The 55,636-nt window shown below is 53.5% G+C and overlaps 1 protein-coding gene across 2 annotated transcripts; it reads left to right on the top strand.

Moving 5' to 3' along the window:
• The first annotated feature begins 11,101 nt into the window (after positions 1-11,101).
• On the top strand, positions 11,102-35,901 carry WFDC1 (WAP four-disulfide core domain 1). 2 transcript variants are annotated; one of them, XR_004281312.1, is made up of 8 exons: positions 11,102-11,624; positions 23,549-23,732; positions 27,759-27,842; positions 28,796-28,936; positions 32,547-32,588; positions 33,796-33,867; positions 35,481-35,583; positions 35,634-35,901. XR_004281312.1 is itself a non-coding variant. In XM_032325005.1 (7 exons), exons 1-6 carry the CDS (start codon positions 11,469-11,471, stop codon positions 33,852-33,854), a joined length of 666 nt encoding a protein of 221 aa, XP_032180896.1. In that variant the 5' UTR covers positions 11,102-11,468; the 3' UTR covers positions 33,855-33,867; positions 35,481-35,901. The 2 variants fall into 2 exon arrangements, 1 of the variants encoding a protein (XP_032180896.1); XM_032325005.1 differs by having other exon boundaries at positions 35,481-35,901.
• The last annotated feature ends 19,735 nt before the right edge of the window (positions 35,902-55,636 follow it).

A 55,636-nucleotide genomic window follows, 5' to 3' on the forward strand; every position in this document is an offset into this window, starting at 1 on the left:
AGGACCCTGAGATCATGACCTGAGCCGAAGGCCGATGCTTAACCAACTGAGCCCCCCAGGCACCCCTAATGTGATGACTTTTAGGACTAGAATTAGTTGTTATTAAAATCCTCCTCTGCCTCTGCCAGCCCCCAGCCCCCAGTGAATGCAGAATTCACAGCTTTCCCTTCAGAGGAACAAGTGGTGGGTGGGGACAGCTTGGAGGCCCCCGGGACCCCACCTGCTGTTGTCTGACCTCCTTGTGGGACTGGGGGTCAGACACCGTCTGCTCAGCTGCTGTTCGTGGTTGGTCCTGAAGCTTTCCGCTTTGCTAACTGCTGCCTTTGATAGCGACACACATGTCTCTTGGTCCCAGACATGTTTGTCACTCAGCCCTGCCTGATGCCCTTTCCTCCTGGCTGATCTGCAGGCAGGAGATCACTCCTCAGCCTTTTATTTTCCTAGTGTCCTCCGTGAGTCCGTGTGCGCCCCCAGATCACAAGGCCCAAGAAAGCCCCTTATTTAGACTCTCTTTAGAGCTTCCTACGAGGACACTACTGCGATTGACGCTAACAGAAGGACCCTGTGCCGTGTTCTATGCAGAGGACTTCTGTGGGGTTTCTGTTTGATTCCGCGCAGCAGTCCTATGGGGCAGGTGCCGTCATTGTGCGATTTGCTGGAAGATGAGAGGAGTTCAGAGCTCAGGGGACGTTTCTGGAAATTGGCAGAGCCGGATTGGAACCCACGGCCATCCATTTTCTGAGTCATACGTGATCCACTATAGACAAGTCAGAAACTATAGATGACACTCAATTTCCCCTAGTTCTACCGTCCAGAAAAAGTCACCAGGCGCATTTTCGATAGGCGAGCCAAGGGTATAAATGGTGCCCGCTGTGCATCTTGGCTTGGGGCCTGCTTCCTGCCCCCTTGGTGTGTCACAGGTGGTTCTGATCGGTCGGCTGGGTGCCCGCTGACACCCCAACTCTCATCCCTTAGCCGTCGGTTACGTAGTTGAGGAGGCTGTGCTCTTTTTCTTGAAAGAAGAGCGAAGACAGTCTCTGGCAGGAGCAGCCGGCCCCAAAGGGCAAAGGGCCTGAGTGCCTGGAGGGACAGCCTGGTGTGTGGTCGCCTTGGGCCTCAAACCTAGCTTGTCTTCAGGAGAACACTGAGCTAGCTGTGAGCCTGGAGTGTGCACAGGCTGGACAGGATTTTATAGCCAAGTGTCCTGATAGGGTACAGTGTGGAGCAGACAGATTCCACATGGCGCCATTGATATGTTTCTTGTTTATGCACCAGTAAGTTGAGACCTTGTGACAGTGTCAGTTACATTATGATTCTTGCAATAGCCTAGTACTTGCCTCAGGACCTTTGCACCTGCTGTACTCCCTCCCTGGAATATGCCTTGACCTTCTTTCTATAGAGGTGATTTATTTTCATCACTCTAGTCTTGCCTAGGACGTCACCTGCTCACGGACATCTTCCTGCCGACCACCCCAGTCAGCTCATTCTTACGAGGTTCATCACCATTTTACTTTCTTTATAGTGCCTACTGCTCTGGGATTTTCTTGTTCATCCATTTGCTTCTTGTTTGTAGTCTGTCTCTCCCCACTCCCCCAGTTAGAATGCACGTTCCCCAGATCCCAGGGCCAAGAAGAATAGCCAGCACCTAGTAGATGCTCAGTGAATCAGTGTTGAACCAATGAATGGAAATTTTTGCCATCACTCTGGGTTCTATCAGCTTTTGATCTCATTAGAGGAAGGAGAAGGGAGAGAATGCGGTCACCTCTGTGTGTGGCTCGGTGGCTCGGTGGCAGGGGCGGGACCACCTGCGCTGGGCCTGGGCCTCTTTGCCCCGGATCTGCCCTCCTCACCACTCTGGGGGACATTCCCAGGGGACCGGCTCCCCTGACAGCATGTCCCCTGCTCTCATGTCACTGGGCTCAGCCAGTGGGAGGCCCCGAGGGGAGGCTGGAGGGCAGAAGGAAGGGAGAAGCCCGGGTGTTTCTCCCCGTCTCTAGACCTTGGATGCACCTTGGTCAGGGGCTGTGTCTTGTCTGTGGCTCCAGCATCCCCAGATGGGGGAGAAACACCTGTGCTTCCCGTTCTTTGGGGTGACCCAGGTCCCAGGCCCGAGAAACACCACCCCCTCTCTTTGCCACTGATACAAATCCTGTGCCTTGGTAATATGAAAGATAAGGGAATCGGAGTTAGATAATCTGCTGATTGTCGAGGAATGGACGAAGAAGACGGTCGGACAGTGGGCCCCAGGGGTGGGCTGTCACCTCTCCCTCCTGCCCACCAGGACTGGGGCCCTGCGTGCTCAGCCAGGCAGAAATTACTTTCTGAATTTATGTGCCTGTCCACGGTGATTGATGGCGGGACAGCTTGTGTTTGCCAAGTGATAGATTTACCTGCACCAGGCACTGAATAATAAGGGCCAAGGAGACTTGCTGTGCCTCTTTTTCCTGAACTCCTGCCAAGCTGAAGCCTCCATGGTCCCTGCCAGGAAGGGCTGCTCAGGGTGTCCTGGGGCATCTGGGAGGGGGCTCAGTCGGTTAAGTGTCCAACTCTTGATTTTGGTTCAGGTCATGATCTTATGATCGTGAGATCGAGCCCTGTGTTGAGCCCCTGCCTCAGGCTCTGTGCTCAGTGGCAGGGAGTCTGCCTGAGATTCTTGACCTCTGCCCCTTTCCTGACTTGTGTACTCATGTTTTCTCTCTCTGTCTCTCTAATTAATTAATTAAAAGAAAAAAAAGCTCAGGCTGTCCTACTGCCTCATTGACCACTCCTGGCCAAGTGGCCTGGCTCGTTGAGCCCAGGGAGGAAGAGGGAAGCAGGAAGGGTTCACAGGGAATTATCTCATGGGTTGTGACCGTTGTGTCTCTGCAGTCAGATGGGACCGGGTTAAGTTCCCCGCCTCCCTCGGTGGGCTCCTGGCTCTGGGGGCTGCTGGCCGTTGGCCAAGTCAACATCTTTTGAGGGGATGATGGATGTTGGCAGACACCAGTGTTCAGCTCAGGCTGAGGCCCCCCCTGCTGGGGCAGCGCTGTTGCACCTCTGGAAAGAGGCTGGCCAGCTGCCAAGGCAGACCTGGGCCACGACCCGGTCCCGCCCCTTGGAATCACGCAATCACCTTTCAGCCTATTTAGTTTTCAGGTAAGTAGGGATAATTGGGTGGTGGATGTCTGGAAGGGCTGATCTGAAGATCAAGGAGGGACCTGCGTAGGTGCCTCGTACAAAGCGTGGCATGCAGTAGGTGCTCAAGAAATGCTACTTTCCTCTACTCTTTCCCCTGTAGCCTCTGCTTTCATGGATGCTTATCCACCAGGCTAGGCATGAACTTGGTGTCTATCAGTCAGGATGTATTTGGCAGTCTGTGACAAAGAGCTGTAAGTCAATCAGCTTAACACTAGTAAGATGACTTTGTCCCATATAGCGGGAAGCCCACGTGGGATGACTCTAGGATTGGCCAAACTCAGTGGTTCAGCAAAGTCAGCAAGGACTCAGGGTCCCCCCCTACCCCCCAATACTAGTATTGGCCTCCCTCTCCTAACTGTCTTCTCATGGTGGCAATGTGGCTGCTGAAGATCCTGGCATTGCATCCTAACTAGGTCAAGTCCAGATGCACAGAGGGAACATCACTCTCCTGCATGTCTGTCAGGTGTGAGCATCACCTTCCCAGAAGTATCACACTTCACTTCCCCTGACACTCACTGGTCCAGACCAGATGGCCCACCTGTTCCTGAACTGATCACCAGGAAGAGGGTGGGTGGGATATGTGATTGGCTCAGGCTTCTTGGGGGAGTCAGACACCCTCATCCCTAGATGACTTTCCTTTGCAGTCCTGCTCCCACCACCCTTTTCTGCACTTCCTCCCCTAATCTCTGCTTGCAGTGGGAGCTTCCTCCAGCCTCTCAGACCCCACGTGAGTTTAGAGTGGAGCAGTTTTAGGCCCAGAGGCAGGTGGCCCCTGCCTGGAAGATTCCCCTGCCCCCCCACTTGTCGGGCTCCTCATCTCTGGGTTTAGATGTCGCCCCTTGGATGCTGCTCCTTTCCACCCTCTCTGAAGGGGATTCCCCATCTGACACGGCACCCACCATGTCTTTCTTAGACTTCTGAGTCCTTGGAGCATTTAGCACAATTTACCTGTTTGCTTGGTCTGTGTCTTCCCACTGGATCTTCTTCTTGATAGAGGGGATTGCTCTCAGGCCTTATCCGTGTCCCACTGGGCAGCAGGACCTGTCCCCGGGGCCTTCCGTGTTCCATATATCCCAGGACAACCCACGATGAGGCTCTGTGCAGGAACTGAGCATTTATTTCTCTGGAAGGTTAAGAGTTTCCTCTGGAGAAGAGCTGTGAAGTCTCCAGCTCACCTCTAGGCCATGCATCCTATCAGCAGAGAGGGAGTGGTCTGATGCCCAACTGATCCCCCGAAGTCAAGAGTTTTTTTGCTTTTGTATGTGTGTATAGTTTTTTTTTTTAAAGGACATCTTTAGCCAATAACATGCTGCCCCCCTCCAACGCCGTGACCCCACCCTCCACGGCTCATGCTCCCTCTCAGAAAATTTTTTTTAACCATTTTAAAGTGTTTGATACGGTGGCCTTTAACACATTCACATGGCTGTGCAACAAGCACTTCCTTGGAGTTCCGAAATGTCCTCAGCACCTCAAAGGGGGCCCCGTCCCCATGAGCTGTCACGCCCCATTCCCCTAGGCCCGCAGCCCCGGCAGCCACCAGTCTGCTTTCTGTCTCTGGACGCTAGTCCATCCCGCGTATTCCGTACGGGTCCGGCTTCCTTCACTCAGCGTCATGTTCTCCAGGCTCCTCCGGGTTGTGGCCAGAATCAGTACTTCCTTCTTTTTTATAGAATCTTTTTTATAGAATTTTTTTAAATCTCCACATTTTGGCTGCTGCAGACGGTGCTGCTCTGTATACTTGTTTACAAGTTTTTATTTGAACACCTGTTTTCAGTTATTTTGGATCTTTACCTCAGAGTGGAATTGGTGGGTCATATGGTAATTTTGTGTTTACCTTTTTTTTTTTTTTAAAGATTTTATTTATATGACAGAGTGAGAGACAGTGGGAGAGAGAACACAAGCAGAGCAAGTCGGAGAGGGAGAAGCAGGTTTCCTGCTGGGCAGGGAGCTCAATGCAGGCTTGATCCCAGGACCCCGGGATCATGACCTAAGCCGAAGGCAGATGCTTAACCGACTGAGTCCCCCAGGCGCCCGTGTTTACCTTTTTGAGGACCCACCAGATGTTTGCACAAAGGACGCTACAGTCTCACCAGTGATGTCCACGGGTTCTGTTTTTCCATATCCTCACCAAGACTTGCTGTGTTCTGCATATGTGGGTGTGTGTGTGTGTGCACATGTGGTGCTCGCCATCCCAGCGTGGGGAGGGGAAGTCTCACTGTGGCTTTGATTTGCCCTCCTCTGGTGACTGGTGATGCTGAGCACGTTTCCGTGGACCAGTTAGCATCTGTACAGATTCTTTGGAGACATACCTGTTCAGGTCCTTGGACCATTTTTTAAATTGGCTTTAAATTGTCTTCTTGTTGAGTTACAAGAACTCTTTATATATTGTACCCTTTTAAATTTTTAGACCTCTTTGTCTCGATGTCACCCAAACTGAGACATGGGAGAATTCTACAGGGAATGTCAACATGCCCTTCTCCCCAGATCCGCCCACTCGCATCTGGCCTCCTTTGTGTGGTCGTTGTCCGCTTGAATGGTATGCGTCCCTAACTAGAACGTGCTTTGAACTGGATGTTGGAGGGACACTGATGGCCGCGATGCTAAGTTGCACTTGTACTGCCACGAGCTCAGTAGCCCAGGGATGAGGGGCGCCTGCATTCTTGCTGTGGACGAGGAGCAGAGGCCTGGGGAGGACAGTGCCTCGCTGGGCTCACCGATTACAGCAGGAGCAGAACCTCATGTGGACTTCCACGCCCCTGACCTCCACTCTTGCTTCCTGTGAGTTGATTACTGGGTGCTGCTTTTTGCCTAAATAATGAGTGTGTGTGTGTGTGTGTGTGTGCACGTGCGCATGCGTGTGCACGCATGTGTGATTTAGACAGACAGGCGTGCACGGTTTGGTAGCAACTCTAAGCCAAAGTCCCTACTCTACTCTGTTCTACTGTGGTCGGCTCCAGCAATGAAGAGGCTCACCCTGGAGCAATTTGGTCTCCAGACTAGGGGGCATTTGGTAATGTCTGGACATGTTTTTGGTAGTCACAGCTGGTAGTGGGGAGACTACCACTGGCATCTCGTGGGTAGAGGCTAAGTGTCCCTTAGTGCAGGGCGCAGTCGCCATGACAGAGGATGAGCCCCGAGTGTCAAAGATGCCGAGCAACCTTCCGGCCCAGCCGGCAGAGGGACAGGTGTCTCCAGCTCCTAAGACGCTGTCCAGCATAGGTAGTGGCTGGGGAAGGGAGACAGCATGGGGACAGGTGTGGCTACGCGGGTCACATCTGTCCAGTCAGCTCAGGGGACTTTGGTGCCATGCAGTGGGGGGCTCTAGGGTCACTGACTACCATTAGGAAGTCCTGGCAAAGTCATCTGGGCAGGAGCCCTGGGTGGGGTGTGGGAGCATCCCTTTAGCCACAACAGCAAATGTTCATTGAGCACCTACTGTGTCCAGTGGGCATTGTGGGTGAGAAAGAAAAAAAAAAATGAAGAGACGATCCCTACCCTTACGGTACTTACCACCTATTCGGAGAGTTAGGCATTGTCACAAGAAACATCACTTCGACTGTCCTCCAGCCTAGGCATGTGGTCTATGAAAGCCTGTTCTGGGGGAACTGGTCTGGTCTGGAGATCAGGGGATGTTTTTGGGAGGAAGCCTCGGAGTGTTTTGCTGAGAGTAGAGACATGCGGAAGCCTGAACCAGTTTCCCTGGTAAGACATCAGGGAAGCGTGTCTGGGAGAGGGAGCAGCGCAGGCAAAGGCCCTAGAGCAAAGGGGCAGGGGAGCAGCCTGTGGGGGAGGCCGGGCTATGGCAGCAGGGAGGTGGGAGGGAGCATGGGGGGGTCTGGGGGCTCATCTGGGAGACACACCGGCAGCGTTGGTGCTCCTGGCGTTGGCCGCTCACAGGAATCACGCTGGGACCTTTGGATGCCACCTGTTCTGATCTCACTGACCTTGGTTCTGAGTTCTTGGGTCTGGGCTTGACCCGGCTGTGGGGCTGGTTGAAAACCCCTCCTGTGGGAGATGCTAACGTGCGGCCGGGTAGAACGAGTCCAGAATAGACGTGCGAGGCCTGCGGGGTTGCCTGTGTCTGTCCGTGCCTTAGTAGGGCTGGGCTGCGGCTTGGAGCCTAGGAGGTGGGGCGTGGAGGGGTTTCACAATCAGATTTGCTCTGGAGGGAGAAACAAAAACACGTGACTGAGTCACATGGGTGAGAAGCCAGAGAAGCCCGGTGGACCCTGGCCCGGCAGCCAGAGAGGCGCTGATGGGACCAGAGCATCATCGGGGTCAAGGGTGCAGAGAGCCAGGCCAGCCTTCACACCTGACTTTTGACCCGTGTGCATTGGCTTCAGGGCTTCCTACTGCTTGAAAGGGGACGCTTTCTCCTGCAGCAACGCTGAATGCGAAGGAACCGGGGAAGGTCCCATCAGCCTGCGCCAGGGGGTCTCTCCTGGGAGGTCTGGCCCTGGGGCCACCATTCACTCTGGGGCAAGGGCAGGGGGAGGAGGCGAGCCGGCCTGCTGAAGGGGGTACAGAAGCTGGGCGTTCCCTAACAGGGAGGGCATCAGCAGTGAGTGGAATGGGAGACAGTGAGTGGAGGTCAGTAACAGGGCGGGGAGATGGGGTGAACGGAGGCCAGGGTCTGGCTGTCCAAGGACAAGCAGCTCAGGGGACATCTGTTTTCATTCACAGCCTGGAGCAGAGCTGGGCTGGGCTGTGCTTAAGGCCAAGTGCCAACTTGAGGCTCTCTTCCACTTGGGGCTGCCCTGGCTTCCAGAGGACATGGTCAAAAGGGGCTGGCAGGGACCAGGCACCGGTGGGCTCGTCCACACCACCCAGCTCCCTGGCTCAGAGAGTGCAGAGGCTTGCCCCATGTCACACAGTGCTTTTAGGACCCAGGGCCATCCTCAGGCATGCTGCCTACGGCCTGCCGGAGACCTTTAGGGGGCTCAGGAAAGTATCTGAATTTCTCTTAACATCAGAACAAACAAACAAAAAAGAACATGCCCCGGGGCGCCTGGGTGGCTCAGTGGGTTAAGCCGCTGCCTTCGGCTCAGGTCATGATCTCAGGGTCCTGGGATCAAGTCCCGCATCGGGCTCTGTGCTCAACAGGGAGCCTGCTTCCTCCTCTCTCTCTGCCTGCCTCTCTGCCTACTTGTGATCTCTCTCTGTCAAATAAATAAATAAATAAAAATCTTTGGGAAAAAAAAAAAAAAAGAATATGCCCCAACTTGGGTTCTATTTGTCTTTTTTTCTTTTCTTTTTTCTTTCTTTTTTTTTTTTTAAAAGATTTTATTTATTTATTTGACAGAGAGAAATCACAAGTAGGCGGAAAGAGAGGGGGGAGCAGGCTCCCCGCGGAGCAGATAACCCAATGCAGGGCTCAATCCCAGGACCCTGAGATCATGACCTGAGCTGAAGGCAGAGGCTTAGCCGGCTGAGCCACCCAGGCGCGCCTCTGTTTGTCTTTTCATCAGCGCATTTGTAGTAGATCCTTGATATTTACTAATTTTACCTGGAGGACGGGCCCCCAGCCACGCGCTCTAACCGAGGCCGTCTGTCCAGCCTCATCCTCCAGCGCTCAGGTGTGTGTCCGCTTCTCCAGGGAGCCCTGGGAGGCCTCCTCCGAACAGCATCCACCCCACCCCCCGCCCCTCACCTGCAGCTTGGCTCCCCGTGAGCACATGGAGCAGTGGTTTCGAGCACAGGCTCTGAAAGCGAGTGTCCGGGAGTGACTCCCGGCTTTGCGAACTGTCCAGGATGTCATCTCAGCCAAGTTGCTCGTGTCTCTGACCCTCAGTTTCCCTATCTGTAACCTCGGGGTAGTAACCGTACCTGACTTGCAGAGTTCAGATAGATGAAATGAGTATGTTTACAGCCCTCGAGCCATGCCTGCCCTGAAAAGTGCTGTCTAACCGTGGGTGAAAATCACGGTTTGGTGAATTCCTGATTTGCCCACTCGGCAGGAAAGCCCAGCAGGGCGGGGTTTGGGTCTGGTTTTACTGACCCTGGGATCCCCAGGCCAGGCACCGGGTAGGTACTCAAATGTTTGAATGGATGAACAAATGTATCCTGGTCCTCTTTCTTGTGCCACTATATTTCTTTCTGCTGCAAGTCATTCACACTTTAGTACAATTTATGGATGAAAGTCACCCTGGCCCTTTTCCTAAAGTATGCACTTGGCTTGATCTGATCACCATGGGAAACATGTTCTGCCTTCCTTGGAAAGGCCCAGTGATAGGGCAGGGGAGTTTTATCAGGGGTGGAGGTTCAAGATTTCTTCCTAGACCCTGTGACTGTGGGCCCCGTCCTCTGCTCTGGAGTGGGAGACCTTTTTTTTTGGAGTGGGAGACCTTTAACGTGCTTGTGCCCTTAATATTTCTAAAGGAGACTGTTTCCTCTTTTTTCAGAGGGAGAGAAGCCCTTGGCAGGCAGCCGCTGTCAGACCCCAGTGGGCCCCTCACTCAGAGGAGACTTGATAAAAGTCCTCCTGGCTCCAAGGCTTTCCCAGAGGAAACCTCCCGCCCCCGGAGCGGCAGGAAGTCACACTCATGGGTTAGTTGGTCCTGGGAGGACAGCCCATGAAGCTTGGGATCAAATCCAGGTTCCAGAACTCAGATAAACCAGAAAGACCTCCACTGCTTGGAACATCAAGTTCCGAGGCCTGGCAGAAAGCCGGGCGGAGCTGGCGGCCCCCCAGTCACGGCAGGTCCCTGGCCCTGGCTGGCCCTGATGGCGCCCGTGGGGCGGTCCAGGCGGGCTGTCAGGCCAGGAGCCCGTAGTGTAGCTGATCAAAGGAAAGCGGCTGGTTTCCCAGGCAGATTTGTTCCATGGTAACTTCTCTCCTTAGAGCCTTTCTCCTTCCTTATTGAGCCTGGAGCACACGTGTGCCCGGCTGTCCCCCTCCTGTCCTAAAGACTTTGGATGGTCATTTCTATAAGTTAATCTTTGCAGGAAATGAAAAGATGGGTCCCAGCTCGGTGCCCTGGGTCCCTGGGATCCCAGTACTGCCGTGGAGCTGATTTCTCCACCAAAGAGCATGTATCGAGCACCTACTGTGTGCCATCCCGTGCCATGTACTGGGACTGACTTTTGCCCTCCATCTCTAGTCTGCAGATGAAGCGTACTTCCTCGGACGGTTGTCGTGATGGCTAAACCTATTCTGTACCCCATCCAGGACTTGCTGGGGGCTCCCACGGGCCAGGCCCCATGTAGACAGTGAGAGATGCCTGACCTTGCAGCGCTCCTATGGGGGTGTCTGAGCTTCTCCTGCAGCCGGAGCTAAGACCACAAACCTAGTATCACAGATGAAAGACCGAGGGCAGGCTTTCCCAGTGTCACATCTCCATGGCCAAGCTGGTATGCCGCCCAGGCGTGGCTCAGTCTGGGGCCTGGGTCCCTTCCGCTTTCCTGACGGTAGGTCGCAGGGGTCAGATGGGCCTGGGGCTGAGCCCCAACTTGGTCTCCTGCTGCCTGACCTCAGGCAAGTATTTGTGCCTGTTTTCCCATCTGTGAAATGGGCATCACAGTAGGGGCTGCTGCGAGTAGGCAGCAGACTGTCAGATACTGAGCACAGCGCTTTCTGCATGTGTCCAGAGCACGCACAGGCTGACACGGCACACTCACGACGCATGTGTCCTGGGTCACGGTCAGACGTCACCGAACTCTCCCAAGAACACACGACGTAACTTTTGGCACACCCGCGTGAAGGAGGCCACCAGGGTTCAAGGCGGTGAGTTGTTTTCCCACGGCCACGTGCTCAGCCAGTCCCCCTGCAGCACCTCTCCCAGAGAGGCTTCTACGGGCAGATGGCTCGTCAGCTCAGCTCAAAACTTGGCCAAGCTAGAAGCCGCCAACCCCCACCCACCCTCCTGGGCCGGTTCCCCTGTGTGCCCGCCCCCACCCCCCCGCCCCCAGGCCCCGCAGCCAGCCACCTCCTTGGGGAGGAGAGACTGCCCCAGTCTGCAAGGAAGTGCTCGTTATCCCAGTGGGACAGGGCAACTCCCAGCCACGTCTCCAAGCCGGCCCGGTGCCCCCTCCTCCTGCCTCCACCGTCTGAACTGCCTGGGCCACAGACGTCTATGGTGGAGCCTCTGGGGCCAGATGTTATAGGGCCCAGCTAAAAATAACCAGGGGGGCCGGCCACCACCGGGAGTGGGGGTAGGGTGAGGGCATGTGCTGGGCGCCAACGCAGGATCCCAGCGACCTGGCCGAGTGTAGCTAAGAGCCTGGCAGACCGTGCACACTTCGGCTCCCCACTTCCAGCACCCACCCGGCCAGAGGGCCCCTCTTCCCTGAACATGTGGGAGGAAATGCCATTTTCCAGCCGCAGGAGGGGCAGCGGCCGAAGGAAGGTCATCTGGGCTCTGTGCTTCCTGCTGCTTCTCCTCGAAGCCGGCTCTGCCAAGAATCTCTGGAAACGGGCATTGCACACGAGGCTGGCCGAGAAGTCCCGCGTAAGTACCTGGGGAAAAGAGGCAGGAGGGGCTGGGCGACCCCCGGATGCTGTCTGTTTGGCAGGTGGTCCCTGCACACTCGCGCAGGGCAGCGTCGATCAGAGCACGCCAGGGTTGGGGGTGTGGGCAGGGAAGGAACTCACTGCCCTCAGAAGGCTCCTGGTCTGGAAGCAGAGGAGCAGAGGGCACGCGGGCAGTGTGCAAGGGGGATTGGGACATGCTTTCGCTGACCAAAGTGGAGTCCTCCTCACAGCACCCCTCTGAGACTCCAGGGACTTGAAACTGAGAGTTGTGTCTCAACAATCAATAACCAGATGTTTATAAAACATAATTAGACATTCATGGGGTTGTTTACTCATTTAGTAAACGGTTAGTGGAAACTGCTCCGGGCCAGGCACTGTGTGTGGTCCCGTGGGGGACAAGATGAAGACGACAGCTTCCACCCTCGAGGGCGACATTGTCAGGTGGGGGAGGCAGTCGGGGGACACGTGGTGGTGATACGAGGGGACGGTGCAATGTAGCAAGTGGCAAGAAGCGTGTACCTTGGTGCCAGGGGCCCGGGTTTGCGTCCAGCCTCTGCAGCTGTGTGACGTTGGTGAGTTAATGCCATCTCTGAGCACCAGTGATCTCATCTGAAAATGAAAGAGTGATGCATTCCTTTGGACAAATGTGTTGGGTCAGCGGTGTTGACGGGACACCGTCCTAGGCTGTGGGCACACAGAGGGCAGGTCCCTGCTTTGGGGAGTTCACGATTCGTGAGAGAGGCAGAGGGTAAGGAAGAAATAAGAACATATGGTGTTTGGTGACAAGGGCCAAGGAGGGAAATAGAGCAGGGAGGGGACCAGGAGAGTGAGTGGGGGCAGGAGGGTGGAAGTTGAGCGCCTCCCACGCAGGGGGCGCGGAAGCATGGAAGGTCAAGGAGCAGGCTCTGGCGCTCTCAGGATGAAATGACTCACAACACATGCAACACTTAACACCTAGTGAGAGTTCAGTGCGCCTTGGTGATGTCATTAAGTCACTGGGAAATTGGCAGGGGCTTGCCTCCCCCAGTGGAATGTAGGCTCCCCAGGGTGGGGCCTGATTTTCTCTCATTCAGTACAGTGTTGGTGCCCTGCCCGCTGCCTGCCGGTAACTTGGCGCTCTGTACATCCTTGGGAGTGAATTATGGGGAGATGCATTGGAAGCACAGAAGAATGAGTTTGGCTCCACCCAGGAAGAGTCAGGGAGGGTTTTCCAGGGTCGGGGACATTCAACACTGGGCTTTGAAAGATGAATAGGAGTTTTCCAGCTAGCTAAGTGGTAAAGGGGAACATTTAATGACTGCTGCCATGGTGAGATGCATGAAACCGTATTGAGGCTCATTGTGGCCTCCTGGATTCACGTTCTGCATGTGAGGCAGCCAGCCGCTGGGAGCGGAACAGAATCGTAGCAAGTGAAGTGGTGGTGGATGCTTGGAGAAGGGAGAGCTTGTATGAGACAGCGTAATCACGGAAGGCTTCCTGGAGGAGGGAAGATCCTGGCCAGATCTTGAAGAGCTATTAAGAATTAGGGGGAGGAAGGACATTCCTTGAAGAAGAGTCAATGTAGGCAGAGGTCTTGAAGCAAAAACAGTGTATCTGGGAGCCCCTGAGGGGGCAGTGCTCACCATAGGAGAGGGGACCCTGCTTGGGTCTGACACTCCCAGCCTCTTCTGCTGGCCTGGCAGGATGATTTCGTCTTCGAGGGTCGTTAGCACTTTGGTTCTGGGACCACAGAGGGATTTCCAATACATCGTCTAGTCTGATCCCCCCCTTTGTCCCAGCATGTCATTGGAGCGGATTGCGTCATCTCTCTAGGAGGAAGGGGGAAGCAGGGTGGTCAGGATGATGTGCATGTGGGCCAGGGAGGGGGTCTTCAGAAACCAAATTGGTCCTAGCCACCGTTTGCCAGAATGTGAGTGCTTTGAGTCCGCCCCTCCCTGGATTGGAGCTCTCCCCTGTTACCAGCAGTAACCAGCATCCCCACCCCCCCAGTGCTGGGACACACGAGAGGTCTGTGCCAGAATGGGCCTTAGAGAAAGCGCCTGGGGAAGGATCCAGGCTGTTGACCTGTGGGCACCCGGCCCAGGGATTCATCTCGGTGGCATCTCTAATAAGCTGTGCAGCCTTGGGCCACTCACTGCCCCTCTCTGGTCATTACCTGGGAAACGAAGGGAAGAGACCAGAGGACTTCCAGGGCCCTTGAAAATGTCCAACAGGGAAATTCGGAATATAGGAAACAGCTCCGCTACACCGAGAAGCATGACTTTCCTACACAGCACCCACCCCCGGACCCCAGACTGAGACAGGTCTGCAGCCTTGGGCGAGGCCCCTGGACGGCTGTGATTCATTTGTCAATGGGAAGTAGATGCTCCTTCTTAGGACTCTATCAGTTGCTCGTGCTTGTGCTCCTTCTTACAATTCTGTATGCTCTTGTGGTTATTAGTGTCTGGGCGTTGTTGGCACAGGGAGATGGCGTGGCTAGTCCCTCCAGCCGTGGGCGGATCGGGCCCAGGGCCCTTCCTGAACCCTGTGTCCCTGTGACTGCCCAAGAACTTAGAGACACAGCAGAGAGGGAGGCACTGCTGCTGTCCCCAAGGAGGCCACTGCAGGGCTTGTCGTAAGAAAGGGGTCTCCCCTCTCGGAGCCTCGGCCCCCCTTCTGCATCATGGGGAGCGGGGGCCTTGGCTGTGCCCTCCAGGGAAAAGGGGGCGGGAGCTTTCTGCTCCATGCCTGGCCCGGAGCCCCCTTCTCTATGAGTGCGCTATTAAAAAGAAAACCAGACCAGACAAACGCACAGAACCAAATATTTGGTTCTCCAGGCTGGAGAAAACAGAAGCAGAAAGTTTGTAAATAGCCCCGTGACATTTTTGAGGTGGAGGGGGCTCAGTCCGCTCCCTGGAGCGGGCGTTTGGGGCTTACCTTCCCCGGCACCTGGGGAAACGGCACCTGCCCGAGCACTTGGTGGGCGTCAGGACAGGCCTTCGCCGCGTTAGCTCTCAGGAGCCTCTCGGCAAATCCCACCACGTGGGGCCCATGGCAGCCACCATGTCGTGGGCGGCCCAACGGTCTCTGCATGTCACTGTGGCTGAGTCTGTTTTGTCCCCTCAGTTGGACGTGGCTGGACAGTTCTCCCGCTGTCCCAGAGGGCCTGCCCGGTGGAGGGGGCCACGGGGGGCTGCAGGGGCAAGGGGTGCCGTTCTGTGACCCCCTCCATAGGACCCCTTCCCGCATGCAGGCAGCTCTGGGCCCCCAGGAGCCGGCTACCAGCCCCTGCCCACTGCGACCCGGCTTCCTCAGTCTCCCCAAACTGGTTCTCCTTTCCCTTGTTACTTCTGGGAGCTCCGGAACTCTCTATCACATCTCTAAGCTTTGCAAAGTTAGCAAGAGCGGGAGAGACAGGAGGCCTGGAGCTGTGCATACCTCCCGTCTGCTCTGGTCTTCAGAAGACTCCCTCTGTCCAGTGGGGGACTCGCCCAGCTGGCACACAGGACAGGCCAAGACGCTGGGGGGGGGGTGTCACACAGTGGGAACACGCGGAACTGAAGGTCAGGCCCCAGCTCCCCCAGTCTGCCTCTGGGCACCAACAGAGCTGGCTGCTAGGGTTGTCACCAGCACTCCTGATGCTGGACAATTCCAGATGAGGTCATCGAGGCCCTGGTGGAGAGTGTTCTGGCTCGGGACTTTCCTTGCTCCTTGAAAGATGTGAGATCCCACCCCCACAGGACCCCGTCATCAGGACCTCTAGGATGCCCCCATTCAGAGGAGCAGGAGCTGCATGTGGGCCCTGGGGTGTTCCTGGCCAAGCGTCTGTGGCTCCTACCTGGGGGCAGAAGAGGGCGTGTGGCATTCAGAAGTGAGACAAGCCGCTGTAGGTTTGGCCGTGTCCTTGTGTCTAGCTCAGATCCTGGCACACTGTAGGCATCTAGAATCATTTTAGAAATGCGGCAGGGGTCGCATTGGAAGGAAAGAGGAAAGAGGAACTGGATAATGTGATTTGGGGGTGACCTTGGGCAGATCACTTTCTCCTCTCTTGGACCCGGCTTCCCCATCTGAGGTTCCAGTCCTGGAATTAACCCCAGGTGGAAGTGGGCAAGGGAAGAAGCATCCAGGCCGTGTGTGCTGATAACCTGGGCGAGTGCGTGCAAGAGTGTGTGAGTGTCTGAGCGGCACTGTGGGCCAAGACCGCCCGAGCTGGAAACAGCCCGACGGTCTAGAAGCTCCGAGTGGGGAACCAAAATATGACTTCTCCAGGCAGTGGAATGTTACAAAAACATTACATTAACGCTATATTAACACCAGTGACAGGACAGATAAGCCCTGAAAACGTAGGCTGAGTGAAAGAAGCCAGTCATGGGAGGCCAGGTCCTGTACGAGCGCTCTGTACAAAATGTCCAGAAGAGGCAAATTTATAGGGACAGACCGATTAGAGGGGCGGTGGGCCGGGGACAGGGAATGGGGAGGAACTGCTTGGTGAGAATGGGGTTTCTGTTCGGGGGATGGAAGCGCTTCAGAAATAGATGCTCTGGTTGCCTGATAATTGTGAATTAGTACCACTGAATCGTCGAAAACGGTTAAAGTGGCAAACTTTATATCATATATATATATTCAGCCACAATAATTTTAAAGAAAGGGGACAGTGGCAACCCAAGGTACAACATGGTAAGGATTCTGAAGGCCCACGGGATCCACGTGGCCCGGGCACTGGACGGTCGTCCCCTCCGTCCCCAGTACCCCGGGCAGGCGTTTCCAGCGCTCGCTCCTGGCCCCCGCCAGACCCCAGTCGTAGCTGGTCTTAACTTCACACTCTTCTCCGGAGGCCGTTCCCTTAAGTGTTTTCCTATCATCCCGACCTCTTCAAAGCATTTAGTTCCATTACTATTACCTGCATGACTGCTGTTTTATTGTGAATTTAGTTTTCATTAACAACTTTTATTTGCTTTATCTGTGTGCGGTCTGGTTTAGGGTTTGTCACTTGTTCTGGAACTGAGCCACGTGAAGGCAGGGACATCTTCTAGTTCAGCTCAGAGCCAGCCCAGTGCCTGGCATGTAGTAGGCCTGGGAACGGTGAATGTACCATGAATGAATGAATAAATTACGTTAAAACCTTCCAGAACAGGATAGGTGGGGATGGAAATTTCCAGAAGACTTCCTGTGCACGGCAGTGTGCATGGATGCCGGTTTGCTCTCGTCATGCACAGAGAGGGGTTGTCCCTGGTGTGAGATCCGGGGTTTTGAGGACCTCCCTGAGGAAGTCCCCTTAGCGGTGCACCCAGTTCCGCTCCCCGAGCCCAGCTCTGAGGTCACAGGGTGTCAGGAAATGGCATTCATCAAGGCACACTGAACTCGAAGCCTCTGTTCCAGGGAGAGGCATATTTTTAGAACTTTGACGTCCGAATTCCAGAGGAAGAGCAAGTAATGCTTGGAGGAAAATTGGCTTTCTTCCGGCACCAATCAAATCAGTCCTGGGGTGCACTTTTGTTGGTCTGGCTGTTAAGTCACTGAAATATTCCAAAGAAGGGTAAAGCTTGCCCCGGAACGGAGAGGGTCGAGAGCACCGAGGAGGGATGCGGGGAAACGGGCGCAGCGTCGGAGACTGGATTCTTTCTCCTTAAATGGCAGAGGTGCGCAGTTGTTTCCTCATGATAAAAACAGTGTTTACTGTAAAAGAAGTTCAGACGATACAAAAAGTCATAACCACGCAACAAAGATCTACATTTTTCCTCCAAGACATAAGCTCCGTTGACATTCTGGCATGGGTGCACCTAGACTTTTCCACGAAACAATGATGCTCAGACATTTTTTTTTTTTGATGATATTTATTCCCATTGTTGAAAAGTTTTTTATTGAGGTGAAATTTCCATAATGTGAAATTAACCGTTTTAAAGCCTGCAGTTCCGTGACGTTCTGCGCCTGCCGCTTCCATCTCGTGCCTGAGCATTTCCATTACCCTGAAAAGAAGCCGGGTCTCCGCTAACAGGGGCTCCCCCTTCCCCTCTGCCCCGGTCGCTGGCAGCTGCTGGTCTGCTCTCTATCTCTGGATTCCCCTGTCTGGACAGTGTGTGGAAATGCCACCCCACACTCTCTGGAATTTGTGTACGGCTTGTTGGTACTGTTTTCTACCTTGTAGTTTTCACTGAACGGCATATGTCGATAGTTCCATATGTTGACCTGGTGGCTCTGTGTCTTCTTTTCAAAGGCTTCTGTAGTGTTCCACGGTGCAGATAGGCAATGATTCCTTTATCCAGACTTCTTTGGTTGCCTCCATAGAAGCCAGACTTGGACTTGAAGAATCGGGTTTCCCACTGCAAGAGTCCACACCCGGAGTTTCCTTAACCTACTTCTTGCGGGTATTGGCAGCAGAATGGCTTGGCAGACCCACAGAGGTCTCCAGAACGATCTCCCTGAAGAGTAAAAAAACATAGCCACTCGGTGGGAAACCTTCAGGGAGTCATTTTTATCCAAGTAAGGCATACAGAACTGGAGAGTTCTGGTCTACGTCGTGCTGTAAATATGTGTTCAGCAGCTATTTGGAAATGGACTTGGGATACGCTCCCTTAGCAGAAATGAAAATCAGAGATGGAAATTATGGTCACCCTGGAATTTTCATGAAGGATGCCGTCAGTCTGGGGTGAGCTGCCTCATCTGTCTGAGGGACTTGACATGCCATTATTTTATTTTCCGCTGAGTGGTCACGGAGGGCAGGGCTGATGGGGCTGCAGAGGGTGAGGGCCGGGGTGATTTCTTTCTAGAATGCATCTCTGGGGGCTGGGGGACAGTTCTCTGACTGCGTCCTGAGCTGGGGCTGGCCCATGGGCGGGCAGGTGGTGGGGGCATGGGAAGGGGACGCCCCTGAGATGACCAAGCAGGAGGGAACTCACAGGCAAGGGTGGGAAGTTGCTCCCTGCGTAGGACAGACCCATGTGCGAATCCCGCCCCTGCACTCGCCCGCTGGGTGGACTCGGGCAAGTGTCTGTCATGTTTCGGTGCCTCCATTTCCTCATCTGTCAAGTGCATTCAGAACAGCAGTGGCCTTGCAGCGTGTGGAAGGTCTCAGGGAAATTTAGTATGTGAGCTCACAGCTCGGCGTCGGCAGACAGCTGGAGCCCCATAGATGCTACCTGCTCTGCTGTCCTTATGGATCAGGCCGCCCAGGTCCTGAGCCTGGCGCCTTCCGGTGTGGTGGCCGTGTGCCTCAGTCCCCCCACCTGTACAATGGGGACAGTGATCGTAACTACGGAGTGGGGGTGGACACTGCTTCAGGGCATCCTTGGCACTGGGCATGGCTGTGTCCACATGCCCCCATCCTTTTAGGGACTCTGCCAGTTGTCTGCCCTCGTCTGACAGAGACAGGACAATGCTGCCAAGTGCTGCATGGCGTTGTTGTTTGAGCGTCTCCTGGAGGTGCGTCTTTGGTCCCCAGCTAGATCCAGACTCCTCCGGGGCAGGGACAAGCTTTTCATTTCGTGTAGCATCTGCCCCAGCCTCAGACCTAAACCATCCTGTGAGTGATGGAGGGCAGGGGGAGGCAGGCAGGAAGAAGACCCAGGAACGCGAAGACCAAAGCTACCAGGAGCTGGCAGACCCCTGGCTGGGGGGCAGGAGGCTTTCAGGGCCACCAGGTCGACCACAGGAAAAGCAAACAGAATTCCAGCAGACCGGTGTTGCCGGTGGCACAGGTGTGAGCTCCTGGCCTGCCACAGACACCCACAGCAGGGGAGATATGTGTGCCCGTTTTGCAGATGAGGGAAACCAAGGCTCAGATACATCGGTGGTTTTCCTGTAGGATCCCAGAGCTGCAGGGTTCAAACCCAGACTTGTATAAGAGACCACAGTGTATAAGAGGTCACAGTGGCTAAAATTAACAACTTGGGAAATGACCGGTGTTGGAGAGGATGCAGAGAAAGGGGAGTCCACACTGTCGGGGGGAATGCATACTGGTGCGGCCGTGCTGGAAGACAGTGGGGGGGGGTCCTCAAAAGTTGAAAATAGAGCTACCCCACAACCCAGCAATCACACTACTGGGTATTGAGCCGAAGGATACAAACACGGTGATCCGAAGGGGCACCAGCACCCCGATGTTTATAGCAGCAGTGTCCACAGTAGCCAAACTATGGAAAGAGCCCAGGTGTCCATCAGCACACAAGTGGATGAAGATGTGGGATAAAGACGACAGAATATTACTCAGCCATCAAAAAGACTGAAATCTTGCCATTTGCAATGACGCAGATGGAACCAGAGGCTATTACTGCTAAGCAAAATAAGTCAATCAGAGAAAGACAAATACCATAGTATTTTACTTAAAGGTGGAATTTAAGAAACAAAACACGAATATAGGGAAAGGGAGGGGAAAAGTACAATAAGACGAAAACAGGACAACAAATTGAGGGACTCTTAACTCTGGAATCAAACAGGGTTGCTGGAGGGGAAAGTGGCTGGGGAGGCGGCAACTGGGTGACAGTAAGGAGGGCACGTGACGGAGTGAGCACGGGGGCTGGGCACAATGGATGAATCACTAAACTCCCTCTGAAACTCACAGTCCACTATATGTTAACTCAATCGAATTAAAAAATTTAGCCGCCCCCAAACAAGTCCAGACTTGTGTAGTTCTTAAGCCGGAGTTAGATCCCAGCTGAACTCAGCCTGTACTGTTATGAGGCTGTGAGCCCCACCCCTCTTGGTACACCCAAAAGTCAGATGCTCCTCCGTTCTTGCCCCAAAGGAAGGGGAGGCAGCTGGAGTCAGTTCTGAGTGCAGGGAACAGTGTGTGGAAGGTCACAAGGCCAAGAGGAGGAAGGGGCCTGAGCAGACCTTCAGTCATCAAGGCCCTCGATTCTAGATTCATAGCTGGTATGCATTACTTGGGCTTCGGGACAGAGGAGTGGACTCCTTAGGCTCATGACTCTGCTCAGCCTGAGGCCTGGGGCGGACCTTTCATTCTGCAGGCTCCAGTGTATGTGGGTAGTCATTGGACCTCCCCCGCTGGCCTCACGTGACCAGAGGAGGGTGTCAGTGCTTGGGAAGAGGTGTCTGTTGCATGGATCTGATACAAGGCGTGGCTCCCGGGCAGTGAAGGCTGCCCGGACAGCAATGCCCACCACACAGCACCGCTGTGCCTGCAGATTGGTCAGTCCCAACACAGAAGCCCTTGGAGGGAGGCCTGGGGAACGACTGGCAAGTGGCAGACCTCATTTTGGGCAACCGTCATCATTCATTCAACCACCACAGATCTGTGCTGAGTGCCTACTCTGTTCCAGGCCCTGCTGTGGGTACCAGGGACACAGGTGGGAACAAAACCCAGGAGGAGCTACAGGCAGTGCAGGGGGACAGCATGTGTCAGTTAGAGACCTGGGGGAAGTGAGGGCGGAGCCAGGCCGGCATCTAAGGCAGGAGACATAGCCTGTGCAAAGGCCCAGGGGCAGGACTGTTCCCGGGACCTCAGAGAGGCCAGGACAGCTGACGGAATGAGCAAGAGAGGGGGGTGAGCCTGGGAAGTGGAGGGGCTGAGGGGAGGGAAGCCAGCCAACTCCATCTGACCTTTAACCCTTGTCCTCCCCCAGGCTGGGACACCCAGGGGTGTGTGGGGTGGGTGTTGGTGATCTATTTATCTCTCTGATAAAGTCAGTTCTTTCTCAGAACTCTGGGAAACATGCTTTTAAAGGATCCTTTTGAGCATTACCTTGTGTGACATGAAATATTTTCCCGAACAGTTAATCCTTTAATCTGGGCCCCTCGGTGAAATCAGTTCTTTATCACCCACAACCATCTGTTGTTTGGGCCACCCCGCAAATAACTTGGGAGATTTGACTTTTAAGGCGCTTATCTCTTTTGTTCTCTCCAAATTCTGGGAGACCTGAGGTTTGAATTTCCCTGGGAGAGGAGCACTAGGGCACAGCTCAGATCCATCTCTGTACCCCCGCCCCCAGCGTGGGCCTCCTAATGTTCCCAGACCGGGAAGCCAGACCGGGAGGTGCAGCTCGCAGGAGACCGTCTCATTTATGATCTGAAGGTTGCAATGAGGTCTGTAAATGAGGCCTCGTTCACAATCAGGCCGGGCAGAAAATCCCACCGGGTTCCTCCCGACCACATGCACCCCAGCCTCGTCACCCTCCCAAGGAGGCCCGGGCAGCTGTCACGTTCTATTAGGATGAAAATGGTCGGGCCCCAACATGGGTCCAATTTTGTTAATCCTGGAAAAAAAAAAAAATGAACTAAGAGCCAATGGCTTGCAAGCTTGCAGCTTGAAAATTACTCATGATACGGGAATTACAGGGCCTGGGCTGAGCAGGGGCTGGCGAAAAGGCTGAGCCGGTTTGAAAATCCATGCTGTGGTCTCCGTGATCTCCTTTTTGTTTTGGGGAAGAACCACCAATTTCCTGAAGTCTTCATTTCCTTAGGAGCCAAATGTTGAGCCCCCTTAGGAGGTAGTTTGAAAACCCCCTGGTCCTTCGCACCAATACCAAGATGCGCCTGGTCGTGTACCAGTCCTCGGTGACCTGCGCCCCCTACAGGGCACCAGGAGCAGCGCGTGGGCTTGGCCGCCACCGTAGCAGCTGTCGGCTAGAGGTCAAGGGAAGAACGTGGACCCATCTTTGACCTTCCTCTTTTTACTCCCTTGAGGTCAGAGTGCATATGCCACTTCGTTTCTTGCTCTTTTGTTTTTTTTAAACAAGTGTTTTTCTTGTCATCAAAAATGCTTCAGAAGTACTTCTCTTGGATTTAAAATTTTTTTTAAATTTTGGATGGCCTTCTTTAAACTGAAAAAAAGAGTGTGTGCATGGCCAAAAGAATATTGAAGCAGGCAATGAGAAATCCTCCTTGGCTTCAGAACCGAATGCTCCTCTCTAAAGGCCATCTGTGATAACGGTGTCTTGTGTATCCTTGTGTATCCTTCCAAAAATGTTTTAGGCAAACCCTATACATATTGCATGAGTGTGCAGATGCTTATTTTAAAGCACCGTTAGGTGTGTAGCATACAAACTGTTCTGCACGCTAATACTCCACACCCACCACCGTATCTTGCTAATCTTTCAAAGCAGGGTAAGGGCGCAGGGTTCCAGTCTGCAGACAAGCTTCCCTTACTTGGATGGGAGGTAGGAATCTGAAATCCAGATACGTTTGCAGGGGAGCAGGGACAGGGGGTAGATAGGGATTCAGATGACCGGAGTGGTGAGGAGGTGAGGCAGGCCGCGGTGTTTTCTCCCAGTGAACTTCTTCTATCAGTGTCTGTGTGTTTGTGTGTAGGGATGTGTATGTAAGACCTGCCGTCCACACAGTCCACTTTCAAATGCGGAAGCAGAACAGTGTGCCGGGCATGGACGGCATCTGGTGTCCGAGGGACCCAGTGTGGGTAGCCTGGTGTGACAGAGCCCCCCCACCTCGCCTCCAAAATGCTAATTTTATTGCTCACGTGCCCATGTTTCCTACATGTTAAGTACTGTACGATTTTTAACTTTTTATTGAACAAATACTGGAAAGTGGGCAAATCTCGTGTCCTCCAGCTTCCCACAAGGTGAACACACCCTGTAGCCAGCGCCCAGATCCCGAAGCAGAACAGGGCCTGTCCCCAGAGACCAAAGGTTCCCTCTGGGCCCCCACCCACCTGGGGCCCCCTGTGCTGACTTCTCACACCAGACACCCTGTGTGCCTGTGTTTGAACACAAAGTTAAATGGAGTCACACTGTGTGTTCTCTTTTGAGCTGGCGTTTTTTTAATGTGCGAGGTTCATCCAAGTGGTGTGTCTGTGTGATCTGGAAATTCTCAGAGCTCGCGAACGCATCGGGATTTCCGATCTGCAGAGAGACCCGCGTGTGCACGTGTCTAGGTGTGTGTGCGTACCCAGACCCGCGCACACGCACACACGAGCATGCGCGTCCGCCCGCGGCTGACCGCGCTCTCGCCCCGCAGGCCGAGGAGGCGACCGGGCCCCGGCAGCCCCGCGCCGACCGCTGCCCGCCGCCACCGCGCTCGCTGCCCCCCGGCGCCTGCCAGGCGGCGCGCTGCCAGGCCGACTCCGAGTGCCCGCGGCACCGGCGCTGCTGCTACAACGGCTGTGCCTACGCCTGCCTGGAGGCCGTGCCGCCCCCGCCAGGTAGGCGCCCAGGGGACGGGGAGGGGAAGGGGGACGCGCGCGCGGGGAGGGGGGCGGAGCCGGCCCCCCCAACACCTACCGGCTCGCCACCGCCGCGGGGAGACGCCCCTTCCGGGGAAGATGCCCCCTCCTGAGAAGATGGGGGCGATTTCTCATTCAAAAAAGAATCCAGGTCTCCGGCTTTTCTCCCTGGACTGCCTTCCCTGGGCCACCCTCCGCGGGGACCCCAGGTGCCCCAAGAGGGCAGTGGGTCCTCCAGTCTCCGGCATCCTCCCCGCCCTGGCCCTACCACGCCCACTTCCCTGGCGATCCTGGCCCCGGGGGTATTGGAGGTGGAGCCCTGGGACCTCAGCAGTCCGGATGCGGTGTGCCCCCGAGGGGAAGGGGGGATGCAGGCTCCTGGGTTCAAGTTCACTGGCCAGCTGGTCACCGCCCAGAAGTCCCCCCAGCTGTAAAACGGGACTGAAATGAGAACGTGCAGCTCCTGGAGGGCTCTGAACGGTGGCTGGTTTGGCAGGGAGCAGATCAGCGGTAAGCAGTCTGTTGAGTCTTAGTGGTGATGTCTTTGGGAGAAACAGCCCGCAAAGACTCATTCATCTTTGAAGGGAGGGAGTTTGGGATCCCTTCTGGAGAGGTTTGGGAGGGGTGGGAGGAGAGCCTGTGGGGATACTGAGGAGCCAGTGGGCGGTGCATTGCCCAGGGGAAACAAAAGGTACCCCTAAGTGAGTTGGATGGGCGCAGGGAGGTCTCCTCCCTCTCTGTTCTGCGTGGGGCTGAGCCTTCAGATGATAGCAGCCTGCTCAGACCGCTCCTCTCAGGGAGAGGGCTCTCCGGTGTGGTGGGCTAGATTGCCTGCCAGAGGCCACTTGAGAAGGCAGGCCCAACCCCTCCTCCCAAGGCTGAAGCAGGAACACCAGCCACCGCACTTTGTTTTCTTTGGGGTGAGGTCACAGCGGTGACAAGGTAGTCAACACCCTCGGTAATGCTCGTAATTACAGTCTACCCTGCTTGGCCAGAGAGAGGCAGGGCCAGGAAGGCTTCTATAGGGCCCTTTATTAAAAAAAGACAACGTGGCACCCCCTTCTGATGGAAGAAACACATAAAGGTACTGCCCTCTGGGTGGGTAAGTCAAAAAAGGTGCTCCTTCCTTTGGACTGTGACAGTGACCAAGGATTCTAGCCTTACTTGCCACCGATGCCTGGAGCAGTGCATGAACTATGCAACTGTTCATGACATTTCCAATAACCTTTCTCTACATCATCTCATTTAATGCTCACACAGCCCTATGGTGGGGAGAGGCTGTTATCAGGCTTATTTTACAGCTGAAGACACAGAAACTCAGAGAAGCTGAGTTGCTGGCCCAAGATCACAGGCAAAGTTGGTATTTCTCCAGAACTGTGGAGAAGTATCCAGTGCTTTATGCCCTGACTGCAGGGACATGGGGTTCTGCTCTTGGATCCGGCCCATAGATGGGTATCCCTCACTGCCTTGGAACCTCCTTCCCCCAGACACCTGCACAGCTCACTTCCTCACTGGCTTCAGATTTGGTCCAGAGGTGGTCGCTTTTTCAGGCAAGATTCCCCTCTCTCAATGGCAAACCCTCCTGTAGCCGTTCCTTACCCTCCTTTCCCTGCCTAATTTCTCTTTATAGCACAATCTAGAACACTGGGTTTTGTTTGTTCATTGACTGTTCTCCCCACTTGCCGGTGGGCCCCCATAAGGCAGGGTTTGGTCTATTTCATTCACTCTTGGATGCCCACCATCTAACTGGTCTCTGGGCACCTGAAAAGTACTCAATGAATATTGAACGAATCAATGAATCACTGGCCAGGGAGAAGATTCCCGCTGTTTGTTAGAGTAAGAATTATAATAGTAACATCGAACACAGGGTTTCTCACCTGCGGCACTCTGGACATCTGGGGTTGGATAATTCTAGTTTGGGGTATGGTGGGGGCTGACCTGGGTGCTGCGGGACGTAGAGCAGCACCCCTGGACCTCCCCCCTCCACGAGATGTCATTAGCCCCCCCACTCCCACTGTGACAACCAGAAGTATCTCTAGACTTGCTGTATGTTCTGTGAGGACAAGATCATCCCAAATTGAGAACCACTGATCTAACATGAGCCAGTGACCTGAAATGCACCAGGCCCGGTTGGAAGCAGCTGACACACTTCATTGCAATCTTTAGGTCGGTTCCCTCCAACGGAGATCTTGGAAGTAAGAACAGTGGTGCAGAGAGTTCATTTTCTAGGTGATCCCAGGAAGTTCTATGGAGGCACAAAGAGGGGAGACCCTGCGCCTCCAGGCCTTTAGGGCTCTGCAGGTTAAGGCAAGACCACGACCAAGTTTCAGTTTCTAAAAATGCAGCAAACTGCGTATATGTATCTCCTGCTACTTAGGAGCCTTTGACAAAGAAAGGAATACAAATAAGAAATAATAATACAGTTTCCTATTTGGTAAAAATAGCATCGAAAACATTTTGTATCACTTGGTCCGAGGTGGTAAGAAGGAGGAGGGAAGGAACAGGAGACTGGAAGTCAGCCTGCGGAGGCTCCTCCGGTCAGCCCTCCAGTTACAAGTTGCCACCTGTTCGTTTGCTCCTCTGTTCCAGTTTGCCCGCTGTGAGCAACTGTCTTAAGATCATCTGTGCTCTTTTTTTTTTTTTTAAGATTTTATTTATTCATTTGACAGAGATCACAAGTAGGCAGAGAGGCAGGCAGAGAGAAAGGAAGGGAAGCAGGCTGCCTGCTGAGCAGAGAGCCCGATCCCAGGACCCTGGAATCATGACCCGAGCCGAAGGCAGAGGCCCTAACCCACGGAGCCACCTAGGCGCCCCCCATCTGTGCTCTTTTAAACAAAAGGTTAACCAGCATTTTTACCAATATCCATCTATGTGCCTTCAAAGATGCTAGCCAGCACATCAACCTCTTTATTTTTGTCATATTTTGGAGTCCAACAAAAGCAGAAGTCATAAATTAATGTGATCCCAGACCAATTTATTTGATCTACATAATGCATAAAAATTTGGGGGGATAGGGGCAGGAGCAGAGGGAGAGGGAAAGAGAAAATCCCAAGCGGGCTCCATACTTAGGATGGAGCCTGATGTGGGGCTTGATCTCACCTCCCTGAGATCATGACCTGAGCCAAAATCATGAGTTAGACACTTAACTAAACTACCCAGATGCCTCTATGGTGCATAACATTTTTAAAAAATTAATTCCAACACTTAAAAACCAGGAGCTTACATTTTTTCAAAAATCCCCAAAGTTAAAAAACAAAACAAAACAAAAACCAAACCCATAGGCTCTAGGAACACAGGGGAGTCCTGGCCAAAGCTGACCAGCAGCTGCCCCACTGAGGCAGTTTACCATGGTCCTACCTGACCTGCTGTTCCTCTGTGTGTTACCTACCTGCTCCCTGGAAGCATTTGGGCTCTCGACCCCAGCTTTGGGATTTTGAACACTTTACAATCTACCATGTGGGTTGCTCTTCTTGTTAAAAAATATATTGGCCACAGAGCAGCCTATGCTGTGATGATAAAAAGGAGCCAAGAGTCCAATCTATCAGGCATTTACTCCTCTCTTGGATAATAGGCCAGCATAAACGCAACCGTTCCTGTCATCCAGGTACCCAGGTTCCTTCCATCTTGTTGCTCTGCATGATGGAAGTGGCTCCCCAGCGGGAGGAAGAGGGAGAGCCAGAGGGAGGAGAGCAAGCGCATCCATGCCTGGGCAACACAGGAAGTTGTGTCATCACTTTGGCCCATATCCCATTGGCTAGAATTCAGCCATGTGGCCATACCTAGCTGCAAGGAAGGCTGGGAAATGTAGTCTCCAGCTTGGCCATCCAGTGCCTCGAGGAAACTCAAAGTTCTGCTACTGAAAGGCAGCGCAGATACGTGGTAGGCAGCCTCTGTGTTCTTCAGGAGGTGTAGGCTCCCCAAATCCCAGAGCTGGGGCATTTCTCAACTGTCAGACGGGGGCCCGGCAGGGGGAGGGCTCCATTTAAGCATGTATTATTTCATTAGTTTTAGACTGGCTGGTGCAGCCGAAACCTCGATGGCTTGGTGGCAACGGCTGGCTTCTGGATGGCCCTGAGGAGGTGCTGCAAGGTACGTGCCGGGTGAAGCCCAACCTGACGTCTGAGCCAGGGCCCTGCTGCTCAGGCTGCCTCTCCTCCAGCAGGCTGTCTGCTCTCAGATAGCCCAATACGTAGAAGGGTGGCGGCTGCCGGTTGGCCCAGCGCTCCGAAGCCCCTGAACAGTGGAGGGCTTGACGCGCCCTGCAAATGGGGCCTCCTGCTCCCCCCACCACACAGGGTGCAGATGTGAGAGGCAGGGGGTTGGGGTTGGTTTTCAGTTCCCCAAAATCATCATAAGGCGTTCCCTGTTCCCCGAGGAGGAGGCCTTCTCCAGGTGGGTGGAGAGCAGGCTGGTGGCCCCGGGGGCCTAGAGAACTGGAGGGCACGAGTGTGGCCTTGTACTTGTGTGGACTGGGCTCTCCCTGTGACCCTGCACACATCCGTGGGCATGACTGCCCCAGGGTGTGCTGTTGTGTGTGCACCTGTGTGGCTGTTCAGGGCTGTGTGAATGTTTGTGCATCGGCGTGCGTGAAAATGTGTGTGCCTGTAGGTGTGAGTGTGCATCTAAGAGCCATGGTGTGCAAATATGTGCACATCAGAAGTTGTGTAGGAATGCACGTGTATACCAGTGGCTGTAAGTGTGAGCGTGTGCACCTGTTCGGGAATCATGTGTACAGGCCAGGACTTGTGTGAGGGAGTGTGTGCATATCTGTGAGTGTGTGTGTGTGTGTCGGGCTTTTGTGCGTGAACACATGTGACTATAAGCATGAGCATGTGTGTAGGTGAACATGTATGTAGCTCATGGCACACGAGGGCATTTGGGATCACGTGACTTTGCATGGCCCCTGTGTGTGCATGTGTGTGTGCAAACACACTGCTGTGAGTGAGACTTGAGGCATGGCCTAAAAGGTGGGGTGCAGAGGGGAGGCAGGCCCTCTAGTTCATGACCTCCACCTGACACCTGGCCACATGTCTGTCCCCCAGCCGAGGCCTGCAGCACCACGGAAGATGGGGCGGAACCCCTCCTCTGCCCCTCAGGCTACGAGTGCCACATCCTGAGCCCTGGGGATGCGGCCGAGGGCATCCCCAACCGCGGGCAGTGTGTCAAGCAGCGCCGGCAGGCAGGTGAGTGTGGGCACCCAAGCCTTGCTCCTGGCCCCTGCCCCCTCTCCCTAGAACACCCCACATGGGACCCCTGTCCCAGAGACAACCACCAGTGCCCCCCGAAGCCTGGCCGAGAGCTCCTCCTGCCCTCCTGCTTCTGTGCGTCTCCCTTTGTCTTCCATCCTTCCCCTCCCTGCCTGCATGGGACACAGGTCTTTGAGCCCTGCCACCTCCTAACTGGAATCAGTGCCTTTGAACCTCTGAGCCTCAGTATTCTCGTCTGTGAAATGGGGCCACTGTGCACCCTTATGGGAATTCATTTAAATCATACTGTAAAGCCTTCAGAGCAGAGCCAAGGAGAATTAGGTGATCAGGGAACATTGGATATTTAATATCCATCTGATCAGCTATCTTTTAAATTGCCTGAGAACCCTTGACTTCCCAGGGTCTCCGCAGGAGCGTTCGGTGTGACTTCAGTCATCTCGGTCCCTGGAGGTGGCTAGTAAATAGCAGGGCAATCAGGGAGGGGCAGGAATGGCACTGCTTTAGTGGACGTGAGTTTTCCCAAGCAGGCCCAGGACCAGGAGCACGGGCGGCTGGTGATACTTAGCTAAAGCCCTCCGAGCCTTCGGCAGGGCGTAAGGTCCCCAGGACTTGGAAGAAATGTGGGACAAGCGAAGAATCTGGAATTACAAGGAAGTGTGAGTTGGCCTTGTCACAGTTGAGCTCCTGGGATTCTGAGAGCCCAGACTCAGGGCCCAGCCCCCGCCTCTGCATCTCTCAGCCCTGAGGGGCTGGCACCCTCGGTCTTCACAGAGGCCCAAAGAACACAACAGGGCACGTGATCTGCCTGAGCATTTCTTTTCCTCACTGGAGAAAGGTATTTCCCGCAAGTGTTTCAAAAGGATGCATTTCGGGGCGCCTAGGTAGCTCAGTCGGTTAAGCGTCCTACTCTTGGTTTCGGCCCAGGTTGTGATCCCTGGGTGGTGAGATCGAGCCCTGCATCAGGCTCTGTGCTGGGTGTGGAGCCTGCCTGGGATTCTCTCTCTCCCTCTGCCTCTGCCCCTTCCCCACCAGTTGAGCTCTCTCCCTCTCTGTCTAGAGTCTGTCTCCTTCTCTCTCTCTGCCCTCAGTAGGCATCTTGGTGGTTTCTCTTACGTTCCACCTGCTGTTTGGGGAACACGAGTGTGTTCTCTACCCAGGCAGCCTGGGCTCTGGTGGTCCCTTGGCCCCTCACTGCTGTGTATGGCAAATAGCCTAACCTTCTGGGGCTTCGTTTTTCTTACCCGTAAAGTGGGCTCATAATAGGCCACTTCATGCTGTTATCTGTCTTTCAGAAGAGGAACTTGCCAACAGTGTGCACAGCTCACCAGAAGCCGAGGGGGGCGTTTCTGAGCCTGTCCATGGGATGTAGAGTCTGTGGGTGGGTGTGGGTCTGTGTTCTCCCCTGCTCCAGGAATGTTCGGAGCCTTGCAGATGGAAATGTAAACAAAATTCCTCCTAGCCTTGCTCCCAGGGGCATCAGGGAGCAGCAACTGTTGGTAATTATATGGGAATTTGGACATGTCTTGATTTCCAACAACTTCTCTTGGAACACAGCCTTGGGGAGGAACAGGGCACTTGTCCCAGGCTAACCAGAAAGAAGCCTTTTATTTAAGTATTATCATTTCAAACTACATATTTGAAATAATTTCAGACTTCAGGCTGCCTGGGTGGCTCCGTCAGTAAAGCGTCTGCCTTCGGCTCAGGTCATGATCCCGGGGTCCCAGGATCGAGTCCCACATCGGGCTCCTGCTCGTCAGGGAACCTCCCTCTCCCTCTCCCTCTGCTGTTCCTCCTGCTTGTGCACACGTGCTCTCTCTCTCTGTCAAATAAATAAAAATCTTAAAAAACATTTTTTTTAAAGCAATAATTCCAGACTTCAGAAAAGAGGCAAGAATAGTACCTTGAACCCTCCACCCCAATGGCCCATCAGTTGTTAGAATCCGGTCACATTCACTTTACCGTCCTCTCTAGCTCTTCCGCCCGCCAGTCCCCGCTGTGTCTCCATATACATTGGTGTATTTATGTTGGGGGCTGTTTGAGAATAAGTTGCAGATCTCATGCCCACCTCTAGGACGCCAGTCTCTTCCGAGACCCAGTGTCTAGAGGGTGCCAGGGACCATTTGGGTTTTATGGTACATCAGCTTGGAACCAGCATTTGAGGGGTTCACATCTTTCCCAAGAGGAAAATGCACGTCGACAAAGGCAGTAAATCCGCCTCTTTGGAGAGCAGGGCCCGGGGAGTCAGTGCATTTCTCTGAGTGGGTTTGAGGTCACTTAGAGGCAACATGTCCCGTGTCCCCCCGGCTTGCCTCTGACCGAGCAGCTTGGCCAGTGCTGCGTGCAAAGGACAGAGAATCGTGTCTCCTTAAGCAGGGAAGATCTGCTTTGTTAAAATGACCTGTGATCATGTTTGGTAACGTGGAGGTGTGAGGGGGGTGTCAGACGCTTAACCATCTGAGCCACCCAGGCGCCCCATGAGTTGCTAATTTTGTGCCCATTTCCAGGTGAGCAATCTGAGGTCCAGAGAGGATTAGGGAAGCAGTGCAATGAGATAGCTACTCATTACTTTGTCCAATGCAGTGAGGACATTCAAAACCCCTTTGAACAGACTCAGAAAAGTACCATGTGTTCCCCATGTGTAATACATAGCTTGTAATCACACTTGCTGAATGATATATTGAAATTCGGCTTCAAATTCATCTTTTTTTTTTTTTAAAGATTTAATTGATTTATTTGACAGACAGATCACAAGTAGGCAGAGAGGCAGGCAGAGAGAGAGGGGGAAGCAGGCTCCCCACCAAGCAGAGAGCCCTATGCAGGGCTGGATTCCAGGACCTGGGATCATGACCCAAGCCAAAGGCAGAGGCTTTAACCCACTGAGCCACCCAGGTGCCCCTCCAATTCATCTTTTTAAGACAGTGATTCCTAAACTTTTTGGCCTTGGGACACCCTTACACTCCCAAAACATTGAGGACCTGTAGAGCTCTCCTTTGTGTGGCTCTGGGTAATTACCGTATTAGAAACTGAAACCAAGGCATTAAAAACATTTGTGTTAATTCCTTGAAGAATGACAATGATAAACCCATTATGCATTAAACAGAAATAGTATTTCTTTTATAAGGAACTATACTTTCCAACACACAAAAATGGAAGACTGGCTCCCGCTTACATTTTTTTTTTAAAGGTTTATTTATTTATTTAACAGACGGAGATCACAAGTAGGCAGAGAGGCAGGCAGAGAGGTGTGGGGGGAAGCAGGCTCCACACCGAGCAGAGAGCCCGACATGGGGCTCGATCCCCGAGCCGAAGGCAGAGGTCGTAACCCCCTGAGCCCCGCAGGCGCCCGTGGCGCCGGTTTACAGTTGTGCAGTTCTGGTATGTGCGCGCAGAGAGGAGGGTTCAGGTCTCACGCCTGCCTCTGCATCCCATCAGCCGTGCCAGCACACGTCACGCAGCCTCTGGACACTCTGTGGGCACCTGGGACGGAATGAGAGTGAAAACACAGGAATTCCTCGATCTTATTATGAAATGGTTTTGGCCATACGAACTCACTGGAAGGAGCTTAATCCTCTCCTGTGTTTTCCAGATGGGCGAGTCCTCCGACACAAATTTTACAAAGAATACCCAGGTAAGAGAAGAAAAACCACTCTTCTTTGCAGCAGTCAGTAAAAGGAATGGTAAGGATTTCTTGGGTGAAAAAAAAAAAAAAAAAAGACTCTCATCGCCTGTTTGGAGAGCTACAGTTAGAAGCTGCTCTGAAGGGAAATGCCCGGACTCTTCCCAGTTGCTTTTATGCCATCAGAGGGCCCTTTGGTGGGGGGAAGTCACGATGCTTCTGGTGTGGAAATCTGTCCTTCATGCGGAGAAGCCCTCCAGGTGGCGTCTGACATAGGCGGGAGCCTTCCTAGGCGGCAGCCTGGGACAGAGGCTGCAGGTTAGGGATGTCCCACTGGGGACAAAATGAGAACTAGGATTGGGGAATAAAGTAGAAGCCCCGTTGCCTGATATGAACAGACGAGGTGGAAGCTGAAGAGGGACTCATAGAAGAGAAAAAGGCTTTGCTAAATGTTAGAACTTGGGACCAGATATGCTTAAGTCCTTCTACTTTCATTCAGGGGATTGAAAATACGGCGGACGCTACCCGTCTGTCTACTCATTCCTTGATCCGTCCATCCATCTTCCAATCTTCCTTCCATCCATCCATCCATCCATCCATCCTTCCATCCATCATATTAAGAACTTACAGCACATATTTATCAAGTGTTAACCTTTATTCTGTGCTGGGAGTTGGGACTACATTTGTGATCCTGGTGGACGCAGTCGCCGCCATCGTGCAGCTCATGTCAATCAGGAAATACAGACATGAAGAGCCTCCAAGTACTTATTTAGTAATAATAGTGATTAGGGTGATGGAGGTCACATACAGGACACCATAAAAAGGACCCCTTAGTCTTGAATGTCAAGGGAGGCTTCCCAAGGAGGAGATATTTAAGCTCAGCCCAGAGAGTAAGAAACAGTGGGCAGAGGAACAGCCAGTGTGAGAATCCTAGGGTTGGAAGTAACTTGGCCGTTACTGTAGCTGGTGTGTAGTGAGCAAGTGAGGGATGGCAGTAGACTGGGCCAGAAACGCAGCAGGACCACCCTGCACCGGACGTGCGGCTGTGGTGAGGGGCGGGGGGAGGCTGCAAGTTGGGATTCGGGGACCACGTTTGGGGAAGAGGGGACAGGGCCAGGGCACCTGGTATTTGAACTTTGTTGGGCTGTGGCTGGTGAGCCATGAGCACCGGAGCAGCAGAAGATTCGACTGCCCTGACGCAACCCTGGTTTTTTTGCAGAGGGAGATTCTAAGAATGTGGCGGAGCCTGGGAAAGGACCCCAGAGGCACTTTTCATAAGGCAGCGGTGCCGGTAAGTGGGAGGAGTGGTGGCCAATGGCCAGGGAAGGGTTTGCCCAGCCAGGTGTCCTGGGAGCTTTAATCACCAAGTTGACTATGAGAGGGGAGACTAGGGCTTCCCCTGGGGTAGAATTTAAAAATTCTCTTACAATATGGCAGTAAACGTAGGAGAACGTGGTGTATAGCCGGAAGTGTACATTTCTCTCCCATCCGGACCTAAATCTAAACACTAGACCGGGTTGCAACTTTCCTTGTCTTAATGCGCCCATGAACAGCAGATGAGTCCTCCATTGTCCCCTGAAGTCCATCCCTCCTTCGCTCCCTCGGTCACCTGATACTCTCGAGTGCCAAGCACTGCTCCTAGGGGCTTCCCTCCTTGCGGGAGGCTAGAGAAGGCAGCAAGGAAATCAGCCCGCAGTAAGTGTTGTGAAGGAACCGGACGGGGCGTGAGGAAGAGTAGGTTGGGGAAGGACCATATGGAGGTCACGTCCGAGCCAAGATCTGCAAGGAGAAGCAGCTGCCTTGGGGAGACCCGGGGAGCAGGGGTCCGTGCAGAAGAAGCCAGGAGAGCAGAAGTCCCCGGGGCGGGAGAGACCTTGGCTTCGAGGAGCCACAGGGAGGCCACTGGGGTAGGCACAGAATGATGGCGGTGAGGCTGTCACCAGAGGAGGACCCCAGGGAAGGCACAGGCCCTGCTCTCAGATGCTCTCCAGGGTCTCAGGGTCCCTGCTCTCAGATGCTTGCCTGGGGGTGCCAAGGACTGGAAGCATCTTTGCCAGTAATACCCAACCCCGTGAAGGCCAAATGTCTTCACACAGCCAACAAAGGCCCTTGAAAGCAGCTGATTTCCCCAGAATGTCCTTGAAAGGCAAACATTGGGTTTCAGATTCCAGAATATCCCGGCGTGAGTCCTCTGGGAAAGTCTTGAGCCCTTGAGGATGGGTGCCAATGTGTGTATTACCTGCTGATGACAGGACCGGTCCTTGGAGTGGGTCTGACCCACCGAGGATGGCAAGCTGCCACGGGGAAGCGCTGGGGACAGCACGGGAGAGCGGGCCATGAGAGGCGGCTTGTGGCGGCGGCATCTGGGAGCAGCCAGCCCGCCCGAACTGGGCTTAAATTCTTTTTTTTTTTTTTTAAAGATTTTATTTATTTATTTGTCAGAGAGAGAGTGAGCGAGAGCGAGCACAGGCAGACAGAGTGGAAGGCAGAGTCAGAGGGAGAAGCAGGCTCCCTGCGGAGGGCAAGGAGCCCGACGTGGGACTCGATCCCAGGACGCCGGGATCATGACCCGAGCCGAAGGCAGCTGCTTAACCAACTGAGCCACCCAGGCGTCCCATGGGCTTAAATTCTTGACCCACCACATGTGACCTTCAGCAAATGCCTTCAACTTTTCCCGTCCCGCTTTCCTTATCTATGTAATGGGAATGATGGGGAGCGATATGTAAGGAACTAAACAGGACGGTCCCCAGAGAGACGGGAAGTCAGTTAAGAATTCAGTCTTAGGGAAAGCGGCATCTGACTGATGTATGTGGCGGGTGACAAGGAAGTAGATGACGCGGACTGTCCCCTCGTGTTCTGCCCCAGCAGTGGCTCACGTCCCTTCCTCCTCTGCTTCTCTTCCAGCCAGTTGCGAGAACGTTCCTCCATTCTTCTGCTACGTCTCGGAAACAGTTGGATAAAACATGATTTGACCCCCGGAGGCTATGCCCAGCTTGACAGAGCGTGACCCCAAAAATACTTAAGAGTATAAGACAGCTGGCTTTCAAGGCCAGCATGACCCGCCTGCCTGGGGGACTTGGTGGGAGCCCCTTCCCAGCCCTGGGTCCCTGACTTGTCATCCTGAAGATACAGCACACCTAGCAGTCCCATTCGGCCTGACCCCACCGCAGGAAGAGGTCGCCGCCCTCGGGAGCTGCGCGGAGCTCCTTTGTCGGATATTCACTTTGTCATCCCCGTTACCACACGTTTCTTCCAGATTTGGCTCCGGGAGGCGCGTACCTATCCCAACTGTGCTCAAAATAAATTGCTCCTTATAAAATGGAAAGGAACTTGGCTACTCAGGTGGGATTCATGGTTTTAATTCCCCAAGATCTTAAATTGTATGTGCTCAAGCCCTCGAACCCTGGGGGTGGGTGGGAGAGGGGGACCCTGGGACGAGGTGTCTGCGCAGCTTTCCTTCTGGAACCTTGGAATGTCCAGCCGTGTGTGCGCCACTCTGGGTCGAATCCCTCTAAGGTGGACCTGGAAAGTGATTTTTTTAAAAGTTATTTTTATTAACATAAAATGTATCATTTGCCCCAGCAGTATAGGTTATGAATCACCAGCTGGAAAGTGATTTGTTAGGAAAATTTCTAACTTTGCAGGGCTCAACCTTCCCAATTCCAAAGTGGGCTTCGGTGGAAGACAAACACCCATGTTCCCATATTTCAAAAAACAAGCAGCCCCGGCCCCAGGCACCTCCCTGACCCCAGAAGCACACTTTCTCCCATAAAATGCACACACTTGTAGAACGAAGCGCTCCAAGTCCACTGGAAAGACTGGTGACGGACGCCTCAGTGCCTCCATGTTGCTGAAGAACTACTAGGGTCTTTGTTTTGTGTCATTTTGTTTTTGTGGGGAAACATGAAAGGGAAACAGTCCATGATTCATACACGACCTACATAGAGTGTGCCTTTGTCACACCGTGTGGGCGGACGTTGTGACCTTCCTTCCTGCTGATGGAAAGGGAAGACGACTTTCTCCAAGAATGGCCGGTCCAACAAGAGACCGATCCGGTTTCCATTGTGGGGAGTGAGGTTCGTGTCTGTCCGAGCCAGGCGTGAGCCCCTTTGTGAAATTTATGATTACAGGATTCACAGCTTGGCTCACCCGTGAAATCCCCAGTAGCCCCCCTGTCCTGGAGGGTTGATCTCACTGGGCTGGGAGGAACCTGGACCTGAGGTTGGCTGAAGCCTTTGAGGGTGGAGGGGGTCCGCAGAACAGCCAGACTGATCAGGGCTGAGGGCACAGTGCAGAGATGAGAGACTGGTCATCCTGGGTTCCCATCCTGGGCAAGGCACTTAGCCTGTCTGAGCCTCAGTTTCTTCTTAGTGGGGTGGGCTTGGTAAGAGTAGCTGCCTATCAGACTCACTGGGGAGGCATCAGGGAGATTATGGACAGCAGGTGCTTGGCAGGTCTGGCTAGAATTCCTTATTATCAGCCTGGCACCAAGGTCCCTTGGGGGCACAGCTGCCCCCTCACTGAGAACTCCGGGGAAGCCCAAATAATGAGCCTCTAATTGGTGTCCCTTCCTCTATCTGTAAATTGCACTGGCGTGCTGCCTTCAGGTGCAGGGAAATTCACTAACCTCCCCACTGGCTTGTCCCGCATTCATTCACTCATTCACACATCCATTCTGGCAAAGAATATTTACCAAGCACAGACCACGCTTGCTTGGTGAATCCAGGATGCCCTGTTTCTTCACCTCCACGTTTCCCTGAAGCTGGGGTGTGCCCCAGTCGTGGTCACAGACACTGTGCATCATTGCCCGCACACGAGGATGTCGAAACATACAGGTTGGGCATAAGCAAGCTTGGTGGAAACTTCCAAGAAGAACAGAGGAACAGCCTTCTGGGAAATTCTGTGTCACAAGTGCTCTTGGGGATGTACAGGACCATCTTGGCAGAAAGACTCAGACACTGGCAACCTGACGTGGAAAAGCAATTCAGGAGAGTTGGGTCCATACACGATGACCTTCTAGGAAATACCTTTTCTATCCATTTCACTTACAGCTCCTTTGTCTGGTACACATAAGAATGGTACATGGTGGCTCTGACACTTGCTGGCTGCGTGACCCTGCATGGGTTATTCGCCGTGCCTCAGTTTCCCCATCTGTAAAAGGGGGCGAAGTTACCTCTTGATACTGCTAGGAGGAGTAAAAGTGTTAGTACCTAGAGGGCTCAGTGCCTGGCTCACAGTACGTATGTGTAAGCGCTCCTTGCTATTATTGTTACCGTTATTGCCTCTAAGGAAGACCCGACAGCCCCTGCTTGGGAAGACAGGGCCTCACCTGGGTTTAGGGGCGGCTGGAACCAGGGATAGAATCCCCCAGTTCTCTCTGTCTTCTCTGGGTAGACTGACCGTCTTCCCCATGATGTGAGACGAGGCCCCGGCAGCTCCAGACTCCATCCTGTACACCTGTGCCCTGCCTGCCACCCCTCTGGCACCCTGGGGAAGGCACCCATTTCTGGGGTCATCAACAGAGGCCAAGGGAAGGCTGAAGAAGGAACTGTCAGCTCTGCCATGAGCAGGGGCAATGAGGGGGAGCAGTGGGGATGGTGCCCCAGGAAAACGCACACCTTGGGGGCCGGCAGGCAGTCTCCTAGATGTCCACACCAGAGACCTCATTCTACAAAGGAGGACAGCAAACCTCAGAAGGTCTTGTGACTTGTCCAAGGTCGTACACAGCCAGGCAGTGAAAGGTGGGCAATGAATTCTTAGGAGGAACTCCTTCTGCTCCTAGCCTTTGCCCTACATTGTAACATTAGTCCTCTCGGCAATCTTCGCCCAGGATCCAGCTCCTTCTGGGTACTTACTGTGTTGCAGGCACCTCTGTAAGCCTCCTACAGACGCAAGCAACTCATCTGAACTATCCCAAGCCCATGAGGAAGACACTATCAACCCATTTTACATATTAGGGAAACTGAGGTGCTGAGAAATAAAGTCACTTAGCAAGTGTCACACAGCTAGTAAATGGGAGGGTGAAGATATAGACCTAAAAAATCGGATTCTCGTCTTTGGGAAGTAGGGGTTTTTTTTTTTCTTTTCCCTTATCGAGGAGAACAAGCCTGTAATTTGTGTAGTTGTATGAACGCAGAGGTACTGAGATTTGAATAAAACATTTGACTCGATTAGGACATTCTCCCACCTATAGTCATTCAGCACAGAGAGAGGTTACACACTTCCTGCTGTCCTGCTTGGGAGTACGAATTATAGGAAGCCTTCCTGGAGAAGACTGTATAAAGGAGAGATCGTATTTGTTCTCCCCCCCCCCCATTAATTGTCAAAGTCAGATTATACTTTATACTGAGGTTGTCTACCTGTTTTTCTTATTTAAAAAACATTTTTAAACACTCTTTATTTGCGATAATGGTACATTTAAGGGACACACGGAGAGACGAGTCGTCCCGGGAGGCCCGCCTCGCCCGCGGTGACAGCTTGCGTAACACATACACCAGCGCCACCAGGAAGCTGGCACGGGAGCTCTGCATCGCTCCGGAGGTTTGCCCTAGTTCCACAGGCTGAAGCAGTTCGCCCAAGGCCTCACGGCTTGGAACAGGCCTATCAGGAGCCCAACCTCCCATTTTCCTTCTTCCAGAACTTGGAGGCGGCCAGCCCCTCTTCTCCGAATCCACCGTCTGGAGTTTTCTTTCTTCCCATATGGAGGAGTCATCAGAGGCTACAGCCACCTCAATGGCTGCCTGGGGACCGGCCCACCGTCATGGGGTCAGGGGTGGCCCCGGGCTCTGAGAGGGCTGAGTCCCTCCTGACAGTGAATGGCGCCTTGGAGCAGGAGCTCACGGAGGGGCTGGGGGGGTGGCTGGGAAAGAGCAGGCAAACCCAGGGGCTGCCCGAGCCCTGCCTGCCGGAGACAAAGAGCTTCATGTAAGGCCCCTGAAAAGTGGCTGGACCCTGGGGGCACTTGGCTGAATGCTGGGGCCACCTAGAGGCCTCACCCACTGACAAGGTTCTTCCGTAAGAGCAAACTTTGTGAAACACTCCCTTGTTCCTTGGGATGACCAATTTAGCTAGTTTTCCTGGGGCCATTTTCCACCTGAGCTGCCAGGATTAACTAACTCCCCCACCCCCAGTCTTTTCTAGAACATTCACACAGAGCTCAGTGAGACGGTCTAAAAAAGAAGGCAGGTGGGGTCTTCAGGTGAAGACAGTGTAGGACAAATCCTCTTAGAATCCCATGAAAGGCATCCTCCTGCTTCTCACCTGGGAAGAGGTGAGCAGGCCCCTGGATGAGAAGGCGAGAGTCACTCTGGCCAAAACAGATTTCCTGCAATCACCTGTGGGCTGCTGCCTAAAATTCTAGCATTATCATGTGATCTCTGCTCTGTCTTCACATGGCATTCCTTCAGTGTCTTTGTCCCTCCGTGTCAAGTTCCTCTCTCCTTTCTTCTACAAGGACACCTTTCATTGGATTTGGGGCCCACCCTAAATCCAGGATCGACTCATCTCAGCACCCTTAATTGAAGTATATCTGTCCTATTTCCAAAGAAGGCCGCATACACAGGTTCCAGGGTTCTGGGGGTTAGGAGGGGAACACCTCTTTTTTGAGGGGAGGCACAATTTAACCAACTATGGGGAGTAAGGTAGCTAACTTAAATCGGGGAAGTAGAGGAAAGGCACCCCAGGCAGAGGGAAGAGTATGTGCAAAGGCACAGACCAGAGAAGTTCCAGGAACTGCAAGCGGTTGGGCAGGGTTCGGAAAGGGGGGCCTCCGGGAGTGGGAGGACAGGGGGCCGGTTGTTGAACGGTGCCAGCCTGTCCCCAGCTCGAGTTGGAACTTCACCATGAAAACAATGGGGAGCCACAGAAGGGTTTGCCCGGGTTATTATCTACCTCGTTCGACTCTCCCCCATGTCGCTGGGAGGCCAGGATGCTGTCTGCATTTACACCTGAAAACACTGCGGCTCAAAGAGGAGAAGTCATTTGTCCAAGAACAGACCATCCGGAAAATGTCAGAAATCAGATTCGAAATCGAGCCTCATCTAACCCCTTCAGCGGGAAGACAAACGCGGCAGAGCTCTGCGTGTCCACATTAAGGCTGTTTTGGGAAGGAGGAAGGGGACAGAGGTGGGAGATCGCGGGGGCCAAGCTCCATGCCCACCACCCTATCGGAGAACGGTTTTCTGACGCTGGGCCTGGGGGGCGCCATGTTGGTACGCTGAGACCCCGCCCTGTCCACAGCTGATTGGCCCAGCCTGTGTCACCTGACCCAAGGTAGGCCAATCAGACTCCCCCATCCCATCGTGCTCCTGAGTCTTTTCGACACGGGAAGGTGCCCAGGCACCTGGCTCGGGAGTGGGAGGATGCGCCTCCGGGCTCCGCCTCTGCTCTCGGCTTTGTGTCCTCAGAGGACTTCCCGACGCTCTCCTCACTTCGGTGTCCTGGTCCGAGAGTCAGAGAGCTGGGAGCAGCACGTTCTCCCAGGCTCCTGTGGGACGTCGTGGGATCCCGGCGGCGGAGCGTGTGCCCGAGGCCGGGCCCGCAGGAAACCCGGGCAGGCGGCCGCCCGGCTGGTTGTATGACCCGCGGGAGGGGACTGGGGCCCTGCGAGGCCGCCTGCCGCCCTGGGAGGAGGAGGAGTAGGAGGAAGACGGAGAAAGCGCGGAGGGCGGCCGCAGGAGTTCTTGACCCCGTTCCAGGACTGGAATCCAACTGATAAGAGCCTTGGCCGCCCTCCCTGTCCTGAGGTCCCAGGACAGACTCGCGGTGCCCCCGCCCCCACCGGGGCCCGCCGCCCCTGACTCTGGCCGAGGCTGGCATAAGCGGGTTTCTCTTACGTATGATCAAAGCCTGACCCAAACAGCAATACGAAACAGCCACCAGAACAGGGAAGGCCTCGGCTGGGACATTCTGGCGAGCCGGAGCCCCCCTCCCCGGAATCCACCGGAACGCCTCTGAACTGGGTGCCAGGGAATTCCTGCCCCAGCCTTGGTTACCACCTCCAGAAACCAGGCCAGGGGTCCCGTGGGGCAGCCACCGAGGCTCCCGAGAGGCCTCACCTCCCAAGGGACATGCATGTGATCGGCCGCCCCACATTCCACACCCACACCTCCTGCTCCAGACGGGCAGGCTTCTGGCAAGTTCCATATTCAACCCAGGAACTTGTTGAACAGGTGCCTTGAGGTGGGAGAGTGCCAGGCCCATGAGGCACTACCCAGCCAGGCCCAGGCTGGAGAATGTGCGAAAGGGGAGTAAGTTGGGGTCGTCGTTTCCCGAGTACCTGCCAAGATGAGCGCCTAACTGCATCCCCTGCTCAGCCACTGGGCGGGAAGGATGCCGCCGTCTGCGTTGACAGCAGAAAGAATTGAAGCTTGGATATCGCTGGCTTCTTACTCATGTTTATCCAGTTACTACATGTGGGAGACAGAGTTTTTTTGTTTTTTTTTTAAACGTGAAATCAGCAAGATTTATCATTAACACCTTCACATAGAAACAAGGTGTAGAAAAATGGTGTAAAGAACCTCTTGGGACTTACCACCCAGCTATCATTGTTTCTCCGAACCCTCAATTTTTTTGCAAGGGCAGAGACTGGAATATTTTAAAGTAAATCCTGGATACCCTACATATCACCTATGAAGGGTCCAGAATGCGTCTCGAACAGGTGAGGATTTTTTTTTTTTAAACGTACCCATATGCTCATCGTCACAAGACCACTGGTTGGGAAAGTTCGTGTTGGAAGCACCCCCTGCACGTGTCCTGGGAGGACACAGACAGCCCCAGCCCAGTCCTGTGCTCCCAAGGTGGGCAAGTTCACTGGAGCAGCAGTTCCCAAAGCAGGGTTCCCCGGGCCAGCAGCATCACTAGGGAACTCTTTAGAAAGGCAGATTCTCAGGCCCAGTCCCTGCCCCTCCTGAGTCAGAGACTCTGGGGTTGGGCAAGCCATCCCAACCTGTGTGTTTGAGCACCCCCTCCCTGGGACTCTGGAGGCCGGCTCCAGCTCTAGAACTTCTGCTCCAGAGAAAGACGGACAGCCCACGGAAGTGATTCCCCATACTTGCATTTTGTCCGTTTACTATTGATGCGGGTTCTAACTCCTGCTCCCAAAGGATGCTGAGGGGCCGGCCCTACGTGGTATTGTTTTCTGGTTAGATCTGGCCACGCGGGAGCCCGATGGTTAGTGGGTGGGGTCTGGCTCCTCCCTCACTTCCTGGAAACCCTGAGCCAAAGTGTCCTTATCCTGGCACTGCGCAGCTGGCAGCACGTGCCTCCCGGGCTGGCTGTGAGAAGGGCAAAAGGTCAAGTATAGAAAGCACCTAGAATTTTCCCCGGTGCCCAGCAAGTGTTCTTACCAGACATGGGCGGCAAGGCCAAGATGAGAGGAAGAGGAGCCTGATTCTCAGGGGCAGGGCTGGGGATGGGCCTCTGGGGAGGTGTGAAGGAGCTTGGGGGGGCTGCTGGGAAAAGCAGGGAACCCCCCTGAGGCGGGGAGGCTGCAAGGCAGTGACGTGGCAAGACATGGAGGGGAAGGAGCTCACGGTTGCCCCGGGCGATGGGCTCCCTAAAGTCCCAGAGAGAGGACCCGCTCTGTGAGTTTCGATGCCTCTGGGAGGCCCGGGAAGGTTCCCCGGGGCCTCCGGGGCTGAGCAGGGAAACAGGGACAAACAACCAAGGGGAGGGGGGGCGGCTCTGGATTCCAGGAAGATTGAGGGCCAGGCGGCGGGGGCTGGGCTCAGAGCCAACACCCAGGACAGTCGCCCCGGGTGTGGTTGTCCCTCAGGCTTGGAAACACGAGTTACATACCGTTAATTTCAAGAGGACAGACTCCTGGACCTACGTTTAGCTGAGAACTCGAGCAGAGTGATGGAAATCTAGTCTCCTTGTCCGCGCACGTGAGAGGAGTCACAGCACTTAGCCTATGAGAAGCGGGAGGTGCCAGTCCGAGTGGCACAGTCAGGCCGAGCTCTGGAGCAAGACAACCCACCCACGTGTGGCCGTGGCGGAAGTTCGCAGTGTGACCTCCCGGGGACCTCAGTACCTCCCCTTCACCCGTCCTGCTGACCCTCTGCTCCCTCCCCTCTGCAGGCCGCCAGCCTGTTCTTTGTACTTAGGACTCCGTTGCTATTGTTGTTGTTGTTTTTAATTCTTTTTTTTTTTTTAAAGATTTTATTTATTCATTTGACACAGAGAGATCACAAGGAGGCAGAGAGGCAGGCAGAGAGAGAGAGAGGAGGAAGCAGGCTCCCCGCGGAGCAGAGAACCCAATGCAGGGCTCGATCCCAGGACCCTGAGATCATGACCTGAGCCGAAGGCAGCGGCTTAACCCACTGAGCCACCCGGGCGCCCTTTAATTCTACATGTGTACGAAATCAGATGGGATTTGTCCTTCCGTGACTGACTTCACCTAGCACAGTGTCCTCCAGGTCCATCCACGTTGTCGCCGATGGCAGCACGCCGCCTTCTTCCCGCCGAGTAAGAGCCCACCGTGTGCGCACCCCACACCTTCTGTGCCCACGTGTCTGCCGACCGCAGAAGTCCCGGCCACGCCCAGACTGTGGCAAATCGTGTTCTAATAAACAGGGGTGCACAGGTCTTTCCAAATTCCTGCTTCTGTTTTCTTTGGGTAAATACCTAGAAGTGGAATTACTGGACCCGCTCATCCTTCTCTTTTTAATTTTTTGGGGAACCCCGGGCTGTTTTCACAGCGGCTGCACCAGGCGGCGCTCCCTGCAGCCGGCTTCCCTGCCTCCACTTCCTCGCCAGCCCTGGGTTCTTGTCTTTTTGATTCCAGCCTTTCAGACAGGCGCGCGGTGGGGTCTCGCCAGACTTTTGTATTTCCCTGATGATGAGCGATGCTAAGCGTCTTCTCGCGTGTGGTGGTCATCTGTGTGTCTTCTCTGGAGAAATGTCTACTCAAGTTCTCTGCCCATTTTTAAAATCAGATTGTTTGGTTCTTGCAGTGTTACAGGAGTCCTTTATGTATTTGGGTGTTAACCCCTTACGCAATACCCAAATATTTTCTGCCATTCACTAGGCTGCCTTTTGTTTGGTTGATGGTTTCCTTCACGGTGTAAAAACTGTTTAGTTTGATGTAGTCCCGCTTGTTTATTTTTGCTCAGGAATTTCATTTAGAAAGTACATTTAGGGCCGCCTGGGTGGCTCAGTGGGTTAAAGCCTCTGCCTTCGGCTCAGGTCATGATCTCAGGGTCCTGGGATCGAGTCCCGCATCGGGCTCTCTGCTCAGGGGGTGGCCTGCTTCTCCCTCTCCCTGCCTTGCCTGCTGCTTGATCTCGCTCTGTCTCAAATAAATAAAATCATAAAAAACCTTATATTTGCTATAAAGATCTATGAACCTATCCATTAAAGTCTGCATTTCAATTCGTGAGCTCACCAAATGTTTTTAAAAATTTAGTGGATCTTCTTTAGAGGATATTGAGGAATCACCGTGTTGTCTCGAAAACTGGTCAAGGGCAGGCATCAAGCAGCGAGTCTGCCTTTCCCGTCCCAGTGGGCAGCCCGCCTGGAGACGAGGGAAAGCATCTCTCTCGGAAAGTACTCCAAGTGATACTTCGAAGCAAATGTTGGGATTAGAATATCACAGTTTTGCCCAGTGAATTCGTGAATCTAGACGTTCAGAGCCAGAGAGTCCCAGCATCACAAAAAGAGACAACCTGGCATCTGGAGAGGGGAATGGCGCCTGATCCAGCCTTGGATCACGATCACCTTGCCAGTTTGCAGCGAGGTCGGGGACAGACCGTCCAGAGCTGCACTTGGAGTGTGAGATCTGTCAAATCCAGGTGGCGGGGGATGCTAGAGGCCACACGGCCTGGGTCCCCCAACAGGTAACTTGTAAAGGGTGGGGAGTTAGATGGAGTGGGAGGTTGCAAAATGGCCCCTAAAGCTGTCCATGTGACCGATGACCTCATGTAGCAAAAGGGACTCTGCAGGTGTGCGCAAGTTAAGGATCTTGAGAGAGGGAGATAGTCCAGATGGGCCGAGGGCAATCAGGAGGCCTCGTAAAATGGAAGCAGGAGGGGCAAAACGAAGGTGAAGCAGCTTGAGCAGCCACTTCTGGATTTGAAGATGGAGAGAGGCCTCGGGAGCGGAGGAACGCAGCGGCTACTAGAAGATGGAGGAGATAAGAGCCTGTGCTGTTCCCTGAGCCTCTGGGAAGAATGCAGCCCTACCAGCCCCCGGATTTCAGTCCGGCGGGACTGTTTCAGACATTTGACCTCTGGGACAGTGAGGAGTCAATTTGTGTCATTTTAGGCCACCAAGCTCATGATGGTCTTTTACTGTGGTGACTAGAAATGAATGCAGATAGGAAACCTGAGGGTTCGAGAAATTCGAAGGACACACCAAGTTAGCAACACACCCAAGACCGAAGCAGAGTGGCGGGTAAGGAAGCCATGAACATGTGGACGTGAAAAGTCGGGAGAGTGGGCACCTCTGTGGGGTGGGGGGGCTGCTGCTCTCGGCGGAGGGTCCTGGGCAGGGTGACCATGTCCCACTCTCTGTCCCCGCTGGCTGGTGGCTTCCGGGGCTTCCCCTGATAAGCATTCTTCAAGCCACACCTTGGTTTTGTGTGGTTCTTTAAGACTGTCGTATTTTACACTTAAGGTAACCATGATAACATTTGCGAGATGGCTTCGCAGCGTGGAGTCGGACCTCGGCAGCCACCACAGATGCGCATTTTCTCCCGCCTGACCTTGCCGAGCTTTCTCCTGCCAGCAGCCCAGGAAGTGGAACCGAGCGAAAGGCAAAACAGGTCAGCCAAGCTCATGGCTCTCATTGCGCCCAGGAACGGGGTAGAGTGGACTTGTCAGCGCATGGAACACGGTGGCAAGGGGAGGATGGTCTGCACGTGTCCCTGTGACCTCAGTGCCCCTGCCCCAGCTGCTACTCTCCGTGGTGGGGACAATGGTCTTGTGCTGTCGCCGCCGGTTTCCTGGCAAGACGGTGCCCTGGGTGCCCAGCACGGCGACGGGCTCCACGAGGCCCTGTCCTTGGTTCCTTCCCCTCCTCCCCTGCTTCATTTCCCTGCTCCCTCGGCCAAGGTTTCACCCCCCCCCCCCATAAACCACTTGCTCTCAAACAGGTTTGCTTCTGGGGAAGCCCAAGGCAAGACACTCAGAGAAGGTTTTACCAGAGGGGAGGAGGTGGTTAGTGGGCAACACCCGGATGTAGACAAGGCCTGTGGCTGTTTACCTGGCTTCTGCCCAGGGCTGGCACCGTCCCATGCCCGGCTACACCACCAGCCCCTGCTGTGTGGAGCTATCTGGTGGGCAGACCGGTGGGGTCTGCAAGGGCGCCCGTCCCCCGCCCCTGGAGCATCTGCCAATCCCAGGCGCTGTGTAAGTGCCCTCTCCTGGACTGTGCACCCCCCACTTCTCCCCGCCCAGACTCCCCTGCACCACCTCCTCGGGAATCTTCCCTGAGCTTCTGGCTAGACTGTCACGTGCCCCTTTGGGCCCCTGCGGGGTCCTGCACGCTGTGACATTGTGGCGTATGCCATGTGGTTTTGCTCCTTCTCCCCCAGACCCAGAGCTCTTAGAGGACAAGGACTCTGTGTCACCCACCCCCCCGCCGGTGCAGGCACGTAGTAGGTCCTCAATGTTGGATTTTTGAGTGGGTAAATGATTAAGCGAATGAACGAGTCTCTGCGTGGCGGCTTGTGGCGTGGCGGTTCTGCGGGCAGGTGCTCACATCCAACTCCCAGGACACCAATTCCCTCTTCTAGCTGTGGGCTGGGGTCAGATGACTCAGCCACGCCGGGCCCTGCAACTGGCAAAGATCCGCAGGTTCTGAATGTTAGAGGGGAAGCCCCTGACGCTGAGAGAGGGGAACCCCGGAATGGGGAAGACGGATCGCACAGGGTCTGGGTGGGGAACGAAGCAGGGAAGTCAGTGAACAGAAACAGCAGGAGAGAAAAAACCAGGACGGGGGGTGCCGGGTGACAAATGTGGGGCACCGTTTCTTTTAGTTTTTGAACTTTTTGTTCTGAAATGATCTCAGATTCGCAGGACGCTGCAGGAACTGTGCAGAGAGGCCCCGTGCTCCCCTAACTCGGGCTCCCCAGCGGCTGCGTCTCACGTGGCTCCACGCTAGGTAGCTGGTGGCTTCGGCCCCACATGCGTCAGGGCCGGGAAGTGCGGCTGCAGCTCGGCTGGGAGGTTTCCAGCCGTCCGATCCCACGCCTAGATGCCCGCACACACCACCTCAGTCAATACACGGACCCGCTTCTCCCCACAGACACCCCCTTCTCCTACCTGTAAACGCACCCACCCTCCTCCCCACCAGCCCGGAACCCACTCAGCGGCTCTCCATCTCCCTGACCTTGGGCCAGCAAGAATGTTCTAGAAGCCGAGAATCGTAGAGCTTGTGACTTTTTCAGATTTGCATATGTTCATCACTAGATTCTCCAGGTCTGCCTGTGCGCTCGCCGCGCCCACCTCTGTCTGCCTCCCCCCTCCTTCAGCCCCGAAAGCGTCAGGGCGCCCTTCCAAAAAAGGACGTTCTCTGACCAGGAAATTCACACCGTAAAACACCATTATCTATCTGCACTCCTGCTTCAAGTCCACGGATCGTTCCCCTCGGGTCCTTTAGAGCAAAAGATAGACTCTTTTTTCCCCCGAGACCCAGGATCCGATCCAGAGTCCCAGTGACATTTGATTGTTAATACTCTTCAGTGTCCTTGGATCTGCAGCCTTCCATGGCCTTTCCAGGTCTTCCCCAAAGCTGACATTTTCGAGGAGTCCAAGTCAGTGGTTTCCTTGGGTCCCCGTCACTCTGGGGGTGATATTTCCTCACACTAGTATTCACGGTGTTTCGGCAGGGATACCCAGCAACGAAGTGCACTTCCATGAGGGGGCGTCACATCCAGGGTCCTGCTGTGTCATCTGTCTCTGGCTGGTCCCTCAGTTCGGGTGAGGTCGGCCAGCTTCCTCCCCTGTAACGGCACAGGCTTCCCTCTGTAACGAATAAGGATCCTGCAGGGACATGCTGCCAGACTGCGTCACTATCTTGTTTCTCGTTAAGCTTTTATCTGCTTTTGTTTAAATTTTAACAGAATTTTTTATGGAAGCAAAATTTATACCAAAGTACACAGAGTGCTCAGTGAAGAACATTTTAATGAGGTGCAGGGGTGGGGGGATGCTTCCTGGGGAGGGGCTCAAGCCTGGGCCTGAATGGAGGAAATAGGAGTCCTTGTCTGGGCCTGGGGCGGGGCCCTGAGACCCCGGAGGCAGGGTACGGCTGGCAGCGGCTGGCAGCGGCTGGCAGAAGCCAGTGTGAGAAGCATGAGAAGTCTTGTGCTGTTGTGACGGCTCCCAAGGTTTCTGAAGGAGACCCCATGGGAAACAGAAGTAGGGGAGTGGGAAGAAGAGGCAGGGGAAGCTGACAAAGGGTGTGTGCTAGGCTTAGGCACCCCTGTGAGCAGCCAGATCCCAGATCCCAATCCTTTGGGAGGGTCCTGGGAAGCTGCCAGAATGGTCCTCACGGCTCTCCAAGGCCGGGGGCCTTAAGCCCGAGTTCTGGCTCAGCCAGAATAAAACCCTTCATGCCTAGAGCCACAGTGAGCAAGCTTCCCTTAGAGGTGGGTGCCCACAGCGTACACTCTGCTAAGCCCAGGCTGGGGGGCCTTCAGGAGGGGAGGGGCACACTCGGATGTTTGTTTATTTTTGCAAAGTCACCGAGAATGTGGCACAAAGAACTGAGTATGGGAGCCAGATGGGAGTCGGAAGACCATCACCTCTCTGTTCTTTAGCAACGGGCGTGTCCAAGACCCTGCTGGAGTTCTGACCCTCAGGAAATGAGCCCAGGTCAGGCCACACCATGCCAGGAAAGGAAAGTTCTCCCCCATTCTGACAGCTACTTCACTGAGAACTCCCCCACCCCCTGCCACCTACCTTCAGGCACAACGTCACTTGGGAACCCCAGGGCCCTAGGAGTTTTCAAAGGGAGTTACCGGAAACTTTTAACTCTATTATATGAAAAAGCCAGTAGAAATTGTTCATTTAACTTCCCATCAGGTTTCCCAGTTTAACTACGTATAAACTCATTCATTTTCCATTCAGTAAACACGTACACAGTGTCTTCTTTTAATATACCTCGTTATTGAGATCAAATGCGTGTAACATCAAATTCACCATTTCCGCCGTTAATGTGCGCACATCAGCAGGTTTTATTCTATTCACAAGTCCGGTGACCATCCCTCTACTTTATGCCAGAAAATTATCATCACCCCAAAAAGAAATGCCATCATCTCCAAATTTCCGTTTCTTCCCGGGCCCTGGCAGTCACTAGCGTGCTGTCTGTCTGTCTGGATTTGCCCGTTCTGGCTGTTCCGTAGGCCTGGAGTCTACGGTTGGGGTCCGCGGTCTGCGGCCTTCGGGTCTGCCTCCTTTCACTTGGCACGTTTTCCTGGTTCGTCCAGGCTGAAGCGTGGCCACTCTTCTTGCCTTTTTTATGGCCGAATACTGTTCCGTCGGAGGGGCGGCCGCGTCCTGTCCACCCCCTCACAACAGGGTGTCTGGGCTGCTCGTGCTCTGAACCTTCTTTGAAACTCACAAATGTAGTAACGGGCCGGGAGTGTGTGGGATCCACAGTTTGGGGGGGGGGATGCCCCTACCTCCGCATCTCACCTGGTCCAGGGATCTGGAGGGGCCTCTCAGGAGAAGCCACAGTCAGTTAAAACCTGAGCCGGTGTTAGCGGGGCGAGGGTTTGGAGTGAGGGGTCTGCTGGAGTGTTCTTGGTGGAGGCTGGCGAGGAGATGCCTGTATCTGGGGCCCAGGAGAGGGGCCTGCTCGGGGAGGTGGGGAGAGAGCCAGGGGCCAGGGCTTGGCGGCCCGGCCGTAGTAAGAGTCAGGCCTTCGAGGAAAGGTGCGGGAGCAGGGGGGTGGCTGAAGCAGGTGTGAGCCTCAGAACGATATGGGGGTGGGGCGAGGGGAGCTAACCGCTGGGATTGAGGGCTTTTCCGGGATGCCCGGGCTGTCAGTGTTAGAGCTGGGAGCACCCCAGCCAAACGTGGGTGCTCACCTCTGCGTGACCATGGGGAGTGAAGCCTGATGAGTGCACATATGGAAGCCCTTGGGCGTTTTTTGCCTCGGACTGAAATTCTCTGACTCTGGGTGATGGGTCTGGGTGCTTTTGAATTTTTTAAAATATTTATTTATTTTAGAGAGAGCAGGGGGGAAGGGCGGAGGGAGAGGGAGAGAGAATCTCAAGCAGACTCCACGCTGAGCATGGAGCCCGATGCCTAGCTCAGTGCCATGACCCTGAGATCGTGCCCTGACCCACTTAACCAGCTGAGCCGGCCAGCCGGCCTGCTCTTGAATTTTTTAAAGGAGAGTAGATTCTGAAGGAAAGTCAAATTTCCAACTGTAAGTCAGTCTGAAAAAGCAAAACTGTAGAGATGGTGAAAGGATCAGTGGTTGACAGCAGTTTGGGGTGAGGGGAGCTAGAACACAGGGGAGTTTTTAGGGCAGTGAGGCCTCTGTATGATACCGTGATGGTGGTGCGTTCCTGACGTTCCACATTTGTCAGAATCCACAGAATATACAACACCAAGAGCGAACCCTAGTGCACATTATGGACTTGACACACAGGAATCTCCTCTTTCACCCGTAACATGCATATGGAACCTTCTAGAAGATTCCATGACTCTCACTGCCCGAGATCATTCCTTCCTCTTCTGGAAATCTCTTGGCAAATAGCTTTGTTCCTGTGCCAGGTCTGAACAATTGTAGGTAAGAAAAGTGATAAGGGCCAGAGTTCCCAGGCCTGTCCCAGCCAGCAGAGAGGTGTCACCCTGTGTGTGAGCGGCAGCGGCTGCCACGGGCGTGTGGGAGGAGGAGCGAGGGCAGCTGTGCCATGTATTTACCTGTTGGGATTAAGCAAGTCCCAGGGCACACTCTTAAAGCACCTGGCGTCCTGTTCCATGGGGCTGTCCCCGCTCCCTCCGGCTGAAATGAAGTCCCTCGGGAGCCCAGAAATGCTCACAGCTGTGGGACGTGCTCAGCCAACGTCCCCTCCTTTCAGCAAATGACTATGGAAGAAGTAACAAGGAGAGTGTGATATGAGCGGTGCCCAGAAATTGGCTGTGTGTGTGTGTGTGTGTGACTACAGTTGTGGTACAAAGGTGTGACTTGTCTCACTGCGGTAACACAAGTCCAGCACATTTTCACCCCAGGCCTTGGCTCTGGGCCTTGTGTCTCTGCATGGAAGACTGTCCCAGTATTCACGTCTGATCCTCTTCCCCCGGGGGCACGGGGTGTGGGCAGGACCCTTCTCTGAAGGCTCCAGGGGTGAGTCCTTCCTCACCTCTTCTGGCTCCTGGTGGCCCCCGATGTTCTCTGGCTCGGGGCTGTGCCTCCTACCTCTGCCCCATCTTCCCGGAGCTTTCTCCCTGGGTCTGTGCTTTTCTTCCTCTGTCTCTCTCTCTTTTCTAAGATTTTTACGAAGTTATTTTTAAGTAATCTCTACACCCAAAGGCCAAGAGTTGTACTCTCCACCGACAGAGCCAGCTGGGACCCCCCCCCCCTTGAATCTTATAAGGAAGGACACCAATCACTGGACTTAGAGGACATCCAGTTCATCTGGAGATCCTTAACTTTATGACATCTTCAATGATTGTCTTTCCAAATAAGGCTACACACACCGTTTCTGTGGGTTAGGATGTGACACATGCCTTCGGGGTGGGCTTACTCAACCACAACATTCATTGTCTGACTCTATGGAGAGAAAATATGGGAATAGTCCTTTGTGTTCAGGGGTCCACGGCCACGTAACAGGTGCTTAAAACTATTTGCTGAATGAATGAAAGTAGCTTTCCCTTCCTAAATTCCGATGTCTTCATCTATAAGATGATCATGTCGTTGCCTGCGTGCATGGCCATTAAAGAAACAAACTGAATTGAGGGTTTGCGAACAGAGCCATAACTTCCAACTCATTCTTAAAATCAAATGCTCACCCACACGCATGCACACGCCACCTGATACCCTTTGTATGGTGTACCCTTTCGGAAAAGGATGTCTTCAAAATGCCAACCTTATAATTTGTGAGGGAGGTTTTATTACTAAATAAGTTTCAGGTGCCTTGGGATTGCATCACCTCTTTCCAATGGAGTGTATTGTTGGGAGATAATTTATGGACATGAAATGACACCACTTTCATATAGTGAACGAGAGTTGAAGGGCGGGACCTCATTGTTGAAGGTGCCCAGAGCAGATATTTCAGGAAAGGCTGGATGCTTTGGGCTGAGTCCCGCCCTCAATTCTCAGTACCGGCCAAAGCATGGGCATCGCTGCTAGAGCTACAGGCTCAGAAAGTTTCCCAGCAAACCATCTTGCGGGACTTGATTCCTTCAGAGTGCCCTCTAGAATTTGCCCAGCTGAAGGCAGACAGAAAATTCTTGAAGGAAATCTTCAAATTCTTGAAGTCAGTGGTGATCATCGTGAAATCCAAACAAAAGGACAAAGCTAAGGAGGAATGGACATTGGAAAACAAACAAAGGCTATAGAGAGCAGGGGTGATTCTGGGGCAAAGTGGGGAACTCACGACAAGAACAACAAGGCAAAAAAATTGAGGTTTTGTAATCAGATTAAATTACTACGGTTATGAAAAAAAAAACAAAGGTTAGAAAAAGGAAAATGAAAAAAAAAACTCCATTGTAAAAAGAAATCAAAACAGAGAGTATAAATATTTGTCTCTATTTCTGAAGTGCTTTCAGATTCCTGATAGGATTTTCGGTGGGATTTTTTTTCTTTTTCTTTCTTTTTTTTTTATTTTAGATTTTATTTATTTATTTGACAGAGATCACAAGCAGGCAGAAAGACAGGCAGAGAGAGAGAGAAGGAAGCAGGCTCCCTGCTGAGCAAAGAGCCCGATGTGGGGCTCGATCCCAGGACCCTGAGATCTTGACCGGAACTGAAGGCAGAGGCTTAACCCACTGAGCCACCCAGGCGCCCCTTTTGGTGGGATTTTATTCTGAAATCCAAGTAGAAGATGACAGCAAATAGCAGAGTGCTTGCCTCAAAATGATACCATTTAAAACTGATACCAAATAAAATGTGAATGAAGATGGTGGAAGTCAGTCTAACGGTAATAACTGTAACAATATAGACATACTGCATTTCCCCATAAATGCAAATAATCTCAGGTTAAGAATAAATTGCAAGGGGCACCTGGGTCGCTCTGTCAGTTGGCAGCTAGCTGCCTTCAGCTCGGGTCATGATCCTGGGATCCTGGGATCGAGTCCCACATCAGGCTCCCTGCTCAGTGGAGAGCCTGCTTTTCCTCTCCCTCTGCCTGCCGCTCTGCTTTGCTCTCTCTCTATCAAATAAATAGATAAAATCTTTAAAGAATAAATTTCAAGAACTACAGTTTACAAGAGAGACACACAAACACCAAATAAATATCTGGGGGGCATTTAACATGTTACAGGAACATTATCTACCATGGTAGATGCCAATAGTCCCCTGCTCTCACAGAGTTTACAGTCTAGGGGGAAATGAAACAAAACAGCTAAAAATGAGATGCCACGTTTAGATCATGCAGACTTAACCGTGGAGAAGAAACAGTGGCAATGGTAATTATACAAAGTGGAATTTAAGGAGTATGTTTTAATGAGATACAGGAGGTATTAAACAATTACAAGAGTCATCATAAACAGGTAAATGATATGCACTAACCAACTGGGAAGCATAATACAAAAAGCAGAAATTCAGACAGACGAGGAAACGAATGGACGGGAAAGCAATTAGGGAAATTTTAAACTCTTCATTTTCTCCCCGTGTCAGATCAAGCAGTTGAAAGTAAGGACATGAACAATGTGCCTAGAAAGTTAGAATGAACAGACACAAAACGGATTTGCAAAGAAGAGTGCAGCTTACCAATACCCTTACAAAGAACATACCAGCTTTTCTAGTGCCGTTGACATATTGACAAAACTGCGTAAAATACAGGCACAAAGTCTCAGCACAATAAGAGAATTAGCTGGCTGGTATGCGGGCTGATTACAGCGCAAAGAAAACAAAAATTGAACTTAAGCCTCAAGGTATCCATTCAGTGGCTTCCATCATGTAACTCTAACTGCTTTCTCTGTGGTCCGCTCCATTTTTGTTTTTCATGCCAACAGGTCCAGGTCTTCCGCAATGTCCTCTACCCAGAATTTCCTTCCTGAATGCTCTGGGTGTTCTTAAACCTGATCCACGAGTTCTAGCCTTGACATCTCCGAGCTGGAACAGAGGCCTCTGTGATGGGACACAAGAGGGTGGGCTTAGAGGGAAAGGCACTTGGCCAATGCATCCCTCCCTGCTCTTGGAAGCTGCACCACCTGGAGAAACCACGCCCGATTGATGCCCTTGGGAGAACATGAAGTTCTATGCCAATAAGACATTCTTGCTCCCTGGATCCAATTCTGTCTCAAAATCTCGGCATGCCACTTGGAAAGGACCCAAGAAAGAAGTGAGCTGAGTTCCCGTGTATCTTTTATATTAGTAATAAAATTTCCTGGAGATCTACTATGTCAGGGACTAGATAGTACTATTAGGATCTCTACCTATGGAAACATTACAGGACTGTACAGTTGGTTCCCTGTATCTCCCCTGTGCTCCCCCGGACCTTCTCTCCATCCTCCTGCCTTCTCTTTCGGATTCCCAGCCCAAGAGTCTGCATCTGTGGCTTCCATTCCATTTCCCTTCACCAACGTTCTCAGCTCCATACAGCTACCTTGTCTGGGTAACTGCTCCCTCCTCTTGCCTTCCCAGCCTTGGATGGCAGCAGTTTCCCACTGCTGCTAATCTTGGGCAGCTGAGCAGTCCCTTCGTGCTTCTCTGCACCCTGCCCACACCTTTGTAAGCAGCATGGCTATCAAACCCTCCCCCGACCACTCAGTGTGAAGGTACCACCTGTTTCCTGCTGGGACCCTGTTCAGGGGTTGGTAGTGCCATCCCCCTTCTGTGGATGAGTAAACTGAGGTGGAGAGAGGTGAGGAAAGTTGTCCAAGGTCATGCACTTGGAAGGAACAAGGCTGAGATTCAAGCCTGGACTGACCCATGTCAGCATA

This window comes from Mustela erminea, chromosome 19 (assembly GCF_009829155.1).
Source record: "Mustela erminea isolate mMusErm1 chromosome 19, mMusErm1.Pri, whole genome shotgun sequence".
In the NCBI taxonomy this organism is placed as follows: Eukaryota; Metazoa; Chordata; class Mammalia; order Carnivora; family Mustelidae; genus Mustela; species Mustela erminea.

What these genes read in the sequence shown, in the direction of transcription:
- WFDC1 (XM_032325005.1), top strand. Translation starts at nt 11,469, where the DNA reads ATGTGGGAGGAAATGCCATTTTCCAGCCGCAGGAGGGGCAGCGGCCGA. An exon ending in CAAGCAGCGCCGGCAGGCAG is followed by an intron (nt 28,937 to 32,546) that starts GTGAGTGTGGGC and finishes TGTGTTTTCCAG; the next exon opens with ATGGGCGAGTCCTCCGACAC. An exon ending in ATTTTACAAAGAATACCCAG is followed by an intron (nt 32,589 to 33,795) that starts GTAAGAGAAGAA and finishes GTTTTTTTGCAG; the next exon opens with AGGGAGATTCTAAGAATGTG.